Source organism: Protopterus annectens, chromosome 4.part0, assembly GCF_019279795.1.
Source record: "Protopterus annectens isolate FY-2018-M chromosome 4.part0, PAN1.0, whole genome shotgun sequence".
Lineage (NCBI taxonomy): Eukaryota > Metazoa > Chordata > Ceratodontiformes > Protopteridae > Protopterus > Protopterus annectens.
Genome location: NC_056733.1, coordinates 1,613,182,769 through 1,613,254,857, shown reverse-complemented (window position 1 = coordinate 1,613,254,857; position 72,089 = coordinate 1,613,182,769).

The window sequence follows — 72,089 nt, the reverse complement described above, 5'->3', positions numbered from 1 at the left end:
CAAAGAAGAAACATGGTAAAATGTGTAGGTTTCATAATCAGCACGTAAAAGTATATTTTAATTATATAGAATAAGATCAAAGAAAAAAAACAGGTTAGATGCCTCTCAGAAGAAGAAAAAAATGGCATTTGTGTCAGACCTTTTTGTTATTTCACTAAGAATATGTAAGATCAACTATAGTATCACAAATACAACTATGTAAACTTTACTGGACAGAACTTCTAGTTATTACAAATATATATATATATATATATATATATATATATATATATATATATATATATATATATATATATACACATACATATATTTATGTGTGAGCTGGGTAACTGACCCTAACTTTTTATAGGCTCACAACTATTCAACATGTCAATGGCCTCTAATAGCTCAGCAAAGAAACAACAAGCAGTTTGGCACTAGGGTCCTGTTGCTATGCTTCCTTTCAAATTCCTTGTCTTGTGTCACCACACAGTAATAAAAAAAGAAAACACTTGAACATTTGAATTTCAGAGGTGACTGAGTTTCCCCTACCTGTTCCTAACTTCATCCATTCTTTAGCATCTGGTGACCTTGTAGCTCTAGTTCTCTTTCAGCATTGCTTCCTTTTTGCTGGTGAGCCAGTGAATGTGATTTGACAGTAAAACCTTCCTCTCTTCCTTTAAGTTGCCTCAGCCTAGTGGATCAGTTTCTGTGGTTCCTGCAGTTCTTTTTGTACATGCACTGTGGATTATCATATATGAACCATGATTAAATTAAGATGGTAATGAATACTTAATGTGCAAATGTGGATTTTACCTTTAGATCCCAGCAGTATTTGCACATAAGTATTAATTACCATTGTTTTGTTTGTCTTTCGGCTTTTGTCGCCACAGCGGAACTCCGGTCCGCTAATGATTGGCAGTAGATTTTTTTACGAAATGCCGAGGTGCCAGCTCGACACCCAACCTTCAACGGAGGCATGCCCATTTACGCACGCATGTCTTTCGAACGCTACCCAACCGCAGGGAGGACATGCAGACTCCACACAGAAGGCACCCCCAAGCCCAGCCGAGAATATTACCATTATTCCCTGCATATTGATACTACACTATATAATTTAAATAGCATGTTTTTAAGCATGGCTCATATTGCTTTGGCGCACTGGTGCAGTGGTAGCATTGTCACCTCACAGCAAAAGGTTATCCGGTTTGATTCTTGGCTGGGTGCCTTCTGTGTGGAGTCTGCATGTCCTCCCTGCATTCGTGTAGGTTTCCTCCTGGTACTCTGGTTTCCTCCCACATCACAAAGACATGCTTTTGGAGTATTTCTTCCCGGGCCTCCACTGAAAATTGGCTTTGTTCCAAGTCGGACTTTCCCAGTTAAATAAAAATAAATAAATGAGCAGGTGATCTGAATTGCAAAGTTTTATTTTTTGATCCTGACATTTTCAAACGCATGTTCAAATATTTAAACAGAAGACTTTGCCTCATGACTAAACCCCAGTAGTCATGAGTGCATCACAGTATAACACGAAACTTAACCATGTGTTATTGTTATACTAATGCATGGTTGCTGTAGACTATGGGGTTATGCAGGGAGCCACCCAGTTTTGTTGTGGATTTTACCTTTAGATTCTAGCAGTATTTGCACTTTAAGTATTTACTACCATTATTCTCTGCATATTGGTACTACACTATATAATTCAAATAGTATGTTTTTAATCATGGCTCACATACAGTATTGATACTGTCACAAGCATCTGATTATTGTTAGAAAAGAAAGATTGTAAAACTGTTTTAATAAAATTCATCAGACAAACAAAATAACACTGGTCTTTACATTTAAACATACTGACAGCCAATCAAAACAAACAATTTCATTGATGCCTGGATATATCCTAATGTTATAATCCATTTGAAACTCACATTAGTAATAGCCTTAAAGGTGCTGTAGAATCCTGACCTTAAACATATTATTTGTCATCCTAAATTCAAATACCTGTCCTGTGACTGGATGTTACCTATTAATACTACTACATGCTTGATCAGTGGCTTGCTAGCAGAGACTGATTTTTCTCTGCAAAGTAAGTCCTTGAGATTTTTGTTACGCCTATAGCCAAATGGGTGCTTCTATATCCTGAATGTCACTCTTTTGTTCTTCTGATGTTTTTCTCCTTCCATTGGACCTTGCCTCAACTTTGAACCAGAATCTATCACTCTGCTAACCATACCCTCATTATAACCTCTCTGGCCAAAACATGCTTTTAGGTCTCCTACCTCTCTATTGAAATCCATGTCATCTAGGCATAATCTTGAAGTTCTACACACTTGGCTTTTTACTATGTTGGGAAACATAATAGTAGATGGTTCTTCCAACAATCTTTTCCAAAGTATAGCTTATATTGACATCTAAATAATCTATTTGTTCCCTAGAGTATTTTAAAGTGAATCTAAGAAAGGACGTAGTGGAGTGAAGATATTCCAAAAAACTATACAGTTCAACTAGGTTCCTATGTGTGGTTTCCATCTGTCACTGTTGAAAATGTTGTTCTTCTCCCAAAATAGAGAACCACCAGAGATTATTGGCACAGGGGGTGCCCATTATGGCCCCCTGCTAGTGTTTATATGCTCATGAGCCACCTATGAAAACATTGTTTATATCAATTTGGTTGTTAAATCATTCTCTCCCATTTCTTTAAGTACTAATCATTGCTTATGACAGTGAAAAGATTTTGTACATCCAGAGTAACCATAATGCTGTTGATGTAATTTTGTTTGAGTTGAAAATCTCTTACTACCTATCTGATTATTGTCTGCTGATAGACCTTTCATGATCATCTCCAAAGTTGGTGCCAGGGTCCTTAGCTATCTAGTCACACTGTCTGACCAAATTTCAAAGGCATCTTCTGGACTATATCTGTTAGTTCTGTGATATAAGTTTCACATTATGATTTTTACTTTTACATTCATCCTCACTCTGTATAGATTTATTGCTGTTTTATAATAAGACAGCAGCTGTTTATGATAACTACTAAAGCACTAAAATTAATTGATACAAAAACAAACTTTCTGTAACCATATGGGTTTGGCCTTGGTAGTCATATTATTGTATGCAATAGCAAAGTGTTCCCCTTTCTGGTCACATTGTATTATATAATCTGCTACACATTATACAGATTTGACTTTAGTAAACATACTGTGCAATGAGAAAGTACTCCCTTTTCTGGTGACATGGTAGTCTTTGTACTGGCTACATGTTGTTTGAGTGTGGCATTAGTAGGCATATTATTACTGAGCATAATAAGAAAGTATTCCCCTGTCTGGTCATGTACTATTCTCCATAGAGGTTAATGCTACAACTGTCAATGTTCATATGAATCTACTCTTGTGACCTTTAAAAATACGCTCAAACTTACACGTTCGTAAAATGCCAATATTCCAGCATCAGAAGTTAATCTTAAATCCCTGTCTGTGTTAGACTGTGAAAGCTGTACTGTACCCTTTACATTCTTATTCATTTAGCCTTTCTTGACTTAGTCCAATTATGCTTGTGGACTCTTTCCAGGGGAGACATAAGGTAACATTTATACTACTAGGGGAAATTTGGGCAGGGTATCAGGGAACATCTTCTACTCTTTTTGATAGGTGCCATGGAATATTTTATATCCACCTGAGCTAACACTAGTTCAGGCAGATGGGACCAAAAGTTTAATGCATCATTTGAGGGATAACACACTAAGGAGTACAACAGCCCTCCTTATGTTGCATTGCAAGGAATTTAGCCACCTGGTGTAAGAATAGAACCCCTAAACTTTATTACCAAAGATAAGTGCTCTACATGTTGCACCACTGACACTTATTTGCCCTTCTACCAATGTTGACCTTGTTGACAAGGGTCTGACTATGTTGACACATTCTGTGCAAGTTACCTATTATTCCTAATAGAATGATTTCTCATTACTGTACCTGTTTCTCTCTCTTGTGCCTAGTCAGTGCATATTTGTTCTGGATGACACAGTTGTCAGTGATGTTCATATTTTTTTCTGTTCTGTGCTGCACCATCTTGCTAAACTATTACTATGACCATTAATTACTCTGTTTTTCTTAGCATAAACATCTGCCTTGATTCTTTAGGTATGACACATTACTTATCATCGTTTTATACATTGGACAAGGTTCATCTCAAAGAACTGGTTGGTTCTGGAATGTTTATAACAACCTGCTGTTGTTTGTGCATGTAAGTCAATTTAAGAGTTTGTCAACTTGCCTATACATTGTGCTTAGTTGACACAATGAGTAACCTGTATTCAGGGTTTAATTCCCTTAGACACCATTTGCCTACTGTATAACTCTAAACAAGTTACTTAATCTGACAGTGCTCCTGGACTGAGTCCAAAATAGCTCTCACCCTAATTATAGCTTAGATGACATAAAGAGAAGAGACATAGTAAAGAGAGAACAGCTCCATATTATGGACAGAATCCATTTGCCTGAAAGTGATAGTGGGGCCCAGTGCTGGGCTGGAAAGGTACATCTTAATGCCTGCATGTTTAAGATGGAAAGGGAAGGTGTTATCACTGTGAAGGCTGCCAGCCTAACCAGATAGACTTTTATAGATAATTCTGTCATCTGTAAATATTAATATCAACCACAGGCTTGTTGTCTTAAATGGTAAAAATAGTGTTACATGTGGAACTGGAAAATAATGTAACAACAGTGCACTCTGCTGTAAGAAAGCTAAGTCAAGCATTTTATGACTGTCTTTGATCTTTAAAATTGGCTCCGGCCTGTCTAGGTGAAGGAATTCTTGCTATTGTTTTAAGGCCTGAGTTAATGGCCAGAATTTGCATGCATAAATGTCCTTTATGGCTTTGCTTCCTGACCTGGTGTGAGCTTACTAAAGAATGCAAATGTAGTTTTTGTTAGCCTGGGAACCCAGGAAAGTGTGAAGAATGATGTAATGTGAACCAGGAATGTGATTTTAAAAACAGAGAGAATCAGAGAGTATTAAGGATTTTTGTCTTGACCATCCAACTCAGCACTCTGCTTTTGCTCTATATGTAAGTTTATCTCAGACATGTATTTTCTCTTAGAAATAACTAGAAACTAGAAAGATTAGACTAAGTGTTTTTCTGAGATGTCAGAACTGTACTACTGAATTATTTTAAGTATTTCCTCTGTGATCTCCGAACTCTTGACTAGCACTGTGTAGTAAAAAGTATTGTATTGCGTTTTTATTATTATTATTAAATATTTTTAAACCTTTCAACTGTGGCTGTTTTGTGTAGAGATAATTTAAGCTCTAGAGTGCATTGCATGTATATAGTGATCCTGTACCAAGTCACTCTAATAAGCCTTGACTGTTTAGTCACACTTACCAATTGGATAATAATATTGCACAGTAATAATTGGACACCCTTTTAAGGGCCTTTGAGTAGCTGATAAATATTAGTGGGTGGTGGCAGCTGATACTACAGTATAGTCTGGGAAAAAGGGGCACAGCAGGAAAACCTGTGCCACCCTTCCCCAGGAATGTCTGTGTGGTTGTATAAACTCTTCTCAAAGTGTGTGTGTGTGTGTGTGTGTGTGTGTGTGTGTGTGTGTGTGTGTGTGTGTGTGTGTGTGTGTGTGTGTGTGTGTGTGTGTTTCAGCTACTTTGGCAGGGACACGAAGCACTGGTTGGACAGAGAGGGTGCTGGAGGTTTTAGCTTGCCCACTAGGCTGAGATCTGGACCCTACAGCTGTGCAAGTGGGAAGTCTTATTGAGGACCTCCAGAGCAAGGGAGCGACCAACCCCAGACTGACTGTGATCGCTGTGTACTCTTAAGAGAAATTGCACTTTACTGTGTGTATTTGTTATCCTTTCATACTATATGAGACGCCCCTCACTGGTGTTAGTGGTGAGGATTGAGGCTCCTTGATTGCTGGGCCAGGGCACGGGCATCACAATCACAAAAAGAGGAGGGCTAGGTACTACATAAGGACAAAGACAGAAAGAAACAGAATGGGCCGAGAATATAGCAGAGGAACAACCAGTGTTGACCCAGAGCATGGCTGGGTTGTATTACTATGCAAGGCAAGAATCTAGGTATGAATGCTGGAGTAATTGCAAGCAGTAATACAGGAGGGAGAGTGATGGCACTGCTGGTTTTACAGAAACATGGACCACTTACAGTGGGGGGTGGGAGATGAAGGTGCCTAGTTACAGAATTTTCCAGAATAACAGAAAAAGGAGAGTCAGAGAGATGAAGCAGCATACTATATAAATGATAGCAGGAGGGATATTACCGCATGAAGGACATAACAGAGTGGCAGAGTTTAACTAGGATGGAGTGAAGGAGGGATTACCCTGAACCTAAGCTGTTAGGGGTGGTGTGATTAGCAGTCGTTGATAGGGTGCAGTTGCTGACATTCATTATGAAGCCATGAGGATATCACGGTTTGATAAAATGATTGTCGGTACTGAATTTGTGGTTACCTTTCTAGCTTTCTGTGCTAATAACTGTAGCAAAGTGCTTGCTGCAAGAGGAGTTATGAATCCATTCAGGTCATCATCTGTTAGAGCCATCAAAGGGAAAAGATGACAAACTGGAGAAAGGAATAAAGGAGTAGAATAAGAATGAGATGGTTACAGCCATGGGAAATTTTAACCTGCCTGAAGCAGACAGAGAGAATCTGTGCTACAGTTAGACAGGAAATAAGAAGTGACTGAGCTCTTGAACCAGGAAGAGTTTAGCCAAATGGTGCAGGACTGTAAATGAAATTCTAGAATTCAGGATGTAGTCCTAAGAATGAGGGAATCAGTGGTGTCCAAGTGAAAGCAATATTAACCAGTGGCAGTAACCATGACTCTGTGCAGTGGTGGAAAGTGAAATAATACAAATGCTAAGATAACACTGTGCAGTTTTAGTGAAATGCATTGTGCTGAAATATGATAGACGGTCAAAGACTTTGAAGGTGTCTGAGGGCAAATTAAGGGTATAGACAATATAGGAAAGGATCAAGAAGATCACAAGCACTCAGGTCACTCCAAAGCAAGTATAAATATGACTCCGTCATTGACCATGCTGGTGTGAATCACCTGAGACGTACCTCCCTGGACAGCATGAAAAAAAGACATAGAGGAGCTCTTTGATCATGTAGCCCAGGCCGGTATGACCATGACCTTGACTAGCATCTTACCCTCACCAAGAATGATGCCACAGTATAAAGACAAAATGATCAATTTTAACAATTGGCTAAAGTATTGATGTCATTCAAAGGGGATCCGGTGTCTGTCAGCCTGGGATGGCATGCTCGACAAGCCACGTTGCTTCACTACGGACGGCTTGCACCTGTCACCCCTGGGTTTTCGAATACTGGCAAAGGCTCTTGCCTCCCCCATAGTGCCTTTTTTAGGAAAGGCTCAAAAGACAAACCCACCTCCATAGACAGCACAAAGAAAAAAAAAACGAAGGGTAATGCTGCTCAACGTCAGAAGTCTAAACCTCAAGATGCACGCACGCGAGACTCTCCTCAGTATGGAGAATATCAATATCTGTGCAGTAACAGAAACCTGGTTCAAGGCACCCGAGAGCACCCCAGCACTAACAGGTTATACTTCATGCCATGCTTTCTGGCCCCAAAACTCAGACCAAACCACAAAAGGAGGGGGAGTATCCATATTTATCAAAGATACCCACACATCCAGGTTAGTGGCACTGCATGAAGCATCAGAGACCATCCATGTGCAACTAACAGTGGGTAAAACTGCCTTTCAGTTTGTAGCCTGCTACAGACCACCCTCCCAAACACAGGAACCTCACTCAGCTTTCCTGGGAACACTGGAGAATATGATGGTCTCTCCAAACACCATTATATTGGGTGACTTCAACTACCCAAACATTGATTGGGAAAACTACTCAAGCCCAAACACCCTCGCCCAATGGTTCCTAGAATTTATAAACTCAAATGCTATGGAACAACTGGTTACCACTCCCACAAGAGGGGAAAAACATATTGGATCTGGTCATCACCAACATGGGGACTCTCTATGTTCCACACCAGAGGTATGCCCCTCATTGGTAAGATCAGACCATAATCTAATCTCACTGGACATCCATATTCCATCCCCACCTTTAGCCAAGGAAACCACGGTGAAGAACTTCTCAAAAGCAAACTTCACACTTCTCAAAACTGAGGTGGAATCCTTCAAAGCCCCCAGGCCAGTGGAAAATACGGCCCAAAATGCAGAATCCTTTACAAAAGCATTCTATGGACACCTACAGGAATGAATGGAGCATGGTATCCCAAATAAAACCAAGACTCACTCCTCCAAAGGCAGGAGACCTGTCTGGTGGATCCCGGCTATAAATAAGCTATACAACAGAAGGAGAAAGCTACTACATGACAGAGCAAAATCCCAAAAAGGGAAGGCATCTCTGATCAGTACTAGCAAGAAACTACAATCCCTCATAAAATCATTTAAGGCCAGCTTCGAAAGAAAAATTGCACAAGACACTAAAGATAATCACAAGGCCTTCTCTCCCCCCTTCCCCCCCAAAAGAGCAAATGTCTATCCCCAACGGAGTGTAGCCTTCCTGAGATCACTGATGCACAAAGAGCTGCCCTCTCTAAAGCAAAAACACAGCATCAATGGGACCAGACGGTGTCCCGGGCTGCATCTTAGATGAGCTCCAAGAAGAACTAAACCCTCATATAAAGTCACTGTTCAGTCTCAGCCTTACTACAGGATATGTACCCAAGGAATGGCGTACAGCAACAGTGGTCCCACTCCACAAAGGTGGTGCCACAACAGACCCCAGAAACTATCACCCTATAAGCCTGACTAGCCTGGTCTGCAAAGCTATGGAGTGTATCATCATGGAAATCATAAACAAAGACATTGGGAATGTCCAGACACTGGATCCTACCCAATTCAGCTTTGTTAAGGGCAGATCTTGCCTCTTGAGCCTGGTTGACTTCTTGGAAACAGTTACCAAAGCCATAGATGAAGGGAAGGTAGTCCACACAGCCTACCTGGACCTCGCAAAAGCCTTCGACACAATACCCCACTCTGGCATCATAAATAGGCTCACCAGCTGAAATATCAACCCCTATGTCACAAGATGGGTTGCAAACTGGCTCAGGGATAGAACCCACATGGTCAGAATAGCAGGTGCCATGTCAGACTCTAAACCAGTTAAAAGTGGCGTCCCACAAGGCTCAGTCCTGGGACCTGTCTTGTACGGTATATATTTCTCCGAGGTACAGGCTAACACAGGTGAACTATGGCTAACCAAGTTTGCAGATGACTGCAAACTGGATGCTGTAATCGACTCTCTGGCTTACACAAGCATCCTCTAAAAGGGTCTCACAGAGATGAATAACTGGTGCCAGAGCCATGGCCTAAAGCTAAATGCCAAAAAGTACATAGTCATCCCCTTTGGGAAAAACAAAGTGCCCACAAATTACCACATAGGTGGTAATCCATTAAGTACGGTGGAAGTAATTAGGGACTTGGGGACCCAAGTAGATAGCAATCTCTCCTTTGACAATTACATTGCCAAAGTGGTTAGAAAGACCTTCTATATAGCCCACCTTATCACAAAAGGGTTCACATCTAGATCAAGAGAGGTTATTGTGCCCCTCTACTCATCACTTATCAGGCCCATAATTGAATACGATGCCACATTTGGGATGTACCTTACCTGACACCTGCAGCAACTGGAAAGACCCCAAAAGTACTTCACCAAGAGGATCAAGGGGCTCAAACAGATGCCCTATGCAGTTTGGCTAAAGAAACTCCAGCTCTACTCAGTTGCGTACCGCCTACTCAGAGGCGATCTGTGTCTGACGTATAAGGCCATGTCTAACCCAGAATTAATGGACATGCTTCACCTCAGGAAATCCAAATCCCTTAGAGCTACATGCTCCAGGGACTTGAACCTCAGCACAGAAATAAATAGGACATGCTGGAGGGACAGATTCATATCCCAGAGGCTCCCCTCACTCTGGAACAAAATCCCAATCCATGTTAGGCAGAGCCCCTCACTGACCCTCTTCAAGAGAAATCTTGACGAGTGGATGGGAGATCATAAGTTCATAGGTTCATAGGTTCATACTAGGCTATCTGCCTTAGGGCATTTATAAGCCTAGCCAGAGTGTGTGCGGCTTTCACCACCCCTTAGGATGAGAATACTATACCCATTAGTTTGCTGTGCCTCTGTCCAGCAGTGACACAGAGATGATTAAACCTACTATCTCCCATCCACTTGTCAAGATTTCTCTTGAACAGAGTCAGTGAGGGGCTCTGCCTCACATGGACTGGGATTCTGTTCCATAGTGTAGGGAGTCTCTGGGTGATGAATCTGTCCCTCCAGCATGTCCTATTTATATCCGTGTTGAGGTTTAAGTCTCTTGCTCTCGTGGCTCTGGTGGATTTGGATTTTTTGAGGTGGAGCATGTCCATTAATTCCGGGTTGGACATGGCCTTGTATGTCAGGCACAGATCACCTCTGAGCAGATGGTATGCGACTGAATAGAGCTGGAGTTTCTTCAGTCGGGCATCGTATGACATATGTTTGAGCCCCTTTATCCTTTTGGTGAGGAACTTGGGGTCTTTCCAACTGCTGCAGGTGTCGGGTAAGGTAAATTCAATGGGTGTACTCAATCATTGGTCTGATAAGTGAAGAGTACAGGGGTACAATGACCTCTCCTGATCTGGATGTGAATCCCTTCATGATCAGGTGGGCAATGTAGAAGGTCTTCCTAACCACTTTGGCAATGTGAGTGTCAAACGAGAGGTTACTGTCAACTTGGGTCCCCAGGTCCCTGATAACTTCTTCCGTGTTTAATGGATTACCACCTATGTGGTAATTAGGGGTTACCTTGTTTTTCCCAAAGGGTATGACTATACATTTTTGGCATTTAGCTTAAGGCCATGGCTCTGGCACCAGTTATCCATTTCTATGAGACCTCTCTGGAGGATGTCTGTGTCTGATGGAGTGTCAATTATGGTGCCCAGTTTGCAGTCATCTGCAAATTTTGTCAGCCACAATCCCCTATGTTTGCCTGCACTTCAGAAAAATAAATGCAGAACAAGAGGGGCCCAGGACTGAGCCCTGTGGGACGCTTAGAGTCTGACATGGCACCAGCAACTCTAACCCTGTGTGTTCTGTCCTTGAGCCAGTTTGCAACCCATCTTGTGACATATGGGTTTACATCTAAGCTGGTGAGCTTTTCTATGATGCCCGAGTGGGGTATTGTGTCAACGCTTTGCTAGGTCAAGGTAGGCTGTGTGAACTGCCTTACCTCATCAATGGCCTTAGTGACTGTTTCAAAAGTCGACCAAGTTCAAGAGGCAGGATCTGCCCTTGACAAAGCCAAATTGGGTAGGATCCAGTGTCTGTAGGTCCCCAATGTCTTTATTTATGAGTTCCATTATAATCCTCTCCATAGCTTTGCAGACAAGGCTCGCTTATGGGGCAGTAATTTCCAGGGTCTGTAGAAGCACCGCCTTTGTGGAGTGGGACCACAGTTGCCCCATTCTTTGGGTACATATCCTGTAGTAAGGCTAAGATTAAACAGCAGCCTTATGTGTGGGTTTAGTTCCTCATTGAGTTCAGCACACAGCTGGGGACACCGTCCGGTCCCATTGATGCTGTGTTTTTGCTTTAGAGAGAGCAGCTCTCACCTGGGCATCTGAAATGTTTGGGAGGCTAGACTCTGGTGGGATAGATATTTCTCCTTTGGGGTGGAGGGAGGTGAGAAATTTGCACTGAACCTGTCTGCCAGTATGTTGGCAATGTCTGTGGGTTCAGTGATTTTTTATCATTTTGGACTAATTCTGAGCATATCTGGGAGTTTCCACCCAGGTTTCTAACATAGCTAAAGAAGGCCTTATGATTGTCTTTTGTGTCATTAGCGATTTTTCTCTCAAAGTTGGCCTTGGATGATTTTATGAGTGATCGTAGTTTTTGCTAGTATTGATCAGAGATGCCTTCCCTTTTAGGGATTTTGCTCTGTCATGTAGTAGCTTTCTCCTCTTGTTGTAGAGTTTGTTTATGGCTGGGGTCCACCCGACCGGCCTGCCTTTGGTGGAAAGGGTCTTGATTTTATTAGGGATTGCTTGATCCATACATTCCTGGAGGTGCTCAGAGAAGGCATTTGTAAGGGTTTCAGCAGCGTGGTTGTGGTTTCCACTGGCTCGGGGCCTTGAAGGATACCACTCCAGTCTTAAGAAGTGTGAAGTTTGCTTTTGAGAAGTTCTTCACTGTGGTCTTTTGCTGGGGTGGGGGCGGATGTGGATCTCCAATGAGATTAATTTATGGTCTGATCTCACCGGTGTGGAGCATTTTGTCCCCATGTTTGTGATGATCAGGTCTAGTATATTTTCTCCTCTTGTGGGGATGGTGACTAGTTGTTCCATAGCATTTGAGTTTATGAACTCCAGGAACCTTTGGGCTAGGGTGTTGGGGCTTGAGTAATGTTCCCAGTCTATGTTTGGGTAGTTGAAGTCACCCAATATGATGGTGTTTGGAGAGACATTCATACTCTCCAGTGTCTTCAGGAAGGCTGTGTGGGTTTCCTGAGTTTGAGAAGGTGGTCTGTAGCATGCTACAAACTGTAGGGCAGTTTTACCTATGGTTAATTGCACTTGGATGGTCTCCGATGCTTGCATTGCCACTAACCTGGAGGTGTGGGTATCCTTTATGAATATGGATACTCCCTCCTTTTGTGGTTCGGTCTGGATTTTGGGGCCGGAATGCATGATATGAGGTATAACCTGATAGTGCTGGGGTGCTCTCAGGAGCCTTGAACCAGGTTTCAGTCACAGCACAGACATCGATGTTCTCCATACTGAGGAGGGCTTCGAGGGCATGCATCTTGAGGTTTAGACTTCTGGCATTGAGCAGTATTACCCTTAGTTTTTCTCCATTTTTGTTTTCTAGGGTGGTAGGTTTATCATTTGAGCCTTGCCTAAAAAAGGCACTATGGGGGTGGCAAGAGCCTTTGCCAATATCCGGAAGCCCAGGGTGACAGGTGCAAGCCATCCCAGCGTGGCTTGTCAAGCATGTCATCCCAGGTAGACAGACATTGGATCCCCTTAGAATGACACCAGTAATTAAGCCAATTATTAAAGTTAATAATTAAAATTAAGTTTACCCCTGGGATCTCTTCTGTGTCCCTGCTTGACAGAGGTACAGTAAACTAACCTTAAAAGGGCTACCTTCTGTGACCTACTATACAGAGACACAGTCAACTAATCTAAAAGGGTGATGAAAGCCAAACACACTCTGGCAAGGCTTATAAATTCCCTAGGGCAGATAGCCTAGTATCAACCTATGAACCTATGAACCTAAGAAGAGAGTATTCAAGGCTATGGACAAGTGTTTGAGAAAAAAATAAAAAGAGGAAGTGAATGTTATACAGGAATATGATGCCAGAAATGAAGCAAAAGATGGGGCTTAAAAGAGATGGAAAAGAAGATGGGATACATGGCTAGGCTGAAAAAGGCCGTCTTGGTCATTAGCCTAGTAAACACCTACAAACTTATGAAGATAGTGGTAGGTGAAAGAAGCACAGTACAAGGAGACAAGCAGAAGGACAGCAAAGAAAATTACAACAGCAAAGATGCAAGATAAAAGTAATTTGTTAGAAGGAATCAAGAAGGGGGAATCCAAGAGTTTTTTGAATTGGTATTTCATCATACAGAGAAAAGGAGGAGTCTTGAACAGGGTAAGCAAAGATGGAAGATAACTCAGAGAAGACTGGAAAAGGACAATGGTGCTCAATTAACTTTTTATTACTGTGTCTGCAAATTAACTCAATAAGAGGGAGGTATAGCAATGTAGATCAGTGGACATATACTGGGATATAGAGAGAGAGAGAGGGAGAGAGATGGAAAAAGATCTGGCTACCTTTAGGGATAATCAAGTAAAAGAACTCAAAACACTCCCCCCCTGGGTCCACAGAAACCTGGGCAGTGTAGTGGCAGATCTTCTGAATGAGATATTTAACAGAAAAGAGGTCCTTACAGAAGTGTATGAGGATGATGGAAAGAGAGGGTGCTATCCTTGTACAAATGAGGAGCTGGAAAAATATGGGAAATTGTAGGTCTGTTCATAGTAGTGACAAAGAAAGTAAATGATGCAAAGTCTGTTTAGTTTCCTAGAGAACAACATTCTCCAAGACAACAAATAGCATGGTTCCTTGACTAGAAGGAGAGCTGCAAGTCGGACATGATTTGTTTTATAATTAGATTTATGAAGATACTGAAATGAGCATTGGTAGACTTGGTCTTCCTATAATTCATCAAGGCTTTCAGTAAGGTCCTGCACAGGCAGCTACTAGGACAACTGCTAGTACTGAGGTAGGACCACGACAGAGGATCTGGACTGAAATGAGCATCAGTAGACTTGGTCTTCCTATAATTCATCAAGGCTTTCGGTAAGGTCCTGCACATGCAGCTACTAGGACAACTGCTAGTACTGAGGTAGGACCACGACAGAGGATCTGGACTGAAATGAGCATATAATTCATCAAGGCTTTCGATAAGGTCCTGCACATGCAGCTACTAGGAAAACTGATAGTACCGAGGTAGGAGCACGACAGAGGATCTGGATTTCAGCATGGATATAGGGTAGGACACACATTGTTATGAGAAGGTTGATGTCAGGATATTGAAAATGGCTAGTGGAGTGTGTGGGTATCTGTCTTGGAATCAGCAGTATTCCGTTTGTCTCAACCTGAGTAAAAAGAGAACCGGATTCACCTTTTTTCTGATTACAGAAAGTCACAGCAGTAGATAATGAGTAGAAAAGGCTAAGAAAGCATTACAAAATAAAAATAAAAATAAAAAATAACCTAAAAGGCAGAAAGCCAGCATTTGAGGTTTGGTGAAGACAAATGCGAAGTACTCAACTTGAGCTCAATAACCATCGAATAAATTATCATTTTGGGGGTAGGGTGGGGTGGGGGGTAGAGGACAACTGACAACAATACAACAGGAAAAGAATATCTAGGTGTTGATCACACCTGCAGTAGACCACCAAGAACAGAGTGAGATGACAGAGGCATTAGCAAATAGAATGCTGGGGGTATCCTCAATGGGATCCATTCCAGTAGCAAAATAATAATACTGGCACTCTCCTGCCCTCCAAGACCATACTTTGAGTACTCAGTTCAATTCTGGATGTCATACAAGAAGTGGGACATAAGGCTACTTAAAGAAGTCCAGAGGAAAGATACCAGAAAGATACATGAAATGGAGGGAAACTATATGGCCAAAAATTAGAACATCTGGAAGTCTTTCCACAGCAGACTGGAAGAGAGTCAAAAATAATAACACAATGACAGCTGGATGACTGCCGTTTCAGTGGGTCCCATTCCCATAAAATAGCTCCTCTGAAAACCTCTTTCAGTAAACTTCACTTTGCCCTTTCCCCACTATTGTGTGACCATGATATTAGCATATATAAGTTAGGTCAGTATGGCAAATCCCCAACTTGAGGTGTACAGGAGAATTTGTCACCTAAAAAAGCTTTAATTTTGTTCACTTAAAGTGTTTTTAATAGAAACATGGTTCCTACAGAAATTGCCATTGATGACTCTAAGTGAATTCAGACTAATATGGTCTCACAATATCATGTCAGGAAGATATGAAGGGGTTATCATATACAGGAAGAACAGAAAAAGGAGCAGAGGATTGTAACGACTAACTGCTCCCAGGGTATGTGAAAGTACTTCTGTCCTAAGTGGTTTGTGAACCTACAAAGTAAATTTCTAGAATTGGTAGTGGACAGGAAATCCACAGAGACATTCCATAAAGTATAGGACAGATAGAGAAAGAGTGAAGGATGGAAATGAGGTGAATGTTAAATGCACTTAAAGGACTAACTAGATATGCTTATTATTTCATATTATAAGTTTCATATGTTCATAGGTGTTTACTAGGCTAACAACCACAACAGTCTTTTTAAGCCTAGCCATGCATCCCACATCTCTGACAAGTTCTGATACCCTTGATAAGTGTAAGCATGGGCCAGTGAGATGAATTATTTACAAGTTACCTGTTTCCATTATAAACATAAGTGCCAAACCAGGGATGAATTTCTGGTTTTCCATCCAATTGTCTAACCTGCACTTGAATTGGGTTAGGGAGGAACTCTGCTTAAAATGGATGGGGAGCTTGTTCTATAGACGGGGTAGTCTTTGGGATGCATACCTATCTCTCCAGCAGGTCCTATTTATATCACAGGCAAGGTTTAAGTCTTCAGAATGGGTAACTCTGGTATTGTTTGTTTTGTGGATATGCAGGAGGTCCATCAGAGTGGGTTCTGACAATACCCTGTATGCCAGGCATAAAGCTCCCCTCAAAAGCCTGTAGGAGACAGAATACAGGGATAGGGCTTTGAGGCAGTCTGCATAGGACATATTACTTACACCCTGTATTCTTTTAGTGAGGAATCTCTGTGGATGTTCCAATTGTTGGATATGCCTACTTAGGTACATACCAAAGGTGGCATTGTACTCAATGATTGGTCTGATGAATGCCGAATACAGTGAAACAATGACTTCCTTGGACTTAGATGCCATACCCTTGTTTATAAGTTGTGCAACATATAATGATTTCCTCACCACTGTAGACACATGATGATCAAAGGCTAGATTTCTATCTATGTGTGTCCCTAAGTCCCTGACTACTGGGTCAGCTTTAAGGGGTGTATTTTCAATATAATAGTTACCAGGGATGGAAGACTTCCCAAAGGATGCTATTATGCATTTCTTGGCATTTAGTTTTAGTCCATGGCTCCGACACCAGTTGTTTGTTTGTGTCAGCCCCTCCTGCAGAACATTTGTGTCAGTGTGAGATTCAATGACAGCTCCTAATTTGCAATCATCTGCAAATTTATTCAGCCAGAGACCACTAACATTGGCCATGACTTTTGAGAAGTAACTGCCAAAAAGGAGCGGTCAAAGGACTGATCCCTGAGGGACTCCACTTGTGACTGGCCTCTTTTTAGAGGTGGACTCCCCAGTTCTAACTTCCTGGGTTCTGGCTATCTACTGGGTGACATACGGGTTTGTATCTAACCTCTTGAGTTTGTCAACAATGCCCGAGTGGGGTGTTGTATCACATGCCTTGGCCAGGTCAAAGTAGGCAGTGTAAACAATTTTGCCCTAATCTATTGCTTTGGTGACCTTCTCAAAGAAGTCCACCAGGTTGAGTAGGCACAATCTACCCTTGACGAAACCAAACTGGGTTGGGACAAGTGTCTGGAGGTTTACTATATCTCTATTGATCATCTCCATGATAATTTTCCCATGGTTTTACATACAAGACTAGTGACACTTATGGGAATGTAGTTTCCAGGGTCTGTAGCTGATGGCCCACCTTTGTGCAGATGGATGGCTGTTGCCTTTCTCCATTCATGAGGCATGAATCCTGTTTAGAGGCTACAGTTAAATAGTAATTCCAGAGGCCCTGATAGGTCATGTTTCATGCTATTTAGAAGGCATCCTGGGATATTGTCTCGGCCCATTGATGCAGTGTTCTTGGTCTTAGAGAGAGAATTAAGGACCTGTTCCCTAGTGACAGTAGGGGGAGTTATATTTGATATTTCTTGAGGGAAGCTTGAGGGAATAGAGGAGTAAAGTTGGAGCTGAATTTATCAGCCAGGAGGTTTGCTATATCTTCTGGCTTAGTATACGTGGCTCTATTTATAATAAGCTTTGCACACAATTGTGTATTGCCTCTGAGGTTGCAGACATAGCTAAAGAATGCTTTGTGGTTGTCATTGGTCTGGGAGGCCAAACTTAACTCAAATTTGTTTTTTTTGGTAGACTTTATTTGTCCTCTGAGTTGTTTGTTTAGTTTGATGAGAGTGCTTTTATCCTACTGGGTGCTGCACCTCCTAACTTTTGCCATGATTTTCTTCCTCCTTTATACAGCTGATTGATTTTTGTGATTCCACCAGGGAGGCTTGTTTTTTAAGTTAGTTCTGTACTTCTTCCTGGTGGGTACAGCTGCCTCTATATAGCTATTAACATGCTTGTACAGGGTTTCTGTGAACAGTTCTGCATAGGCAGAAGCGTTCTCAGGGTTTATGGTGGTCTTGAAATTTTGTCAGGTTCTCACTTAATAGCAAGAGGTTAGCCTTAGTATAGTTCCTGAATATTTCAGGTTTAGCTGGGGGTCCAGATTTTATTTATACTTCAAAGGAGACCCTTTTGTGGTCTGACCTTACCAAGGAAGGCATTACAGTAAGGGGTGTGCAGCAGTCTCCCATATTAGTATGGACCAGATCCAGTATGGTTGCACCCCTGGTTGGTGTATTGACTGTGTGGTCCAGGGAGTTTGGGTTTACAAAATACAGGAATCTCTGTGTATGTACATTTGGTATCATATAGGATTCCCAGTTAATAGTGGGGTAATTAAAGTAACCCATGAATATGGTATTGGGTTGGATGGTTAGTGTTTCTAATACGTTTAAATACATGGTATGGGTTTTCCTGGGTCATAGAGGGGGACCTATAGCTTGGAAGGAAGTGGTATTGGATTTTACCTGTGGTGATCTGAACATGGAGCAGCTCAAGTGCATTGTCCTGTTTGACCAGCTTTGAAGTATATTTATTTTTGATGTAAATAGAGACACCCCCACCTTTAGTCCCTGCCTGTGAAGTAGCTTGCCTAAATGTTTGAAAAGCATTATAACCTTGTACTGTTGGTGTGCTCTCCGCGGCTTTAAGCCATGTCTCAGTGACTGCACAGACATCAGCATTCTTTAGGGTAAAGAGAACTTCTATGGAGTGGAGTTTTTTGTTTAGATTCCTAGCATTGAGCAGTAATACCTTTAGATTTTCTTGGTTTTGATTTGCTATGTCGGACGTACTTTCAGTTTGGCATTGTATAAAAAGGGCACTATGGGGGAAAACAATGTTTTAGCTAATATTCAAAAGCATAGAGGGGAGAGGTGCAGACCAACCCTGGCAAAGCAACGTGGTCTGCTGACCATGTCCTTTCATGTTGACAAATATTGCACCCCCTTAGAATGACACCAGAAACTAAGCCAATTATTAAAGTCAATCATCTTTTGTTTGTATTGTGATATCATCCTTGGAGAAGGTAAAATGCTGCTCAGTGCTAGACTCATGCCAGCCTGAGACATATATTCCGAGAGGTAACTACTAGGTTAGATGCTAGACTATTCATAGGTAACTACTAGGTTAGAGGCTTATTATTTCATATTATAATAGTTTCATAGGTAACTACTAGGTTAGCTGCCCCTGCAGCCATTTTAAGCCTAGCCAATTTCCCTTCTTGTGCTTGAAATAACCTGTCCCATTTGGTTATAGATTGGCCTTACCCTTCCCATGGTTGATAATTATAGATTACCCATAATAAGAATAACTGGGATCATACCACATATAATTTGAGGGAACTCATGTATGGGATAAAGCACTTAGGAGCTGCTTCTGTCCATTTATGCATGGGCAGACCTGGAGTAAATTTTCTGTTCCCCATCCACAGATCTAAGTTGCACTTGAAAATGGACAGGGATGAATTTTGTTTTATATGTATGGGGAGTCAGTTCCACAGCAGTTATATTCTCTGCGAGATATACCTGTCCCTCCAAAACATTCTTTTGAAGTTGCAGAAGAGGTTTAGATCCCTTGACAATGTATTTCTGATGCCATTTGACTATCAAGCAAATGCTATATAGTGGAAAGATAGTAATGCCGGTATTTTAGATAATAGTAACTTTAATTGGTGATTAGCAGATTAAGATCATCAGTATGGCAGTAGAGTCAGGCTTGCTGAAGCAAATGACAATAAAAATCCTTTAGCAGATTTCTGATGTATAAGACAAGCAGGCCGGTAGTGTTTTTTGGTAAAAATATAATGACCACTGATAACAGGCTGTTAGGGGTAATGAAGTGAGTTTTTTTTAAAGGATATCTCTGTGAAGACTAATAAATGATATGATAAAATAATAGATGGCAGAAGTTTCCAAGAAAGATCTCATTGTGTAAGTCAGGTAGCCTGTAAGATGCTATCAGATGCAACATTCCTATTGAAATCTTTTCTGTAAATACTAACAATCTGCCTGAGATATAATGAGGCAAGAGAAGAGACTATAGACTATTTTGAATGTTATATGTCTAGATAAAAGGGTTAAATAATAATAAATGACTATAGCTTTAATATCTACCAGGAGTGGGAATTATTAAGGGATTTACCCCTCTCTGGTCAGGTCTGATTTCTAAGAATTAGGCACAAGGTATCAAATTCAAAAGTCAAAATGGAGCAAATCCTGCACGTTTCCCACTCTTTTAACTTAGCTAAAAGTTCTATTTCTTTCATTTTTATATATTTACCCTATATTCCCCCCACCCTTTCTTCTTCCACAGCCATCTTATTATTTCAGCTAATATATCATCCTCTTCCATTTTCTAGTTATATAACAAATTCTCACATCTTTTTTGCACCTATATTGTCACAGACAGTACTTTATCTCATTTATCAATATCACATTTGTTTACGTTATTATACTTCTTATATAATATCATATTCACATTTATACATTTAAATCATTCCCTTCTTCTAGCAATCAAAAAAATGTTATGTTGTTATGTTATTTCTTTTTCACTAGAGCCAACACATTTTCTTCCTTACTCCATCACCTTATATTTCATATTCCCTTTTGCTGCTAACTTGTCTAATAAATTTCTCCACAACAAAATCCTCTGCTTCATAAAAATGTTAAAACCCTTTTTTTTCCTGTCTATTATTGCCTTTTTTCATCTTCTTTTAATTCTGTCCATGGGTACATAACATACACAAAAAATAAATATATAAATAAAATTCTATTATATCATTCTTTTCTTTTCCCAGCAGCTTCACTTACGTTTATCTACCATAATTTTATTTGCTTGCCATATTCTTTTTCTTGCCTCCCCTGTTTTTTTTCTTCCAGTGCATTTTTACACTTTCATACAGCATCTTACCTATCATTTCTTTTTGTGTTTCTTTTACCTTTTTCATTGTCCAGTACAAATGCATAGATGCTAAATGCACCACTGGATTGTACACATTCAAATCATCTTCTGTTTTATTATTAATTATCCCTATCCTCACCAGGTTCAGACTTAACCCCAAATCATCATCAACCTCCTTTTTCTTATTTTGTTTTTCTACAGGGGATTTGGGTGTCATGTCAACTGTCACCACCTTTCTCAATTTAATGACAATCTTCTGCTTTCCTTGACACTCATGCCTGACTGTCGCAGATCTTCTTTCACACAGTCCATCCACCTCTTTACTGGATGCCCTTGTTTCCTTCTACCATCTTCCGGTCTGTCCCAAATCATCTTCACCAGATTGTCTTCTGCTTTCCTGCACAAGTACCCAAACCACTGTAATCTGTTCGCTTTGACCTTTTCTGCAATTGGAGTTATTTTGGCTTCTGCTTTTATGTCTTCATTTCTTTTTCTGTCCTACAGTATGCATCCTGCCACTCAGCTCCATTTCCTCTAGCTTCCTTAACTGCTCTGTCTTTACTGGCCAGGTTTCTGTACCATGAAATAGTACTTGTTATTTCACTGTTTTGTACATCTTATTTTTCAGCTTCTTTGGCATTCTTCTATCATACACTACACCTGATACTCTATGCCAGTTAGCTGCGTTCCCTCTTATTCTAGCTTTGACAGACCAATTCAGAGTCATTCAGACTTCTCTTCTCCTCAACCACCCACCCAGATACTTGAAGCAGTTAACCTGTTCCACTATTTCCCCTTCTATCTAAAGTCTCAAATTCTTCTGATTTCTCTGATTTGTTGCCATTACTGCTATCTTATTTGCACTCAGTTTCATCCCATGTGCCTTCAGTTTTGCATTCCATTCCCCTATCCTTTGCTGAAGTTCTTGCTCAGAGTCTACCTGTAATGCCTCATCATCTGCATACAGCAACTTTGTTGTTCTGTCCCTTTCAACCTGTTTGTTAATGTAGTCCATCACCAGTATGAACAGCAACAGGCTCAGAGCTGAACCCTGATGCACACTCACTGGGAACCCCTCTGTGAGACTGAACTCCATTCGTACTTGAGTCATTGGATCTTTGTACATATTTTGCAGTGATTCTACCACTGTTTCTGGGACTTCAAATCACTACAGGACTACCTAAATCAGCTTTTTTTGGGATCTTGTCATATGCTTTCTCAAGTCTTGGAATGCCCAGTTGGACTCTTTCCACATCTCTAGCTTCTTCTCAACTACTGACTCACTGCAAAACATCAGGCCAGTTGTGTTGTATACTGATCTGAATACGAACTGCTCATCTCCCATCCTACTTTTACTACTCTGGGTATTCTCTTATTAATCACCCTCTCCAGAACTTTCATGCAATGTGAGAGGAGTTTGATACCTCTGCACTGCCCATAGTTGTGAATTTCCTCTTTGTTCTTGAACACTGGCACAAATATACTTATTTTTCCAGTCATCTGGGATACATCTTTCTTGCCACACTGCTATGAGTGCCCTCAGGAGCCATTTCTCCCCTATCTCACTCGGCATCTTTATTATACCTGCTGTGACATCATCTGAGCCTGCTGCTTTCCCTGACTGCATTTTCCTTAGTGCTATTTTTACTTCTGCTGGGTGGGCTTTTCCTCATCTGTCATCATAAGCTGTCTCTGGGGTAGAACAGCTTCTGTCGGTTTTTCTTCATTCAGAAGCTGGTGGGGGTACTCCTTCCATTTGTCTTTGGTGTCTTGTGGACCGGTGAGCAGGTTGTTGCTGGCATCCCTTATGAAGTGTGTCTAACTATCTTCTTTATCTTTCTGTCTTTGTCTTGCAACATGGCAAAGCTTCTTTGTGCCATCTATTAACTCACTTTCCAGAAGCTGGTAGAGTGCCTTTATTGCCCTGCTCTTTCCTATTGCAACTCCTTTCTTATCCTCTTTATTAGACAACCAGTATTCCTTCCTAGACTGATGCATCGTTTCTATCTCCCACTTTTTCCTGCACTCCTTCTTTCTTTTAATGACTTCCTGGGCTTCTGCATTCCACCATTAGTTTATGTGCCTTATTTCCATACCTGTTTGGCCATGGGTCTATATTACGAGATCGAAAAACCCTTTATGCGAATACCTAAACATCGACCCCTATACCACGAACCACGAAAATCCCAAATGCACTGAACAACGAAAAATAAAATATCGAACTATGATAGTGGGCCAACCCCACCACTTGCTGCATATTACCTACCCAAACAAAATAAATAAACCACATACATACACTAACCAAACCCTACTTCAAACCTAAAGTAAAGCACCAAAACCCTAATTTAACCCTACACTAAACCTCATATACACAACTAACTATGCACTAGCCTTAGCCCCTCCCTAACCCTAAGGTTTGTAACTACCGCACACTTCCCCTACAGACAAACACCCAAACAAAATAAATAATCCCCATACATACATTTAACAAAACCCTACTTCAAACACTACACTAAACCCCACATACACAACTATCTATGCACTATCCTTAACCCTTCCCTAACCCTAAGGTCCATAACTACCGCACACTTCCCCTACAGACATACACCCAAACAAAATAAATAATATGCATACATACACTTAAGAAAACAAACAAAGCTGCCACCAACTAAGAATAAAAAATGCGGATCAGTAGACACCTGCTGAGAAAAAGAGAGTACTTTATTCCAAACTGGTAGAACTTCAGAAATATATATAGTCAAAGTGAGTCAATCAATGAAAAAGTCCGCCAAAACTTTTAAAGGTGTAGTGACTTAGTCAAGGTCACAAGATAAAAATACATATATAATATATATAAGTTTAACAAAACTCTGTACCTACTTAATAAATCATAAAAGTGCATAAAAGTTATATACATAAAATGTAAAATATATTATCTGATCTAAGATGAAACACTTCACAATAACAAGATAACTGCATTATTCTGAAACTGGTGGACTAAAAAGAGTATGTCCAAGTCCACTGAAAGCAGCAAGTTCAATATAAATCTGACCTATAAATAATATAAATATAAATCAAAATGAATCAAGACTTACTGGGAGAGTACCAAAAAAGGTTTAATGCTAATAAACTCATTCAGTCCAGGTGGTCTAGTAGCATCTAATATAATCTGCCACCTGCTCTCCAATGCAGCTAACTGTATCTTCCAGTTCCCTTTACTTGATCTATAATGGCAAAACGAAAATGATGCTCTCCCCCATGATCATTAATATGTCTATATAGAGCATTTTTGGAATCTTTTTTCTGAATACGATAGAAATGTTCATAAATACGTTTTTTTAAAAATCTTTCAGTTTTGCCAATATAGTACGCGGGGCAAGATGTGCAGGAGGCTAAATAGAAAGTTTTGGCGGACTTTTTCATTGATTGACTCACACTGACTATATATATCAGGATGTGAGTATTTTTAAGCTGTTCTGAAGAAGACTGGGTTCTACCAGTTGAAAGCGCTAAACTGTACAATTGTGGAATAAAGGATTGACTTTTACTCTCTCGTGTACGAGCTTTTTCTCAGCAGGTGTCTACTGATCCGCATTTTTTATTCTTAGTTGGTGGCAGCTTTGTTTGTTTCCTGGTTGCAGTATGATGTTGGACCAGGAAGACACCTCCGGTGCTTTATTGTCTCGAGAAGAGTTTGATGTATTACGAGCTGAAGTTTCAGCTGTTCAAAGTGAGTTGAAGAAATTATTTGAATTGGTTACTAACCTAGCAACCAAAAATGACAAAACTTTCAATTCACCACCTTTACGTGATGTAACTCGTGTAAATAGAATTTCATCTTCCGTAAAAGGAGAGGGGGAGGTGGCATCCACCATTCGGACGGTGCACAACACATGTGAACGTGAACGAGAACGTGCACACTCAAGGAGAAATCCACCTACGCCAGAACGAGGGTTTCCAGAAGCTCTCCGGGTGACCGAAGATGCAGTCCATTCTACCAACGGCACAATAGATCTTCCTGATGCTTGTGATGTTTCACCAAAGGAACACTGCCGTTTTACCATCCAGGATGATGAGCGCAACTTTTTTGATCCGTTGGGGTTATCCCCGGCCCAGGACTTTACATTTGACTTTAGTATTACACGGGCAAGGCAAGAGGCTGAGCGTACCGGGGCTAGGCCAAAGTCCATACATCCGAGTAAGCATTACGGAAGTAATCAGCAGAAGTCAGACAATGACCACAAAGGTACTGTTCAATACAATATTTCTAGCCCTAATCAGGGTCTCAGGACTTTTTCTCGTCACGGCAGTGTCGAGTTGAATAGGTATAATTTCAACAAATTACCCAAATCTGCTAATGAAAGAGAACTTATGGAGCATTTTTTGAATGATAAACAGGATGTTTTTGACTTTGCTAAGAAAGGACATCACAATAACATCAATAAAGAATATGTTTACAGTTCATTAAAAGAAATGATTTTTGATTTTGGCAAAAGACTAACCGCTTACAAAAATACTAAAATTGATGTGAGTTATTTAAATAATTGTTTAAAAATTAATGTTGTGCCCAAGGGCTTAAGGTTTTTTAAATTGCCATTAGGCATTTCATACAAACAAGATGTGGTGAATGAATTTAATGGGTTGTTTGACAACTTTGGATGTGCTTTTATGCAACTTTTGCTTAAATACCAACATGAGAAATTGGTTTCACTAGCAGATGAGTTGGAAAGTATGTATGAGGCTATTACTTGTAATGCTGATTTTGACACCTGGAAAGATTTGTTTAAGAAACAATTCTTTCTAGCAGACAGCAAGGCACATAGTATTTTTGATAGAAAAAGTAGGAAGTTGACTAGAGATTTAGAGTCATATAGTGCCAATAGGGCATATATTTGGCCCAAGGAAAAAGTTATTGAGCAAGGTTTAAATACAAATTCTACTAGATCTATTCACAGGGGTTTCAGTAAAGAAGGAAATTTTCAGAGGGACAAACCATTATCCTCAAGGAACCCCAACAGACAGTGGAACAATTACAGAAAATAACATATGATCCCCACACTAGAGTCAGTGATGTTATAGGGGATAGGTTACATAGTTTGGACCACCCCACATTGAATCCTTCGTCTGTTAAGTCTTTAGACAGTGTTGAGAATTTGCAGGGTACTACAATGATTACACACACATACCCATGCACCCTCACCAGTTACGAAGGCTTCAATGTTTATAATTACACTGACGTGGAGGTTGATGAACAATTTATAAGTGTTATGAGTAAAGGTATGAAGTTTATAGATTTATTCGATAACATCAAACAAGTAAAGTTATACTGTCGTAAACTAAATTTAGCCATTCTCTATGACAACAAAGAGGACAACTTGGGTAGTATAGGGAACTACCCACTGTGTAAAAAAAGCTCTTATGTCCCAACTTCTAATCCTAGCATATCCAGTTTTGAGAAACTGGTGTGCAAGGATATTTATAGGTTACACAGGGACCTAAGAAATAAACACAATCTATATTATGACTCTCAGACCAACCTGTCACATTTAGAAAGAGAATGTTTAAACAAAGTGATACAAAATAAGGAGGTTCGTATTATGAAACCTGACAAGGGCGGAGGGATAGTTTTATTTCACACTGATGTTTACAACTCTAGTATTTATGATATATTACACCAGACAGATACTTATGAAAGTATTTCTATTAATCAGATCAATATAGGGCATAGACGTATCGATCTGGCTATTGAAGAATACTTAATAGACAATAGGATTACTAATGAGACCTATATGTTTTTGAAAAATGACTATCCAGTGTTAGCCAAAATTGTTGGGATTCCAAAGATACACAAATCTATAGACAAATCTCCTTTTAGACCCATCATCTCTGGGTCTAAGTCTAAAACATTTAAAGTTGGTAGATGGATAGATAATCAGCTTAAACACATCTATGGGGCCATCCCACATATTATGAAAGATTCTTGGAGTTTTTTGGGGAAGTTAACTAAAGAAAACTGGAAAACTGATCTTACCCTCTTAACTATAGATGTAGTGGATCTATTCTCAAGTATACCCAAAGATGTTGGCCTGGAATATTTTTCAAACAGCTTGAGGAAGTATTCTGGATTAAGTTGGGACAAGGTCTCTTTACTATGTGACATGATGGGATTGGTTCTGGAGCATAATTATATTGTATTCCAAGGAGAGTTCTTCAGACAAATCAAGGGGGTTGCCATGGGAGCATCTTGTGCTCCCATTTTTGCAAACCTTGTGATGTTGGAATGGGAGGATGAAGTACTATTTAACAGCAATTTCTATACTGACATAAAATTTTATGCAAGATATTTGGACGATATCTTTATTTTATGGCAGGCATCCTCAGAGAGGTTGCAAGAATTTATGTCATTTCTTAATAATTCTTCTCAATTCTTAAAATTCACTTATAACACCAGTGTTGTAAATATCCCTTATTTGGACGTTTTGGTTGGACTGGATCATAATGGCTTTACTTCCAAGATTTATCGGAAGCTAACCTTTTCCAATGATTATTTACATTTTTCCAGTAACCATCCACCACACATTTTTTAAAATATAGTTAAGGGGCAGTGTATTCGAGCGGCCAGGATGTCATCGACTGAATCTGTTATGAGGTTAGAACTTGATGTTATTAAAAATTTATTCCTTAACCGTGGATATCCGGAAAGTATGCTCAAAGATGTTATACGTTACGTACAGAAGGAATGGGGAAAGAAATATCCACCATTATTGGGTAATTATGTAGTTAGTATGAAAGTAGAAGGAAATGAACAAAAATTGTTTGGTCGGGCATGTATATTAACATACACCCCATACACTAATTTCATCCAGGACATCCTGTGCCAACACTGGGATATTATTACAGCCTCTAATTTGGACCAAATTGTGGGACCCTTACCTAAATTTGTATATAAGACAGGTACAAATCTTAAAAGAATTTTGGAGAAGGCTAGTAATAACATTGACAAATTAGATATATATAAAGGTACTAGGAAATGTGGAAGATGTAAACAGTGCAGCCATATTAATGAGGACAGATACATTCGACTTGAAGACATAAACCATATTTGCATTAAGACTAGAACAGGGAATTGTAATACTAGTCAGGTGATCTATTTAGCCTCCTGCACATCTTGCCCCGCGTACTATATTGGCAAAACTGAAAGATTTTTAAAAAAAGTATTTATGAACATTTCTATCGTATTCAGAAAAAAGATTCCAAAAATGCTCTATATAGACATATTAATGATCATGGGGGAGAGCATCATTTTCGTTTTGCCATTATAGATCAAGTAAAGAGCACATTATTCGGAGGGAACTGGAAGATGCAGTTAGCTGCATTGGAGAGCAGGTGGCAGATTATATTAGATGCTACTAGACCACCTGGACTGAATGAGTTTATTAGCATTAAACCTTTTTTGGTACTCTCCCAGTAAGTCTTGATTCATTTTGATTTATATTTATATTATTTATAGGTCAGATTTATATTGAACTTGCTCCTTTCAGTGGACTTGGACATACTCTTTTTAGTCCACCAGTTTCAGAATAATGCAGTTATCTTGTTATTGTGAAGTGTTTCATCTTAGATCAGATAGGATTTTTCACAATATTTTTACATATATTTTTTACATTTTTTATGTATATAACTTTTATGCACCCACTTTTATGATTTATTAAGTAGGTACAGAGTTTTGTTCGCTTATATATATATTATATATGTATTTTATCTTATGACCTTGACTAAGTCACTAAGTGAGAAGTACACCTTTAAAAGTTTTGGCGGACTTTTTCATTGATTGACTCACTTTGACTATATATATCAGGATGTGAGTATTTTTAAGCTGTTCTGAAGAAGACTGGGTTCTACCAGTTGAAAGCGCTAAACTGTACAATTGTGGAATAAAGGATTGACTTTTACTCTCTCGTGTACAAGCTTTTTCTCAGCAGGTGTCTACTGATCCGCATTTTTTACACTTAAGAAAACCCTACATCTAACACTACACTAAATCTTACATACATTACCTATCTATGCACTTACCTTAACCCAAATCCTAACCCTAAAGTTCTATCTATTGCACACTTACCTTATGGAGCTCTACCACAGACGGGCCAACCAAAACAAATTGACATTCCAGAATTCGCGGTTTTGGGCATTTGAAGTTACTGTACTTCACGCAATATGGGTCAATGTATTCGTATTCGCGTAAATGGGTTTTCAATCTCGTAATAGCAACCCTTTGGCCACATATCTGTTCTGTAATCCTCACACACATGTTTTTTGAAACACTGCCATTCTTCTTCAGCTCTCCCTATTTCCTCTTCTTCTTGGGGTGCTAGCACCCTGAGTAGTTCTCTCCAGTCAGCTTCCAGGTCTTCAGCCTGATCTGTGTTGACCTTAGAGCCTTCTCTGACTACTGCTTGCAGCTGGCTGTAGCAACCAATGTGTTTTGCTGTGTGAAGACTGTTTCACTGGGGATGACTTTGCAATCTCTGTTTCTACCCCAATGCCCTTTTCTTACTAGAAGGAAGTCTACCTGAGTTGCATGTTGGCCACTCTTGTATGTGATCTTGTGACTGTCTCTCATTCTGAACTATACATTGGCTACTATCAAGCCATTTGTCAGACAGAAGTCTAGAATGGCCAGTCTTTCATTATTCATGTTGCCCTACCCATGTGGATAAAGGCAGTCCTCATACCCTGTTCTGTCTAACCCGATATGTGCATTCAAGTCATCCATTATCAACACCAAAGATATGTGCATTCAGATCATCCATTATCAGCACCAGTTCATATTTTCCTGCTTTATTTAGTAGGTCCTGCACCACGGTAGTGGTGCTGCAGTAGCGTTGTCACCTCACAGCAAGTCGTTATCTCGTTCGATTCTCAGCTAGAGCGTCTTCTGTGTGGAGGCATGCGTGAATGGGCATGCCTTCGTTGAAGGTTGTGCATCAGGGCTGGTAACTTGGCATGTAAAAATCCACTACTAAACATTAGCGGACAGGAGTTCCGCTGTGGCAACCCCTAACCGGGATAAGCCGAAAAACACATCTAGTAGGTCCTGCAACTGCTGTCTGAATACACTCTTTTCATCACTATCACAACCCTGCTGTGGGGCATAGACTGAGCTTATGAATACTGCTTTACCATTAGGTTGGAGTCTGATTGCCATGAGTCTGTTGCTAATTCTGATGACATCCTTCTCTGCCTTCTGAAGCCTCTCCCTTACCACAGTTCTTGCACCATTTCTAGTCTATCTTCCCCCTGAGGAGTAGACTCTCCCAATCCAAGTGGCTTTGCTGCACTGCCTTTCCATCTTATCTCTTGGATACATAAGCTCTCCAGTCTTCTCCGCATCATAATGTTATCCACTTCCAAGCTCCATCCTGTCAGTTAAATCACATTGAGTTTAGCAATTCTCAGTTCATATTTGGCAGATTGATTGGTTTTATGTCCAGCTTTCGCTCAACAGAATTATCCCACATAACCCAAGCTGGGCAGTAGCTTATTGATTGACCCAGAGCCGCTGGGCTTTATGGCAGGTACACATTGGCAAATAAGGGTATATATACTCCTAACACTATTAACAAGGGTCCCTGGTGTAGGTTGGAGGAGGTGAGGTCCTCAACCCACTTATCATTGGCAAATACCCATGCCCATTTGGAGACATTAGTCAACATGGTCGAATCACCTAGAGCCATATTGTCCACAGTTGATTCACTAGCCCTGCCACAGCATGCAGTCTGCAAACCATGTTCTCCTATCTTAAGGATATTGTGCACCACAGTAGATGCCCAAAGCAGTTGGTTAGTACAACCTTTCCTCTTATAGGGCACCATGTAGAGTCTGTGCTGCTGCTTACAGCACCGTTCTTGAGTGAATTTCAGATGAAAACACTCAGCGTGTTTTTCAGAGGTGGAAGGTACCCCACAAAGACAGAGAGAGAACATAAAAACACCAAACAGGCATCAGCCATTGGTCAGGATCGAACGGAAGGTGAAGACCACAACCATCATGCCAAATGGTCTTATATGAACCTAAAAGAAATCTCTAATAACATCTGAGGGAGAAACATATACATTTTCCATAAATATGTTATTTTTCCTAATACATAAGTATTCAGCATATCTGTCTTTTTCTGAAATGGAAAATAAAAACTTTTCCACCAAGCTAACTTTGTATTTGTTCAAGTATCTCTCTCCATTAACTTATCACACTTTCATATCCACCAAATGTCACTCCCAAGATTTTTATTCCCTTTCTTGTGAAATATATTCCATTAATTTTTTTCTCTCTCAAAACTCCTTATACTTTATTTTGTTTAACTGTAACCTGCTTTCTAACAGCTTTTCTGTCCTTATTACAACCTTGCTTATCTATCCCTTGTTTTCTGTTATTAGAACTAAATCATCTGCATATGTCATATATATTGATAATACATTTCCTTCCATCTCACATCTTGACTCCCCTCATTTCATACATTTATTCTTAATATAAATAAGCACATACTCATTGTGCATCCCTGTTTTACTTCTCTTAATGCTTATTTTTTCCCTTCTATACATTTATCACGATTTGTATCCATGAATTTTAGATAACATTTTGTTATTACATTAATATTTTTTTCCTAAGCCATATGCCTCTAAAATCTTCCACATTGCTTCATGAATCATTTTATCAAATGCTTTAGCTACATCAAATGCTTATCAGTCTTAACTTCCTTATTTCCTTTCTGGAGTATCTCTACTATCACTTTCAGTATAACTAACATTTATTTCACCTTTATTCCTTTCATACCATAGATCATTTTCCTACTACCTCAGCCAAAGCTTTTTCCATTATTTTGTAGTATTTTCATAAATAATTTAAAGTCAATATTTTCTAGTGTTATAGGCCTCCAATTTTTTTATATCTTTTGTTTCATTCTTTTTCCATTTAAGTTATCACTCCACCACAAATGTCTTCTTCCATTATACCTTCCTTCATCCATTCATTTAATATTAAAAAAACTTCTCTTTCATCTTTATTCATTTATTATAATACTCATAACTTGTACCTTCTAAGCCTGGTGCTGGTTCATTCCTACCTTCTTTTATCATGTCCTCTATTTCTTCTAGTGTTATATTATCTTTTAAAAATTCCTTACTTTTTTAGATATTTTTTTTCACTACCCATCATATTGCCAATCTTTTTCTCCTTTTCAAACATATTCTCTACAAAATTTTCTACCAACTCCATAATATCTTCTTGTTTGTATTTTATGTCTCCCTTGCTATATAGGATAGCCTACACTCTTCTCTCATTTTTTATTTTTTTCTTGTAGAAAAATTATGTTGCCTGTGTAATATCATTTTTACCTTTTCTCAAATTTTTATACATCTCTTTTTCTATTCCCCTTAGTTTGTCACTGCCTTGTTCCCTCTCTCTCTCTCTCTCTCATAATTCCATAAAATATTTTTATATTTAATCTTATATTTTTTTATTCTTATTTCCACTTTTATTTTTTTTTTACTTCTGTTTATACTCAACCACCACTGTGTCCATTTTTTATAAAATGGTCTCATTGGCATTTGATCCATCCAAAATATTTCATTCCCTCTTATAATTTTCCTCCTTTTAAACGCTGCAGAGTTAATCTCTTTATCCCTTTTCCCTCTATTATTATTTCACTGTCTTCCCCTATTCTTGCTTATACCACTCTATAGCCTGGAAACTCTGCATTTGTATTCTCTGTCTGTTATTTCTTTCATGTCTTAAGAGTAAACTATATAATCAATTTGATCATAAAAAATACTCGTATGCCCATTCTCTAATCTTTACTACTTTTAAATCACCACGTTTTATTAATTCCCTTAACATCTTAATATCCTATGTTATTTCCCTTTTCTTTCCCCAGGTTACAGTTAAAATCTCCAACCATCACTAGTGATATATTCACTAATGCATATTTCTGATTTGTTCAAACAACCGTTTTCTCTCCATCACAATAGTATATTTATAAATCACTACTAATCTTATACATTTTTGTGTCATTCTGATATCACATATCACTCCCTTTCTGGTACTACTATTATTACATCTAAAAGTATTATCTTTTATAGGAATTTCTGTTCCAGAATATGTTGCATTTTCTACTGACCAAATCGTTTGCCCCACCCTCTCTAGCCCCTGTACTGCTTGTATTCATTTCTTTTTTATTTGTTAAATCTGGTATCTAGCAAGCAAAAAAACAATTATTTTTATTTTTTACACCATTCCTCCACCACCAGACTTCTTATCTCATTTTTAACATAGTTACATTTAATGATAAAATTCCTGAATCATCAATTTCCTTTCTTGTAAGTGTTTTACTTCCAGGTCTTAGTTTTTTTTTCTTTTTCCTAAGTCTTCCTCCAATTGATTTTTCACTTTTCTTATTATTCTCCTGCCTCCATTTCTCTCTTTTTCTCCTCATCTGAAATTGCAAATCTGTTCTCTTTCTACCCCTCTTTGAACAGTAATTTTTCTCACTAACTACTTCTACATTTTTTAAACTATCATCAGTATTCTTTTCCTCCTACTGCCTTTTCTTTCAGCATCTTTTGAATCATTATTTTTGACTGTTTGTCTTTCTTCTGGGCTTTCCTGTTCATCTACTCTTTCATTTTCTAATATGAGACAGCCAAAACAGAAGTCTCCATATTCTTTATATTTTTTTCAAAAAGGCTTGCACTTTTTTTCCTGTATGCCCCCTCTCCCACATTGGCCATACATTTGTTTGTTAAAGTACTACATCATTTTTATCCTCACAGAAATGTTTTGGGTTGGCTTCATTACTTAACAAATCCTATTACCATTCACAATTACTGTATTTGAAATAAATTGAATTTTCCCTTCCTAAACATCTTTTGTTACCCCCATACTTCCCAACACCCAGTCCATATATTTATTTTATTACATATTTTTTTATGACTTCATCAACCTTACTATGTGCTAAAAAATACAGTGCCATATCTGAAGTCCTAAATTGCACATTTATTATCTTTTAAGTTGTAGTCCCAAGTTTTGAAATAAATGGTCTTTCCATGGTACTACTGTACTTCCCTTTTTAGCCTCAGTTATAGCATTTTCCAGCAGGTTAATGCTTTCAAATATCTCTTCTCAAAAATGTCAGCTCCCAGATGAATTGATGCTTTTATGTTTTTAATGTTAAACCCTAATGGCAAAATTATACTATCCTTAATGTCATACCTGTTCACAATAGCATCACTTTTACTTTTATCTTTATATTTTTATGACTGATTGTCTTCTCTTTGGATGCTGACAGACTGCATATGTTTAGTAAAAAACAACCAAAGAATAACCATAAAAAACTTTATTCCATAAACAATATCATTCAGTAAGCGCTTTTGTCTACATAAGACTTCTTCAGACTGAATGAAATATTAAAAATAACACATTTATATACTGACACTGATCACATCAATTAAGACAATTTCCTTACTAGACAGTTCAAATCAATCATGAAATTACCTAATGCTTAAGTTTTTTTTTCCTTTTTAGACACATTTTAAAATTCTCTTTATTATTAAGCCTTGGAGGGCTACTGATATTTAACTTCAACTGCCACCAATACTCTCTCTACCAATCAGCATCTTACTGATTCATAGCCCTTTCAGCACTCTCTTTTCTGCAATACTGGATTAAAAAAATAGAATATTCCACTGCAGATGCTTTAACTTAATTAAGTCCTTCTCCATTTGAAATAAATGCTAAGATAAACTAAACTCAGCGTTTCTTTCATATTTTCAAACAGATTGCATGGAGTGGCTAAACAACTTAATAAAATATTGTCATGTTCAGTTCAAAACACTGGCTCTGCAGTCCTAGTCCCAGAAACATTCCTATCAGCCACTCTGTTGGAATTGCTCACATTGCCTTCTTGATTTAACACAATGGAACCATTAGGGGTGTCTTGCAATATGAATCCTGATGGTAAAACCATAAAGCTCATCTCCGATTGACTGTTCATTACTTATCCTTTAAAAAGACTTATCTGATACAAAATATATATAACAAAAAATGGATAACATGGTTGCAAAATTATATCATTATTTAAAAAGCCACGAAAGAATAACCATAAAAACTTTATTCCATGAACAATATAACTCAGTAAGCGCTTTTGGCTACATAAGACTTCTTCAGACTGAATGAAATTTTAAAAATAATACATTTATATACTCACACTGATCACATCAATTAAGACAATTTCCTTAATAGACAATTAAAATTAATCATGAAAACACTTAATGCTTAAGTTTCTTCCTTTTTAGATATATTTTAAAATTCTCTTTATTATTAAGTCCTGTAGGGCTGCTGGCATCTGCTATGTAGGCAGAATGAAAAAAGAGATAAATAATAGAATTCAAGCACATCTGTATGACATAGATATTGCAGATTTGAATAATGCATGGGTTAACCATTATTGTTCTACTGAATGCAAAGGCTCACCCAGGTTTTTAGTTTTAGATTAGTTACCCAATTATAATAATAGATTAGATGCTGAAGATGATTTAGACTATAGAGAGTATTGCTGGCAGTTGAAGTTAGATGCTGAGAGATCCCCCCCTACATTCTTCATGAGGTGTTAAAGCTATCATTGTAAGCCAGTGGTTGTTTACTGACCACTGTTGTTTCTACTTCAAAAAACTTTTAACATACATTTAAACTACTTTGCTATTCATCAATGTGTGCAGTGGGAAGATATATGTTTTATCTTCAATGTTGGCAAAATGTGCTGTATTTTTAAACATATTTCTTTACAATGCAGCACAGAACAGTACAAGTATTGCTTTCTGTTCTTTAATTTGGGTTAATGATATTTCTTCTCTTTCTACTAAGGCATTTTCCAACCTCTGTTGTATTGGTACCTACACACTTGGCTTTTATAACATATCAGTACTTCAGCCAGACCCTAATCCTTGAGCATGACAAATAGTTTTTCTGTGTTGTGAACATTGCCAGGATCTGTAATATTATGGCACTCACTATTTTTTCATTAGGAGGTGGTCTTTCATTTTTAACAGTGGATTATGGTTGAGTTGTTCATAGGCAATTACTAGGCTAGCTGCCTTTTTGGGCCATCGTAAACCTAGACAGTTTCCTAAAGGTAAGAATCAAACCCTGTACTTTGTGTCTGTAAGGTAAACACCTTAAAGATTATGCCATCTCTCACACTCTTACCATGTATTATGTATTCTATACTTTATTGGTATGGCATTTTGGTGCTGTATTTTCTACATGTCCTACATGTCCCACCAGCTAGCTACTATGCATCTTTATTGCCCTGACTAGAAAAGGAACCTGGAGCTCCACTGGTATTATAGACATCAGCTGACATCAACTTATTTAACCATTGGTATTATAGCTGTTATATCATGTCAAATTTTATTCTTTAATGATTAGATAATGTAAATTCTCAGTTAACCAGAATTCAAGCAACCAGCAAAAAAAAAAAAAAAAAAAAATCAAAGAAATACAGTACCATTTTCATGTGTTGCACTTTCTGCCCCCCCCCACCCCACAGAGAAACACACCTTACATTTTTAGAGTTTTAGAGTTTTAAAAAGGAAAATAGCAATACATTTCCTCTCTCCCCAACCTGAGAACAAGTCAAACAAAAAATTATATAGGCTACAGTATTAGTTAGGCCTATTTTTAATAGTAAGTCTCAACCAACCAGAAACTACAGTTATCCAGCATCTACCAATCCTCATGGGTGCCGGTTAACTGAGAGTTTACTGTACTATTTACTTCACTACATTCAGGAACAGAATATACACTGAGTTGCTTTCAGTACGTAGACTTATCAAAACTTGATGTAGACAACCGTAGGCTCAATGTACAATGATCGCTGATCTTTTATAGAATAAAGTAAGTCCAAAGGAAAGCTAAATTTTTTTTTCTCATATCCATTTGCTGATGAAGCTTAGCATTCGTTTTGTTTTCCTTATGATATGAGAAAATGACTGACCCAGGATGTATGTAGTATTACACTCCAAGACCAGTTGCACTTTCCAACCATTTGATTTGCTCATGATTCCTGGTATGATATAATAGATGGTATTTACCTAGGAAAATATGTTATTGTTCAATGAGGGGTTCTTATGTGAGGTCTCTGTAGCTTGGAAAGGGTCAGCTGTAAGTTAACATTCGGCTTTCCTCTGGCAATAGTAGTGATTAAGTGCTTGGGAAGCAGCAGCAGGGAGCTACAGGAGTCATTGCAGTTTCTACTACCAAAGAACAGTGAGACTGGAAATGAGCACACACCAACAAGCTAGTGCTTTTGTATCACGGACATCCCACTAGATGCCTTTTGCATATTCTTATCATGTAGTCATTTGACTGCTTCTTCCACAAGTGGAAGACCCCATTTTCAGGGGGAAGTAAGGAGCTTCTCCAAATGAGAGACACTGGATGGTCAGCAGTGCTGATACTGGGATATAAACTGCAATCTCAGTTTATAAAGACCTATGTATAGTTGATCAGACTCAACACTGATCTCCTTCAATGGAAACAGAATGAAATAGCTGAAACAAAAAATAAAACAAAGCAAACTTGACACAGACCACTACAGCAGTCAGCAAAGAATGGAGCAACACTTTAGCTTTTTTATAAAGGTATCCAGCTTGAAAATGTTTACAGCAGTCTACAAAATGTATATCACCTAAGTGCTTTTTAATTTTTACACCATATAGGTGCTGCATATTTTTGTTCCTTTGACTATGTTAAATAAATAGCTATATAATAAAGAATTAGGAATGGTCTGGTTTCAATAGAGGCTAAGATCAGAAGCAGTAGAAGAAGAGAGTTCTTTAATGTTTTAACTAGCCCCATTTGGAAGTTAAAAGAGCATTTTCTCACAATTTGCAGAAACACATAGCAAAGAGCTCTTTGATTTGTTAAAATTGCCCTGATGTGTTTACCCATGTGTCTCTCATTATTCTTTTCAGCAAACCTTTTTCTGGCAATTTTACAGTCCTCTGCTGTCTCCATTATAACAAGGTTTATAGCTGATCTGTGCAAAATGTATCTTGCTTTCTATGCATGTCTGCTTTGACCAGTTTGTCAAAGTGCTTTAGTGGTAAAGTCATGAAACTGCTAACAACAATAACAGTACACAATCCCTGAAATAAGTCTTGTAAATGGTAATACTTATGCTAGAATAAACTATTGTTATCTGTCTTTATCTGATCAATTGCAACAACACAATGACAAGCAGCAGACTTACTGGAAGTGGGAGGATTAGATATATCCTTTTTAATTATTTCATATTTATTTCACAGTAACCACTGAGATAGAGGCATGGAATACCAGAAAACTAATTAGCAGACATTTAACCGCAAACATTAAAGAATTTTAGAATCTGGCTGAACATCTTATTAAATGGTTTATTTGGAATCAACATCAAACGGAGTTTGACTTGCTGATGCAAAGTTGGAGAGGTTTGGTCTACCATTTATAAGATGTACAGGATCTTTGGTCCCCCTGCTTCCTTGCTTTCATTTTCTATATTTTTGTAATTTATCCTAAACAGATTAAAAAGCAGTCCTTTTAGTTTTGTCAATCCAAGTGCAGTTTAATACCAAAACACAATCATTTCAATGTAATATTTCCATAAAATTAGTAGAATCTCCTTATCTTAGGATGAGAGTTTTCATGATATTACCCATCCACCATTGTGGTTCATAAAATATGTATCTGAGAACAGTTCTATTTCTCACATAAGATTTCATTTACAGTTAAATTGTCATGCATCCTTAAATACAATCTTGAATTGTTGATACTTTAGTGTGTCATTTGTTGGTTTTGTTATTCTTTGTAATAGTATAACTGAGGTCAGGCAACTAACATTAAGAGTAAGGTACTAGATTTTGTTTTCTGTTGATCTTTGTGTCTTGATAGTAAACTGCTGTTCACGTAGGCAGTAGCATCCTGCCCCAATCATTTTTCCACACACATGCAGTACACACAACACACACACACACACACACACACACACACACACACACACACACACACACACACACACACACACATACACTCACAACATAGTCCCTGTAATATAAAGCCGGTTGTTTATACTACACAAATTATTTTATGCAAATACACAAGAGATCATATGAAACCTGCAAAAAAGAAGAAGGGAGCTGTGGTGCTATTCTTAAAGTAACAATGCATAAGAAAAAATACTCCAGCAGTACCCAAAATATCATACAAACAGCGGACACACACACACACACACACACACACACACACGCACACATGCACACACGCACACACGCACACACGCACGCGCGTGTGCGTACACACACACACACACACACACACACACACACACACACACACACACACACACACACACACACAGGCTTCTCAAATGAAACAATGAAACAACTTAAAGAAACTATTTTTAAAAGTGACTAAATATACTGAAAGCAAAACAGGAAACAGGAAAAAATAACATTCATGTTATAACATCAGATTTTAAAATCTTCACCAGAATATTAGGGACAAGATTAAAGAATTTGCTTTGGATGGTGGTGAGCAGAGAATAATGGGATTTGTGGTTTATTAAGATGAGGCAGGATACCTCACAATGGTGAGGATTAGTAAACAGAACCCAGTGCTAGGGTGACAGAGGGACTGGTGGTGTTGTTTGACATGCAAGTAGTTTTGGTAGGTTGTCTGGAAGTACTCAGAGACAATATTAGAGGCCCTGTGGTTCCTCTCATATGTACAACCAATGAAGTCTAGCCTGAAGTCCTCAGATACTCTAAAGCAGACTGAGAGAAAAAAGATATGAAGTCTATAATTAGTCTTGGCTAATTTGACAACTTGTCTTCTGCCAGCAGGCTTGCTTTGTATGTTCACACCAGAGGTAATGTGATGAAATGGTTATTTATAATATTCAAGGGTCAAAAAACAAACTAGACAGAGTAACAATTCAGTCTCCTTGTGGTATGACCTAAATGTCACAGAAAGGTCCTTGAAAAAAATCACTTAGTACAGTCAAGAACAACAACCAATGTAGGTACTTCACCAAATACCACGGATCTTCACTAAAAAAAAAAAAAAAAATTCCCACAGAAATCCAGCAGAACCAATCTGGAAAACTCAGGAAACAGCAAGACTAGCAATGGAAAAATCAGCAAATTGCAACCAAGTACCAAAAGCTGAAAGAGCAGGGAAATATAGAAAATAAAATATAACCATTCAGATGGTAACACAGTAACTAACTGGAGCAAAACTCCAGATCATCTCTTTGTAGCATGTTTAATACCATAAAATAAAGTGGTACAGATAATGATGTTGCAGCTGAATAAAACAGAATACCAGGTCATCACCTTGTAAAAGAAAGACATATACTATAAAATCACATTGAGTAGTCCTTCCACAGCTTCATAACAGTAAAACTTGAATCTTATCCATTGTTAGCAATGTTACATTATCTGCTTTGGCAGCCATCTTAGACACCAATGCCTTCCTTCAGTTGGATTGTCATTGTTCAATATTGAAAACTGTGTGAACCTATGTATTAATTGAGGTCTCTTTAACATTTAAAGGTACATTCATTGCTTCAAGGTGAGAATAACAGTGAATATGAAATTATTATTAAAGATTGTAAAAATGCAATACAAATATTTTGAAAACTTCATTTGGTCATGCCTCTGTTTCTTAGCATTTATGTTTATTTTTATATGTCATTTATATTTAATGTTATTAATTTTATTTTACATTTAAAATACTGTTTTCTTGTTTTATTTTCTTGTAATCAGAATAAACACTGTCGATGCCAGGAGTTGCTGTTAAATAACTTTTAATTCCACAATTGAAACAGATTGAGCGCTTTCATCCCCTCATGAGGATTTCATCAGAATCTAATATTCCCCATTATTATCCCCTTTAAATACCATCTGATATCTGATGTCATCATTTAATTAATCAACAAGCATTTCATTTAAAAAGATAGCAACCATATAAATCTCAAAAAATGTTCCTATGTATATGTTTTAAAAACTATTAGTTTTACAATATATTCTAGGTCCTGAGTTTAAACATATTTTATACTAATCTAAAAAAATATATAACATATATGTTAAAATCACATAAAATGAAATGTTTGAATTAAATCATGCAATGTTTATACATTCAATATTTACATGTATTGTTCAGCCCTTTTAATTAAAACTGGCTTAATGGATATAATTTCATTTAATCCAGGAGGTATATTAGCTTGCAGTCTAACCTGCCATCTAGTCTCCTTTTCTTCTATCAAATTCTTATAATTCCCTCCTCTAGGATTTCTAAGTACTTTTTCTAAAATGCAGAATTTAAAACCTTTGCACCTAGTAGACAATTGTGTGTGTCTAAATAGGGCATTGTTATTATTACAAGTGTTTATTTGATAGCCATGTTCGTACATCCTGTCCCTCAATCTCCTTTCTGTTTTCCCCACATAGAAGCTCGGGCAGGATGTACACATGGCTAGATAAACTAAACCCTTAGATTGACAATTCCCATATTCTGGTCTAACCTCAGACTTTAAAACATTTTGTAATTTAATGTACTTATCTTGACAAATAAAGTGACACTGGGAGCATGTCCCACATCTATTAGTTCCTGTTCTATTACCTATTTTAACCATCTCTTTCTCAAAATTCTTTTTTAAATTCAACCCCACCTTGTAAACAAAATTTGGAGTATCACCCCCTATATCCCATAGTTTTGGATTTATTCTTAGTATAGCCCAATTCTTCTCTATAATTTTCTCAACTTCTTTAGTTTTGTAACCATAGGGAATTATCATCGCCCTTTCATATTTTTTATTACTAATATGTTTAAAAGCGCTCAGTCTGTTTCAATTGTGGAATTAAAAGTTATTTAACAGCAACTCCTGGCATTGACAGCGTTTATTCTGATTACTAGTGGACTTTTGGCACTGTTTTGGGTTCGACTCTGCTGTTTTTGTTTTATTTTCTTGTTTGGCTTGATTTTTAACTTGGAAATGGATTGTGAATTTATCCTTTCACTTTTTGTAAACAAACCAAGGTAACTAACAAACTGCGGTCCATGCCACAATGTTTAATCAATGAAATTAATTTAACTCATGCATAACAAAGCATTACAACTCAGTTACTTATTTCTAGTTCTGGATGTCTTGTCTGCTGTTTACTATTAAACATTTACTAATTAAATACTACATCTGTCTCATTTCCTTCTGTTATGATGCTTCCATGATGTCATTCATGATACATTAAAATGCCTCACACTGCATAACACCTAGTTTCCTTAGATCTTAATACAATTTCCTATCTGCAAACTTGCCATATCATTGTACCTTTTTGCCTTCTATTTATTTTCTCAGCTTCCCCGTGTATTATCAGTATTGTTTATTTTTGTTCTTTCTCACTTTTTGCAAATGGAGGGCAGAGAATTGGAAGGAAGCTCTGTACATGGGCTAAGAATTTTCACTAGGCCAGAGGGCATAGCACAAAAGTCATGATAGAAATGTTGAAGCATGCACCGCTTACAAATGAAAGTGCTACAGCACCTAATACTGAGTCAGGCCTTATTCAGTTTTTTTTTCCCAAATCGGACATTGCAGGAAGGACAAGAAAGAAAAAAGTCTACAGATGATCTAATATAGCAGAAATGAGCATGGAGACTACCAGCAGGTTGAGCACTGAAAAAAGTGAGATATGTAGTCAGTGTCAAGGAAACTGGGTTAACACAAACAAACCAGACGTGAGAGAACAGTTACACTGCAGTAACTTACCATGTAAATGGCTTAGCTAACGTGATAACTTTTCTTCTGTCAGCAGTTATTTTTAATATTCACTCACTTCTTTTGACAGAATAACTGCAGCCACTATGATAATACAGAAGGAAGCAGATGGAGCAGTAAATTTAGCTTGCATTAGCAACTTAAATAGCATAAAAAATCCAGTAAACAGGCAGTGAAAGAAAAGGATTATTCTTTATCATCAACAGAAACACTGAGAAATCTAAGATACTGTCATAATTAATTCTGCAGTCAGCAAGTATTGCATATAGAATGTACATGAAAGGAAATGTCAGTGGTGTTCATCAGTTTTAATCATTCTGTTGACAAGATGGTAGTGGCTGGCTGCCATAGCTGAAGTGTGTCTATTTTGGAAGATTTATCTTAACTTTTCACAGTAAATGACAAGCATTTCATCTATGTAATGTGTTGTTTTTATATTTAGTAAGTATACTATACTACCTTGAAGATTTACACTGGTATTGTCTTTGACATTGAAGAGATTTTTCTGTGAGTCAGTTTGACAGCAATTACTAGTTGTTGTTGTTGTACCTGCCTTTTGACTGGCAAGAGCAGGTTGGCTAAAGGAGCACGTAGATAAGTATCTAAGGGCTAGCTGCCCTTGCTGGTCATTTTAAGCCTAGTCAATTTCTCTCAATGGTGAGAGTCAAACCCTATACCTTGTGTCTGTGATATAAACAGTATAACCATTATGCCAACCCCAGTCCAATCACAAGGCTTAGGACTTGTTGTTGGTAGGCTTATTATTTAACATGTAGGAAGTGCAAGAACCACAGCTGTGTTTTGTTTTGGAGTCCCGTCCAAAACTACTGCACCACCGTATTTCCTTAAGACAGGATGTTTATTTCTCTTTTAGAATCAGGTTGGAGCCCTGTGAGAACTGCTTTGCTGCTGGAGTTATTGTCAGACTTATGCTTTTGTGAAACAGTCCCCTTTTAATAATGCTTAATTTTGTAAACTGAGCAGGACTTTATTTCTACTCTAAATGGATCAGTTTGTTCACCAGGTCGTATTAATATATCACTCTATGCCATGAATTGCAAAACAGGAGAATCTCTTTCTTCTGACATTTTACCTTCTACTGATATTAACAACTTTGTCATGTCATTAAAGGCTACATTCACAGTTAAAGGTTTATTCTTCTGGCTATTTTGGGCTGGATATATAATTATCCCTTGACTGATCCAGGACAGATTTTCACTTTTTTTCATAGAAGCCCATCTTAAAAAAATCCAAATATTTTAATAATTTATAAATTGGTAAATTGATAAAATATTGCCAAAGGGCTCTTTTTGTGGAAAGGGTCTAAGAGTTCTGATTTTTTTTAAATCTTTCTGGATGCTCACATGCACAAATGTATACTGAACCCTAATTACAGCTAGCTACACTGCATGCGAAAATGGGAAAATGGGTTTGAGTATGATGGTGATGATGATGACATCTGTATGTTTAATGTAAACAAATCTGCATTGTATAACCCATAGTTATGTTAGCTCCATTAAGAAGTGATATGCAAGCCAAGAGATTTCTGTTCACTGCTCTAAAGCACTCAGACTAGAAAACATATAGAGTCCACTTGATGATAAAATATTCTGATAAGTGTTGACCCGGCTCACTGCATTGGTAACATCTCCAGAGGTATAGGTGCATCACCTGTAGATGCCTGCACTCCATAGTAGTGCATCACCTGTGTGAGAGGTTGGCATGTATACTAACTAGGTCCCATGCATTTTCCACAAGCAGCAATTGTATGAACCAATGGGCTGTGCTTTCATGGATTTGATTTTCTGTGGCCTGCTGGCAAGTTCCTTGGCTGTGGACAATAGGGATAATAATAAAAACTTAGCAAGAATTCTATGGTTCCCTGTTTGGACCATGGAAGCCAGTCACATCTAATGATCTGTGTAAACTCTGGATCAGAAGTAATCCTGGAGTCTCTTTTTTGCAATTCTGGCTGCCACATCTGGGTTCAAATAATGCTGAATCCATGGTTCCTTCTCATAAGGTTATGGAGAACCCAGTCTCTAAGCAGAATCAAATGCAGCTGGCTTTTTTCCAAAGCAAAAAGACTGGAGATGGTTCAGTGCAGTTCAATCATTTTATTAATTAAAGTTAGTCAGATAAGCCTCAGTTTAATATTGCAGCCAAAGGATGGCACAGTCAGAAATGCACTATCACCCTAATACTACACTGCTGTGTCAGCAATTTGCAAATTAATCCAGTTACCCAGAGTGGGGATAGAACCCACAGTTTACTGATGTCTTTTTGCACCAAAGATGGGTGCACTACTGCTTAAGCCACTGCAACTGCTTATAGTCATTCAAATTTCCATTTCAAAGATAGTTTCCTTCCTACAATGACAGTTTGTATTAAAAAATCATCTCTGCCATTTGCACTCATCTAGGCAATCTCTTTGAAGTATTCATGGTTGAATAGGCTATTTGGTTTTGTAATAAGTCAGATTTTTCCAAGCACTGATTGCCATTAATAACATGCAGGAAAAATACCTTATTATGACATAATTGTGACATTTAAAAATTCTCTTTGAAGAAGGCATTGAGAAGATACCAGACTAAACAAAAGTCCTTCAAGTTTACATGAGTGCTTTACGTATGTTACTATATCTGTTATGCAAATTTCTGTCCTCAGTGTCGATCAAAAATTACTTTTCAGATTGGGAAAAGGTCAGGGATCTGTGTTGGGCCCTGTTTTGTGTAATATAGCATTTCCTTTATTTCTACATTACAATACCTTCTGGATTATGAAGTATGCAGATGATATCAAAATAGAGGCATACATAACCAAAACTAGTCATACAGAAAAATGTAATGACTTTCTTAAAATAGTAAATACTTGGTCGAATAAGCGTGTCTTTCTCACGAATCAGAATAAATCTAGAGTATTATAAGTAAACTTCACCCATAGTTAATTTAAAAAGAATTAAAAAACACTACAAGGATTAAGGAATCATGATATGTAACAGTTTTACGTTTAAGATCCATGCCCAAAGCAATCAAAGACATAATAAGATGATTTATTTTACATATAAGGCCAGTAACAGAATATAACTTCTTGTACTGCCTATACCCTAGATACAATGCGCTATCTCTGGAATCTATTCAGAGGAAGTACACTAAGGGAATTTTATCATACAAGAACATTCCTTACAGTATTAGATTACAGTTGCTAGATCTTTCTCAATCAGTTACAGTTACAGAACAAGCTATGTCTGGCCCTTAAGGCTTTCCACGATAAAGGACTTTCCCCCTCTATGGGTGGTGGTTTTGCATTTGAAAATGAAAACTGTAATAATACCTTAAGAATAAACTCCATTTTGCACTCCATGCTATGTCTATTGAACAACCCCCCCATATATAAAATCATTGAGATACATTATTTGTTTTAAAAGCTCAATGGGTATACGGATGGGTCATATGGTTTATTCTATGAATCCTGAGTATGTATTTTGTTTGGCCTTAAGCATAATAGTTAAAGTGTTTACCTTATAGACACAAGCTGCAGGATTGTTTCTCACATAAGGTAATTGGCTTGGCTTAAAATGGTCCACAAGGGCAGTTAGCCTATTACTAATCTATGAACCTAGGGTGATTAAAATGTCTCAAAAATCTAGTTTGGCTGGAGATTCTCTTTAGGATAGCTAATTTACTGAATTCATCAGACAGACACATAACATGGATTGCTTTGTAGGTACTGAAAGACAGATGACTGAATATAGTTCTAGCTAAGTTTAGTTCCCTGTCCAGATAAGTATGTGCAGAAAAATACATTCTCATAGCTGTCATCTCTCTTTAAGTAACAAATGGTAAGTAACTGCGATATGAGACACTGTGTGGGGCAGTGTTTCAGCAGATTTTTGGCAGGCAGTTAATAAAATAGCAATTTTTAATAATAAAGCATTTGAAAGTATGAAGAACATAAATTATTTTACTATAGTAACTAATGTATTTTACTTAGTGTTCTGCCAGAGAAATGACCCTTTTGGCCAGAGTTATAAAACTGTTTTAAATGTGTTTTGAATAAGGCTGACTGTACAGCAAATGCTGGAGTATATGAAATGCACTGACTAAAGACTAATCTGTTCAGTCCAGTTATTATTGTAGATAATCCAAATGGCAGCTGCACACTCCTTGTCAGACATCCACCTTTGATTTACCCAAAGTTCACTTGAAGTCCTCAGTCTTTCCTTTACAAACCATCACTTTACTGAAAATAAAATACCTCATATTCACTTTTATCCAAATACCATGCCCACTGTGACCATTGCTATGCATATTCTACTGTTTGTATAATACCTCATTTTCCTTTAATCCTCCAAAGTGGACATAGTCAAACTCTACAACATCTACTGTAACTCCTATCTGATATCCCAATGATTGTGCTACGTTCCATTTTCTAAACAGACCTTAGCATCCAATATATTTTATATAGGTTCTCCAAAACTACTCCAGATAAGACTTCACCAAAGACTGTGTAACAGCAGCAGCAAAACAAGTGATCTCTTAAAATCCACATCCCTTCTAAAGCACCCCAGTACCTTCATAGCCTTATAGGCTGCATTCGCATACTGCAGTAAATGATTCATGTTAATTGAAATGATTACACCCTGTGGTCCCTAGCAGTCTCTAGATTCTACTATCTAATCTAAATCTAGAGTTAATACTGCTCCTTCCAAAATACATCACTTTGCATTCCCAGAATTGAATCTCAGTTGTCATGTACCAGACTACATGACCATAAATTCATCCCTAGTCCTCTAACACGGTCTCCCAAACTTAGCCTTAGCTATGCATACCTAACCCCCTTGAAACAGCAGCTGCTAAATGGACATTCAAAGGCAGGGCTGATATGTGCCTCATATAACTGCTACTACAACATCTCCTACTGTTATGCAGTATTCTGTTATGTTCCTTAACTTATGAACTAGAATTATACAACCTGCATTATGTCTGCGTATCTTATATGTATATGTATTCAACTGTACACTATGTTTGTACATGTATTAATTCAGGTGTATGCTGAATGTAACTTATTTGGACCTCTTCTCCTTGGGCCTCCATTGAAAAGGGTTCCCAACATAATCAGACTGTCCAAATTAACACATGCAAAAAATAAAATAAAATACCACTCCTTTTGGCTTTTTACTAGTAACATACATATATCCAGATGTCCTTGCTTTCATTGCTGCAGTATTCTTAACAGATGGGATTCCCTGCTGTGGAAGCCCGAATGTCTGGCCAGTCTACCAAACACTACGTTTTGCTTTTAAAAGGTACTCCAAACATCACTAAAATGCTCTTTGCATAGCATAGGGCATAAAGGTGATGTTCAGGCCTAGCATAATCAGAACTTCTTTTCTGCCAGACTGAACATATCTTTTTACCATTGGTCTGTTTACCTGGATCCATTTTCTGCCAGTTAATTGGATTTTCATTTTCCAGTGACTACCTATGCCTGCTTGCTGACTTCTATTGCAGTTGCAGGTAAGTGCCCCACTGGGGATTTAGTTTTTGCTTACTTTTTTGTGCTCCTTGCGGTTAATGTCATCTAGGAAGGGTAAATGCCAGTCTGGGAGACAGGATCCCCATAAAGACTGCCATGATAAGTGCATTTTTTATCTAGCAGCTTCTCATGACCATATGTCTTGTTCTATTTGTCAAGTGTTCATTCCAAAAAAACATTCACAGTAGACTGTCTTCCCTTTCCTTGTATCTTGAGAACCAGCATCTTAAACTTCTCGCTAAAGATACAATGGAAGGACTCTTTAACCCTGAGGGCAGCCATTAGGGAAGAAGATGAAAAAGGTACGACTGGAATCTTCCACTGTCCAGCCTCTGCTAGGTGTTTCTCTTGAGGTCATCACAAACCTGGTGACTTGCCCAGCTGTGTTGTCACATTTCTCTGCCATGACTGTGTTGGAGACTGGTGAGGGTCCAGCTGGCAGCACATTTGAAGAGGCTTTGCAGGCATTCATCTTGGATGTGCAGAGGGAACCATGGCTGATTTTTTCTAAGGGGCCTAGGGGAGTTCCTCAGTTTTTGGTTGGGGAAGAAGTTCCTGCTATGATTCTCAACTGCTGCCCTAAGTCTGACCTTCTCAGTTTTTTGGAGGGGACATTTCCTTAGAAACAAAAAATTAAACATGTTTCTTCTGCTCCTAGGGCTCCACAAAATGAATGACAGGGCTTCACTCAGGCACTATTTACTGATTTAATGCCCTTAAGGCCACCTCAAGGGATTTCGGTTCCTGCTCATCCATGGTCCTCTACTCACCTTAAAAGGCCTGGAGAACTGGATTTTTCTGTGGATGAGTCATATTTGGATAATGAATCCATGACTTTTTCTACTCAAATTATTTCTCCTTTAGACTATGGGTCAGAGGAGGAGGAATCTATTAGTCCAGATGTTCCTTTTGAGGAAATTTCCTTTGTGGACACACTTTCTAGGATGATGGATTTTTTAAGTGAGATTGTGCTCAGGTCTCTGATATCTATAAGAGATACTATGAGTTGTTACAGTTGGAATCCCCTAGACCTGTGGCTATTCATCCAGTTTTGGCTGCTTTGCTGGATGCTTTTTCCAATGCCTCTCATGCACCTGATTCTCTGCCCCCTGCTCCTAAGAAGCCTGACAGGATTAATAGGGTGCCTGAGGATTTTTCTCTCCTATATAAATGTCCTGCTGCTGACCCCTCTGTTGTGTCTGTAGTCTCTGATAAGATGTCTCAGTTGCTTCCTTCACCTGAGTTATTGCCTTCTGACAAGGATAGCAGAACTATGGAAAGTTTGGGTGAGAAGGTTTATGCTTCTGCTATCCTACCTTTTAGGGCTATTAATTATCAGACCCATATGTCTAAGTATGTGTTTGCTTTCTCAGGCCTGTCAACTTATTTCTGATTTTCCAGACTCTGTGAGTAAAACTTCTGTTCTTTCCTTGCTAGGGACTTCCTCTCAAGCCATTTGGGTAAAACTTCTGTTCTTTCCTTGCTAGGGACTTCCTCTCAAGTCATTCATCATTCTATTTATCTAAATATAGTTATGATGCAGCAGATGCCTCTTATAGGGCTGCTGTTTTTGGTTCAGTAATGAGGAGGTATTCTTGGCTTAGGCTTCAACTTCTACCTGACGATATTAAAGCTAAGTTGATGGATGCTCTTCTGTATTCTAAACTTTTGCTTGGGGAAGCTGCTGATGGTTTGTTTAAGAACCTTCAGGATAAGGGGAAAACCTTACAGGAGCTTAAACATGTGTTTGTTTCTCCTGTCGCTAAATTTCAGATAAACTATCCTGCTAAGCCTGCATTTCTTCGTATGCAATCCCACCCTTCTATTAAATGTAGGAAGAGTGGGAAATGGGCTTCTCCTGCTAAGGCTACTGAGTTCTCAGGAACTCCAAAGCTTTCCTTTATGGACAAACCAGGTGTTGTACAACTCTCTGTCTCTTCCCAGCCACATTCTTCTTTCTCTTCACCTTTCTCATTCATGGCTTCATATCATTCAAGATTCTTGGTTTCTGTCAATTATTTGGCAGGGGTACTTCATGGTATGGAAATCCCATCCTCCTTTTATGGACATTCCTCAGCATCTTTGTGAACATCTTCCCTTTTTTCCAAAGGTTCTATAAAATCTCTTGACTCAGTATGCTATTCAACAGGTGCCTGCTTCCCAAAGGTGGAAAGGGTTATAGTCCAGACTGTTTCTAGTGCCCAAAAAAGAGGGCACTTGGAGACCTACTCTAGAACTCTCTCATCTAAACACTTTTCTAAATGTGCCTTCCTTTCGGGAGCTCTCTTCAAATTATGTTTCCTCTCTTGCTCCCTCAGATCTATATGGTGTCAATGGATCTCAAGGATTCTTATCTCCATATTCTGACCATCCTCTTTTCAGGAAGTTTTTGCATTTCTTTGCTGCTTCCTGGCATTTTCAGTTCTCTGCTCTTCCCTCTGGCCTTTCTACTGCCCCACAGGAGTTCACCAAATGCCTTGCTCCTGTGATTGATTTTTGCAAGCTTTGAAGGATCCAAATATTTCCTTACTTGGATGACCTGTTGAGTCAGGCATCCTCTCCAGAGACCCCTTTGCAAAAGCTTCATTTTGCCATTTACCTTCTTCAGAGCCCGGGGTTTACTATAAATTTCAAAAAGTTTTTTCTGACTCCTTCTCAGGATCATGTTTTTTCTGGGCTGCAGGATTCAAAAAAGCCCTTAACTCTCATTTCTTTCTTTCAAACTCTTCTTCTTCTAGCTTTTATTACTGCCAGGGATTTTCTGAGAGCTCTGGGTTTCATAGCATTCACCATTCTGATGCTCCCTCTGACCAAACGTCACATGAGAAAGTTTCATTGGTTTCTGAAGTTAGTATGGCTCCAACATGCATGTCCCTTAGACTTTGTAGTTCCTCTTTTTCCTTGTCATAGACAGGAACTTCACTGGTGGATTTGGCAGTTGTCTCTGAATCCAGGGATCCCTTTTCACCCCCCCCCTTTCCTCTCAGGAATTGATCACAGATGCTTCAGACATGAGATGGAGCATCATTTGACTCCCTAAAAGTACAGGGCTGTGGTCGTCTCATCAGCAGAAGAAGCACAATAACATCAAAGAGATGAGAGCTCTTATGCTGGCTCTTCAGGCCTTTAATCCTATCTTCTCTCCGGGGCCTCTCAAGGTATTCACAGACAGTACCACAGTGATGTGGCATATCAACAAACAGGGAGCAACGAGATCTTATCTTCTTTGCCAGTTGGCACTTCTGGTATGAGATCTTGCTGTCAAGTGACTCTTCAGGCAGTTTATATCCCTTTGGGTCAGAACATTGTGGCATACACACTGAGCAGGTCCTTAACTCAGTCCCATTACTGGATTCTTAACAGGGATGTGTTTCTGGACATTGGCCACCAGTAGGGTACTATTTTTGCCACTCCTCTGAACAGACAACTTCCTCTGTTTTTTGCCAGACTCCCAGGTCCTCTGATGTGGAAGATGGACACCCTACCATTTTCTTTGAAGGGGATGTTTCTTTATGCATTCCCTCCCATTCATCTCATTCAAAAAGCCCAATTCAAGATTTGAGAGGATGCTCCCAAAATCTTGTTGGTGACTCCCTTTTGGCTGTGATAGCACTGGTTCCCTCTACTTCTGCATCTAACCAGGGGCAATCATCACAAGTTACCTCACAGGTTGGATCAAATCACACAAGACAAGGAATTTCTCATCCATCCCCATCTGTCTATGCTTCAATTGACACTGTGGACAATAGGATTTTGATTTCTCACAGACACTTTTTTCTGAGGATGTGCTGCAACTTCTGCAAGAGGCCAGAAAACCTACTGCTAGGAAATCCTACTTATCCAAATGGAAGAGGTTTTCTATTTGGTGTCTCTCTCGTAACCTGGACTCACTTACTGTGGATGTTCCTTTGGTTCTCTTTTTTTAATGTGAGTTGCTCAATGCTGTTTGGCCTAGTCTTCTGTTAAGACCTACTTATCAGCTATCTCTAGTTGTCTGCCTTTTTCTCCTCCTATAGCTTCTAGATTTGAGGTTAAACAGTTTCTTAAAGGTGTCCTTAATATTAGACCTCCCAGAAAGCCTGTTCCACCTCCCTGGGGTCTTAATTTTGTTTTGGAGAAGTTGACTCAGGCTCCTTTTCAGCCTGCTGCTTCAGTTTCCTTGCTACATTGTTCCTGGAAGACTGCTCTTTTGTTAGCTCTTACGTCTGCCAGACAGTTGTCTGAGTTGCAGACCCTTATGGCTTGTCCTCCTTTTTTGGTTTTTCATGAGGACAGGGTTTCCTTGTGTACTAACCCTTCTTTCATGTTGAAGGTGGTTAATGAGCTATCAGTGAGTCAGTCTATTAATCGGCCATTCTCTTTTCCCCTCTCCACAGTCTGATGTGCAGAGGCAACTCAGGGTTAATTTGGATAAGACTAAGGCTATTAGAAAATTTGATCAGTTATTTGTTTATTTTCATCCTGGATCTTTGGGACTTGCTGTATCTAAGCAAACTATTTATTCTTGGATTTATAAGGCTGTTTCCTTTTGTTACACTTTTCATATCAAGAGCCTTCCTTCTTCAGTTAAGCTCATTCTACTACAGGTGTGACTTCTTTGTGTGCTTTTTTCAAGGGGCTTGGATACTAATTATATTCCTGAAGCAGCTACCTGAACTTCTGTGCATACATTTACCAAGCACTACAAGTTGTATGGTATCTCCAGAGCTAGGGCTGGTTTTGATACTGCTATTTTTCATGGCTTTTTAGGGGGCTCTTCTACGCCTTCCCCCTAACAATGAACAACAAGAAGCTGAGTAAATCCCAATAAACCAGTGTATGAACACTGTGGCTCTACTTGACAGATGCACTGGTAACAAAGGTCAGGTGGCACTATGGCAGGGTAATCCTATGGCTAGGCTTGTAAAGGCCCAGGGCTATTAGCCTAGTACACACCTATGAACCTATGAACCTATAAGAAACCACAAAAAAACGACTAGAAGCTCAGTATAAGAACATTTTCTGATGAAGTATTTGGACTAATAGCAACTAATAAAGGTTTCACTATGCTTAAAAAAGTTGTTTGACTGTACCTCTTATACCGTGTGGGTTTTTTTGTGGTTTTCCTAAATATAAATAATGCTGAATTTCTTTTCACTACTTCTTTAATTACATTTTAGAAATAAGCCCTATAAATACATAATTTTATATGCAATGCTTCTTCTTCCTCTTCTTCCCTTTACTTCCTAACTTCCCCAGACCCACAATATACATCTTAATTACCCCGTGAATGAATTTTACCAGCCTTGCTTCTATGCAACAATTACATTTGACAGTATATTTTAAGACAATTGCTGTTCTTTATTCACTTCCCAACCATCATTTCAGATAAGAAGTATGCAAGTATCAAACAATCTGGACTCTTACCATCTTTCATCATTGAAGATCTGAGGGATCAGGTGATCAATGATAGGGGATTGTCAAAAACAAATCTATATAAATTACAAAGTTCTTAGAAATTAATTGCATTTTACTTGAAAAGTGTATGCATTCAGAATAGTTTTACTCACATGGTGCAAACCCTATATAGTCCCAATGTAGGGGTCATTATCCTCAAAGTCCTTTTAAATATATAACAAATTCCAAGGTCACTGTAGCACAGAATACAAAAGACAAGTCTTATATATCCTTTGTATTTTTCAGCAAACTGCAGCTCTATCTTTTTGACTTTACAATATCTAAGGGCACATAACTGTATGATGTATCAAGTAAGCACATTGAGTGTCATGTCTAAGAACTGTGAAAACAAGCTAAACTATTATTAGAAAAACCTGTTATCTTTGCTATATTTTGACATATGAAAACTGACTCTTCTGGATAAAACTGACAAAATATTCTCTTGTTTAACAGTGGAGAGGCATGAATAAAACTCAAAAGAATCCAAAATGATGGGTTTTGTTACGATTTTTTTCTTCACAGAGATATAAGGATAATGCATGGTAATCAGTTTAAAACTAATTCAGGTAACAAATGATAATTTGAAAAGTTCACAAATAAAAGAAGATTGGGGAAGTAAACAAAATCATGCTTGGGATTTCCTCGGAGTAGCTAGTATCATTTAAACATTATACAACTAAACAATTATACTCTCAAAATTTCACAAATAAAAAAGACTGGGGAACTAGACAAAATGAGGCTCTGGATCTCCTCAGAGTAGCTAGTATCATAGCTGGTATATCTCACTTGACTGTTATTTGCAGACATGTTTTACTTTATTGGTAATTATTCTTTCTGATATTCATGAGTGTGTTCCCAACTGACATATCACTGGAGAACTCTGGGCTTGGACTTTTAAATTATATTCTGAACAGATCCCCATTATAACTGCAAGCAGCTTCACCAGTCAGCTGTTACCAGTTGTAGAACTAAAATTACATTTTAAACATTCAAATGGACACCAAAATATGTTTTGAATTAATGAAAAAAATGACAGACATTTGAAAAAAAAAGTCTTTTCTACCTAGAATTCAACAATGACTATATTAGGTTTGATTTCAGACTACTTTCTTACAAAGCAAACACTTTAGCAATTTTAGAAAAACAGTGTCACCTTCTTGGTTTCTGAGCTATTGTTATTCTTCAGTATTGCTAAGTGAAACTTTTAAATACCTGGGAAACTGGACTGTGATATTGCAAAAGGCATTGAGTTGTCTCAGAAGCCCATCAGATTTAAAATTACTGATTTAATTTGATGCCACCATTATAAACCTCCTAGTATTACTATTATCTCAAGTCACATCCTTGAACTAAGGAGTAGCTACCAAACCCCCTCACAGATTTTTTGTCTCCAGTCATGCTAGCATTTTCTAAGAAGATTACAGTGCTTCAGTATTATGTCAGCACAGCACTAATAAGGCTGCAAGACATTCTTGTTATAAAGTACATTTTTTAGACAAAAAAGACAGACCCCAAAATAAATGAGATGAGAATATTTGCTAGAATGGACCACAGCTGCAAGGAAATCATAAAGAACATAAAAATACATAATCCACAGTACAAAGCATCTTGAGAGATATATGCATAGTCTCAGAAAATAATTCAGGCCAATTCATTTAAGCAATTAGGCAGTGAACAAAATATTTTTAAAACAGACAGTAAATAATGTCATGATAGCAGATGTAAAAGCATGCTTGCTTTTGTTGTGGTTCTATTAATGTGCCAGATAAAAACCTTAAACAAAAAGTCTTCATGTCTCATGCTTGATTTGCATATGGAAGTAAATCCAAAGCAAATGCTTTTAGTAGTAGTGCCAGACAAAAACAATCTCCGCTTTAAAGTGAAGACCTTTGGAATATTAAATGTCATTTCTTGTGTCTTGCATCCTCCATCATTCTTACTTTTTTAAACACCTTTATTGATTTCTCACAGTCACACCACTCTTACGTTATACAACAGCCTCCAAAGTCACAATGTCCCAGACAAAGAGAAGTTATTCAAGATGCAGTGTTCCAAAATTCTACGTTTTGTAGTGGTATGGATTTCCAGCCAGCAGTGATACTTACCCATGACAAAGAAAGCATGCTGAAGTACCTATTCAACAAATAAGTGACGGTGGTCAGTGCATAATAAACAAGAAATTCCTGCAGTAGTGCAGACTGAGTGGCAATCAGTTATGTATCAAGTACATATTCTGCATATAGTCAGGACTGAAGCAGATGTAAGAAAGTGCACCTCAAAGCTATCTGAATATCTCTACAATAACTAATACCGTGGAGGGTTTCTACAAGAAGGAAATGAAATGCAGTATGCGATAAGTGAAAGGTTTAATCTCAGCCAGTCCTGGGACCCTGAAAATCAATAACTAGTGTGAGGTCTGTGTTTTAAATCCAGGTGTTCTAGATTATATCAAGCACTAAGTCTGTAATCATGTATTTAACTCCACTCAACGTATTCATTTGAAAAGTGCCAGAAATGAACCCTGCAGCACATTTACAGTTCACGATTTGCTGTGTTATGGAGGTGTTGATTTAAACTAGGCAAAGGTCTGATGATCAAAACAAATCACCACACAATAAAAATACAGTTACAAAGATGCTGAAACATTTAAAGATGCCAGACACTGCTGTAGCCCAAGCAAATTGTGCTCCTGGCAGACCCCTCATGGTCCTGATATGTTTTTTATAGGAAATATAAATACAGTTTTCAAGTGAATGCTATTTTTTTTCCTGTGAATTTCAGTGGACTGATGCTTATCTGTTATCTTTGTTAATCTTTGTCCCACACATTTTACATTTTTTATTTATTTATTTATTTTTATCTGGGGACTGGGGAGCTCAAACAACAAAATTATTCCCAGAGGAAATCACAGCTGGCACAACAAGCTTTGGATATTCGAAAAGGAGAAAGCATTTCAAAGAACATTAAATAGCTGCCAAGTAAGTTAAATGGAAAGCAAAGAGAATTAATATGGTGCAGACAAGATTTGTGGAAAGGAAACCAGAGAAAATGTGATAAACATATCACAGAATATCTACAACTTGTCATTGTCTTGAAAGGAAATGGTTTCTTTCAGTTGTCTCGTTGGTTCAGCTGCAGACAAGTAAACCACCCAGACTATTTTCTTAGCATTGTGACAAGCCGACATATAAAGTTAATCAGAGGGTAAGCAAATCAGATGTGTTTTAATGACAGCCCCTCCATGTACCACATAATTTACTGCATCCCAAAAGATTTCAAATTATATTTGCACAGGGCTAAAAAACTGCTAGGTTTCCATATGGATACTGCAAATGTCAGCAAAATGGAAAAAGGTATAAGACAACCCACTTCCACAGAGATGGTTCAGTTGTTTGAAATATGGATTTGGGTGCAGGATTGTTCTCAGGGTATCAGAAATTAAGTGAGATGGAAAAAAGAGTGAATGTTTGCCTTTGTCTTTTAATAAGGTGGAAGTGTGTGGTGACAGCTAACTTTAGAGGAGCTATGCGACTAGCTATTCATTGGTTGTAATGATTTTTCTGAGAGTTAGTTATATAATTATACACATTTTGGAAATAAATTGTTAAGGAGAAAAAGACTGAAGGTGATGCCAAGGAAATTGCCATATGGAAGAATTTGGCTGTATCATTATCAGCTTGAACTGATAGTTTGATAAAAGATATGAATGGAAATAATAGTTCCCACTGCACATTTCCCATCCAAGATTCTAGCCAAACTTTTAATGAAGGACACTGAGGTAATGCTGGTCAATGTGTATTGAGGTCCCTCCATGGCTTGTCCAACTGAGCACTAATGTAGAGGCCCAAAAAAGAAAAGAAAAGCTGTATGCTCATTTCCACTGTGAATATGTCAGATTTGCAGCAGCAGTAGAAATGAAAGCGACTCAGAATCATTCAAAGTGGTAAAAGTACACAGATTATGTATGGTGTCTCCCATAACTTGATGTCAGTTTGGTGGGAATGACATGCAGTGCATGACAATAAGTCTTCCATCGACTCTGGCGAAATCATAGTCTACAGACTTGAGTCACTGTCAACACATATTTAGGGAACTACAAGGGAGGAAGGCCTGTTTCTAATGTTCAGCCAGCTACATTATAAAGCAAATCCATCAGCAATGGATTATTTAGGATTTTGTAATAACTGTATTTTTGTTATCACTGTGTTTTGCTTGCCAAGAATCTAGCTATAGTCATGAAATAGCTTCCCTTTTCTTTGTGTGGGGACTTAATTACTGGCTCATCTGTACACCAAGTGGAAACTGTCTGGTTATTATCTGAGGCACTTAACCTATGTAAAACCAAATATAAATGCCCAAATATAGTTCAGACCACCAGGTAACAATTGCCCTCAGCATCTTTACTAAACATGTCCATTGTCCAACAATAAAGCTACTAGCTCTGAGGGCGATTGTGCAACTCTATCCTTCACTCATTTTTTTACAACTGAATGAGCACATCATATATCTAGTAATCAAAACTCTAGTGAGTAAAACAGGTCATGAAAGGAAACCTTGTGAAGTCTTCCCATCAGTTTCCATTATACAGCATGTACAATTTAATGACCTATAATATGCATAATTGTTCACATTCCTTTCCTGTGTACCACAATGCATTTATGGAAGAAATACTCAGCCTCTATTATTTAAATTGTTTGTGGTCCAATATACCTTACACAGAATTGTGAGATGGAAACTTGGCTAGGAAGGTGTCATCTTTAGAGTGCCCAAGATAAAACTGACAATCACAAATATTTCCCTAACTATTTTTTTTAATTATTAAAAGAGCAATGCCTGAAGTCAACAAATATGATAACTAGTGTGGAATTTTGTAAATAATTATATGTCATTGGTAAATATTGAAATTATTTATACAAAGATGCTTGCACTACAAATGTATTAGAACTGTATATCATGTGAATATCAAACCACTTGTACAGATGTGTTATCTTGAACCGGTATTTCCAAAGTGCTGTGTCGGAAATGTAACCACAATGTGCCCTACTGGAAGAGAACAGAAATGCACATGCACTGTTGTAACTGTTTAAATGTACATATTTTAACAGTGGAAACTAGAATACAGGAGGTTAACCTCAGTCCAGCAAACCTTAGAAAAATAGCTGAAATTAAATTACTTTAATAGCTATGCAATAAAGAGACTCTCTCTCAAGTTTTCAATGCAGCTAGGATACAAAGTCTGGACTAAGAAGATTTCTGTATAGTCCTTGGAGTGAACTAATTGCTGCTTTTGAAGCATGAATGAATGCAATTGTTTATGACTTCCAGCATATGCCAAAGATCTGAGGAAAAGCCGTTGTCTGTATATTTTCACAGGTAGATGCTAAATGCTGCCAGCTTCTAGCAATGGGGGTTTGGCCTGGGAACTAGAAGTCAGATAACCAGAAATTATGTCATTCTGCAAGCTATCCCAGCAGTAATATCTTAAATATTAATTTGAGAAGTCTCTTAGCGAGACAGAGCATTCTGCATTATGTCTTGGACCTGACAACAACAATAAGAGCCATTCACCACATCTGTGTTGCTCTAATGAAGTAAGTTTCTAGGGATTAGTATAATCCTCTTAGGCTCAGTCAGGAATATAGTAAAGCTTAATTTAAATGTTTTTATTATTTGTGTGAGCCTGTACTGCCTTGTTATTTTAAATATTTCATGTGGTTTTGAACTCTGATGTCACTGTGAATATATATTTAGTATTGTCTTGTTATTTTATTATTTATTATTAAATATATTTAAACATGTAATTGTAGCTGATCTGTGTAGAGATATTTAAGTTTTGGGAGTACTTGCATATTTATTTGGTGACACTATGTGGGCCACTCCTAACAGCCTTGCTCTTGGTCAAACTGCCATTTTGATTACTATTAATACTACACAGTAAGATTGGATACCCTTTGTTAAGGGCCTTGAGGCAGCTGGCAAAAAGGTTCTGGTGCCAGTGAAAACTATCTTATAGTCTGGGTAAAAGGGGGCATAGCTAGCAAACCTGTGCCAGCCTTTCCCAGGTGTGTGTGTGTGTGTTTGCAAATCAAAATCTCAGAGTGTGTGCATGGGGGGGTCAGCTACTTGGGCTGGGACACAAAGTACTGGTTGGACAGAGAGAGTGCTGGAGGACTTGGCTTGGAACCCTGGCTAAGGACACAACTCTATAACTGTGCCAGTGGAGAGTTTTATTGGGGATCTGGAAAAAGGTAGAGGAACCAGCCCCAGACTGACTGTGGTGTCTTTGTGCTCTTAAGGGAATTCACACTTAATGCAGAGAGCTGCATTTGAAAATAATGTGTGTGTACTTGTCATCCCTTCAGTGAACATTCCCCACTGTTGTTAGTGGTGAGGATTGAAGCTCCTTGATTACTGGTCCAGTGTAGGGTCATCACAAGTAGCAAATAATTTCTTAATATGAAAACAATTTTTGCCTTATACGTTAATTTCAACTTTTCAGCATTGTTTCAATAAATATTAAGAACTGTAATAGACACAGTAGGAATTCCAATCTATTTCCACTTTCTAAACTGGAATACTGGAGGTAAATAGGAAGAAACAGAACTACTGGTCTATGTACAAATGGCAGGCTCATGGTCTTAGATGTTATAGGCGTGTAGCTCTGTAATACAGGCTTTGGAGATACCATGTTCTCCATTACATCCGACAAACATAGGCTACTGTACTATGTCAAAAGTTTAGTTTTTTTTAAATCAATGGCACCTCAGAGTAGTCCAATAAGGTTTCTTCATGGCCTTTACTCTTATAAATCCAGCGTGGCCTTTATATATTATATGTGGAGCCACAAGTACAAATCTGTTATCTAGAAGTTTCCGTACAGCTAGACATCAGTTGAGAAAAGAGAGAATAATATCGAATTTCCAGCATGTCTTTAATATTATTGATCCTCAATTGAACAATGATAACCTAGTGGCTTGGAAATGCATTGTGCTTTTTAAAAAGAAAAAAGAAAATATCTAATGAAGTAGTGAAACAGATGTTTTTGAATTATTAAAAGAACAATACCCAAAGTCAAGAAATATGATTAATACAAAATAACTTCTTAATATGAAAACAATATTTGTCGTATACCTTAATTTCAGATATAGTCATAAACTTGCTCAGTATTAAGAAGTGCACAGATCTTCTAAGCTAGCTTTTTTTTACTTTGTGACATTTCTTCATGGCAGTTTGTATTTCCTTAAGACTTATATTTTGTACATCTCTACTTGGTGTGGAATCAGTGGTTTGTATGCATAACTTATAAATACGGATCAGTCTTGTTTTTACTGGAAAATAAATTACTAGCATATGAACTTCTATCAAATGTTATGTATTTCAGCTGGACTCATTCTCTGTTATGTCTTATTTATCATTTTATACCTTCGCTGAATCTATGCTTTTTCTTAATTTAATTTTATGTGTCAGAACCTTACCTTGTTTTTCTCCCCGAGCACAGGCTGATGTGACAGCTGTCTTTAAATGATGATTAGGAGATTCACAATGAAGGTTGCTTACATGTTTACTGGCTAATATATTACTTAGTTTGATATTTATTTTTAAAAAACTGGATTTGTGTCACAGGGCATAAATGCATTTAGCTTATGCTTCAGCCTCTACCACATTTGAATTCATTATCTATTACAGTGATTTACTGCGGTGGTGGTGCTGCGGTAGCATTGTCGCCTCACAGTAAGACTTTGTCCTGTTCGATTCTCAGCTAGAGCATCTTCTGTGGGGAGACATGCGTGAATGGGTGTACCTTCGTTGAAGGTTGTGCGTCAGGGCTGGCAACTCGCCACATAAAAATCTACTGCCAATCATTAGCGGACCGGAGTTCTGCTGTGGCGACCCCTAACCGGGAAAAGCTGAAAGATACATCTGTTACAGTGATTTCACTGCTTGTTTATGTAGAGATTGCAGGCCAGGTTATAGGGATTAACAGGCACTTTAAAGAGGCAAATGTTTGAAAGGATGTGACTGTAGGAAGGCTGTCAGACCTTTCAAGGATGGTCAAGGAGTTTTTAATCCTGTGGAAATAATCATGTCTGTTCTCCATTCCAGGCTTTACAAAATACACATGCAAGATTCACAGAGAGAAAATTGGGATTAGATATGGGAGAGGAAATAATATACGTTGAATAAATGCAATGATGTTTGGGTTTGGAATTAGGACACAGTCTTCCCTAATTCTTTGAAAAGAGTTACGGGTAAAGTAAATGAAATCAACAGAGTCGGGGTGGGAACATCTCCGTACATCTACCAGATACAAGTCGTTCATATATTTAGTTAACAGCATTACATAATTATTACTCTTCTTAGCAGTGGTGTTAGAATTGTCCAGTGCAGGGTACAGAGTTAACCTAAGATCATTAACTATATGTATGTGTATCTGTTCTTTATTAAAGTTAGACATTTGAGTAGCATCTTGATAAAGAGTGATTAGCCTGTACAATTAGTGTAAATATTAAGAAAAACACATTTCCAGGCCATATAATTATTTGTTTATTTGCGTTTGTTAACCTAGGTAGCACCAATCGACGTGACATTTTTTAGACTGAATAAAAGATCACTGCCTGGTTAAATGATTTAGAGTCACACAATTAAACAAATGGAGGCTGAGGAAATCAAACAGTGGAGCACAGAAAGCAGCTTGTTAACAGCCCATAACCCTTATCCTCTATGTTAACTTCCAGGCCTATTGACAGTTTTATAACAGAGCCCATGCCTTTTCCATCTATAATGGTGTTTTCAACATTCCACTTAAGCTGCATGCTAAAGATAATTGCCTCTACTTCTTTTGTGTGATTTGTTACTGTCTTCCCCTCTCTCTCTTTAATTAATTAATTTCCTTTCCTTAGCTTAAATTATTGTAATAAATAGAACATGTGAACTAATTTTTTTTCAGTTTCTTTAATACAGTTTGTGTTTAGCCACAATATTTAATCTTATATTCCATGATCTAAAACAGTATAGAAGTTCATTGGTTATTACTAGGCTAACTGACATTGTGAGCCATTTTAAGCCTAGTCAATGACCCCATCTGAAAATCAAACCCTGTACCTTGTATCTGTAAGGCAAATACCTTAACCATTATGCCAACCTCCCATCTATACTTAAAAATCACTAACTAAATAAACAAATAACAATAATAAGTGTATACAATGCTATGTAGAGCATAGTTCTTTGGTTTAGCTTGCCATATATATGACATTAATGTTAATGGAATTAACACCTAAGTATGGTTATGTAGGTACCTGGGTCATTAGTGCTTGTACGAATGTCATTCTTCTGTTGTAAAAATAATCATCTGCTATTGAAAATATAATTATTCCATCCATCCTTCCCCACCTCCTTTTTTCATGGCATCAGGGTGTCACTTCAACAGTGACAATCATGTTAAGCTGAGGTTTGCACTGATGGGTAGCTACCCCTGCTGCGGTAGTTCATCTGTACAACTCACTCACATCTACTGCATGTTTAGAATGTCCAATCCACCTACAGCATGTTTATGGAATGTAGGAAGAAACCAGAGCACCCAGAGGGAACCCACGTAACCTCATTGACAATATGCAGACTCTGCACAGAAGGCACCCCAGCCAAGAATTGAACCATAGAGCCTCTTGTTGTGAGACGACAATGCTGACCACTGCACCACCACAGCCAGCATCCTAGAAGGTATTATAGCAACTTATACAAATAACTATGTTTTCTTGTAAAGACTGAATCATGTTATACTGGCTGTATGGTCATTTGTATTCAAACTTTTTAAACGGTAAAACAACATTTTCCTTTTTAAGGTGTGATGCAGTAATGATGGATTGTATACCACACACTTATAGAGTAACATTCTCATAAATTCCTACTAGAGCAAAAAGAGTTATATCAGATAATTAAGTACTGTCAAATATGGGCTCAGACTGAGAGTAAGGACATGACAAAGGCATTATGAGAGCATGATGTTCAGTACTTTTGTCTTCATATGTCGGTACAGAAAAATCAGACAAACTAGAGCCTTGCAATGCTGAAGATCCTCTCTACCTGCATATTAAATGTATGGATTATAGAATTGCCCATGTTCATTTTCCTTTCAATATGACATGTGGCAATGACTGACATTTGTCTATAGAGGGTGTGCTGAGAAGTTGTACACTTGGTGTTGTCCTTTTCTTTGGAGGAAAAATGGAGCATATCTCTTTAGAAAATGAATCCACAAAGAAGACTATTTTTTTGACTGAAGCTTAAGTGTCTTACCACCAGGTTCACCTTTCATACTAGGCAGTCTGTGCCTACTAATATCTTTTGCCATGATACTGTACCAAAAACTTAGTAGGATCAGCAGTAACTTCGAAATTTGTATTGAAATATGAGACAGCAGCTTCAGAAATATGACAGTCCATATTCTTCCATCTACAAAGCAACACAGAATAGTAAAATACTTTAAAATGTGTTCCATCTCTCTAGTAATGAGGCAGAATGTTCAAAGCACAGGAAAAAAATGAAATGCTCTGCTGTATGTAAGGGAAATTGTCTTTCCTTAAAATCAAAAAAGCCTGAGGGTGCTTTTTTAGTTTGCCCATATTATAATGAGCATAGTGTACTTTCGGTCCTTTTCAAAGCTCAAAGGATGAAAGATGGATTTAAACAAAGTGAATTACATCTTTTTATTATAGGTTCATGGGATCATAGGTTAGTACTAAGCAAAGTGTCCTTGTAGGACAGTTTATGCCTTGCAGTGATCCCATTTTTTTCCTTAAAATTAACATATCCCATTGGAGTTTAGATTCACCTAATCTATAATTATATATTACTTTAGTGATAATTACTAGATCAAAACATAGATATTTGGGGGGACACATGCTTTGGGATTAAGCATTTAGGAGATGCCTCTGTCCATTGGAAGTACAATAGGGAGTCCTGAAGCAAGTTTCTTTGCTCTCATCCATTGTTTCAAGTTACACTTGAATGTGGTCACAGATGAGCTTTATGTTACATGGCGGAGGAGTCTGGTCCACAGCAGTAGTATCCTCTGTGAGATACATGTGTTCCTCCAAAGCATTCTGTTAATGTTGCAGAAGAGGTTTAGGTCCCTCAGTCAAATATTTCTTATACCATATGACTTGCAGATGTGAAGTAAGTCTATCAGTAATGGGTCAGAGGATGTCTTGAAACTAGACACAAGTCAAATCTTAGCAGTATGTAAGATACCAGATATAGAGATGAGGCTTTGAGGCAGTACACATAGGATATGTTGTTTCGGCATTCTATCATTTTTATAAAGTATCTCTGCAGGTGTTCCAGTTGTTGCATGTGCATACAGAGATACATGCCAAAAGAGGTGTTTTATACAATTATTGGCCTAATAAGAGCTAAGTAAAAGGGAGAATTGTGTGCCTTGATCTCAAAACAATTCCCTTGTTTATGAGAGGTGCAATATTAAAGGACTTCATTATCATAGTGGACAAATGGTGGTCAAAAATTAGGTCACCATCCAATTAAGTTCCCAAATCCTAAACTACACAGTCAACTCTTAAGGGTGTGTTGTCAGTGTGGTAGTTCCCCAGGGGATTTGACTTTCCAAAGGAGATGATAATGCATTATTTGGCATTTAGCTTTAGTCTATGAGGCTGGCACCAGTTATTTGTTTTGGGCAAGCCTTTCTGTACAATGGCTTAGACTTTGGGGGATTCAGTCACTGCTACTAATTCGCAATCATCTGCAAACCTGGTTAGCCAGAGACCTTTGCTATTGGATTTTACTTCTGAGAAATAGATACTGAACAAAAGAGGTCTCAACACTGAACCCTGAGAGACTCCACTGGTGACTGGTCTTTTTGTGGGGGTAGTTTCCTCTATTTTGATCTCCTGGGTCCTGCCTGTGAGCCAGTTGGCAATCCACTAGGTGATGAAGGAAGTTATTCCTAGTTTGCTAAGCTTTCTATTATACCTGAATGGGGATTGTTTTGGTGACCTTTTCAAAAAGGTCCCCCAGAATGATTAAGCACAGCTTGCCTTTGGCAAATGCAGCCAGAGATGGGTCCAGTGTTTGGAGGTTCCCTTTGTCTTTTTTGACTAAATCCAGATAATTCTTTCCATTACTTTGAATATGTGACTGATCAGATGTATGAGTCTGTAATTACATGGGTTCATGGAAATTCATCCCTTATGCAGAGGAATAACTGCTACTGTTCTCCCTTCACTTGGTACAAAATCCATGTGGAGGCTATGGTTGAACAGTATTGTTAGGGGATTGCTTAAAGTATGTTTTGTGCTATTCACTGTGGTGCCTGTGATGCAGTATTTTTTGTTTTTGATAGCACTTTCTGGACTTAATCTTGTGCAATTGCTAGTGGTGAATCGGTTCCATAGGTTCATAGGTGTTTTCAAGGCTAACCACCCCAAGGGTCTTTTAAACCTAGACATGCATCACAAATCTCTGACAACTTTTGGTGCTCTTGATAAGCAGAGGCTTGGGAGATGAAACATCTACAAGCAGAGCCCTGGGAGATGAACCATTTACTGGCTGCCTGTGTCCATTTGAAACATAGCTGCCAAACCAGGGATGAATTTCCTCTTCTCCATCCAATTGTCCAAGTTACACTTTAATTGAGTTAGTGAGGAAATCTACTTCACAGGGATAGTGAGCCTGTTCCAGAGAAAAAGTGGTCTCTGCGATATATACCTGCCTCTCCAGCAGACCCTATTTATATTACAGGCAAGGTTTAACTCTTTAGAATGGGTAACTCTGGTATTGATTGTTTTGTGGATATACAGGAAATCCATCAGGGTGGGGTCTGAAAATTTCTTATATGCCAGTCATAGATCTCCTCTGAACAGCCTGTAGGAGACAGAATACAGGGATAGGACTTTGAGGCAGTCTGCATAGGACATGTTACTTATACCCTGTATTCTTTTAGTGAGGAACCTCTGTGGAAATTCCAATTGTTGGATGTGCCTGGTTAGGTACATACCAAAGAGGGCATTGTACTCAATGACAGATCTGATGAATGCTGAATAGAGTGGAACAATGACCTCCATGGACCTAGATGCCATACTTTTGTTTATAAGTTGCACAATATAGAATGATTCCCTCACTACTGTAGACTCATAATGGTCAAAGGCTTGATTGCTGTCTATATGTGTCCCCAAGTCCCTGACTACTGGGTAAATCATAAGGGTGCATTGTCAGTATGATAGTTACCAGGATTGGATGACTTCCTGAAGGATACTAGTATGCATTTCCTGGCATTTAGTCCATGGCTATGATATCAGTTATCTGTCTGTGTCAGCCCTTCCTGGAGAACATTTGTGTTGGTGAAGGATTCTATTATTGCTCCTAATTTGCAATCATCTGCAAGTTTAGTTAGCCAGAGGATCGTGACATTGGCCTTGACTTCAAAGAAGTAAATGCCAAAAGGAGCGGTCAGAGAACCAATCTCTGATGGACTCTGCTTGTGGCTGGTCTTTTTGTAGAGGTGGACTCCACAATTCTAACTTCCTCAGTCCTGTCTGTGAGTCACCTGTCTGTCCACTGGGTGACATAAGACTTTTACCTAACCTTCTGAGCTTGTCAACAATGCCCAAGTGAGAGATTGTACCAAATGCCTTGGCCAGGTCAAGGTAAGTAGTGTGAATCATTTTGTCCTCATCCATTGCCTTGGTGACTTTCCCAAAGAAGTCTACCAGGTTTAGTAGGCATGACCTGCCCTTAACAAAATCAAATTGGGTTGGGTACAGTATTTGGAGGTTTTCTATGTCCTTATTGGTTATTTTCATGATGATTCCTTCCATGGCTTTGCATATGAGACTAGTGAGACTTATGTGTCTGCAGATTTCAGGATTTGTAGATGGCCCACTTTTGTGCAGTGAGATGACTGTTGTTGTTCTCCATTTGTGAGGCAGAAAGCCTGTTTGGAGGCTACAGTTAAACAGTTTCACAGGGCCTGATAGGTCATGTTTCTTGCTATTTAAAAGGCATCCGAGGATATTGTCTGGGCCTATCAATGCAGTGTTCTTGGCCTTAGAGAAAGAATTGAGGATCTGTTTCCTAGTAATAATAGGGGGAGTTATAGTTGATGGTATTTCCTGGAGGTAAGCTAGGGGTGGGGTAAAGTTACAGATGTCTATCAGTAGGTTTGCTATATCTTCTGGCTCAGTGTAAGTTACTCCATTAATAATGAGATCCACACACAATTGTGTATCATCTTTGAGGTTGTGGACATGGCTAAAGAATGTTCTGTGGTTGTCCTTGACCTGGGAGGCTAAATTTATTTCAAATTTGGATTTTGTAGAATTTATTTGTTTTCTGAGTTGTTTTTTTTTTTAGATTGATGAGAGTAATTTTATCCTGCTGGGTGAAATGCCTCCTAATTTTTGCCATGATTTTCTTCCTTCTGCTATATAGCCTATTTATATTGTGATTCCACCAGGGTGGCTTGTTTTTTGAGTTAGTTCTGTATTTCTACCTGGTGGGTGCAACTACCCAATGCAGCTATTAACATGCTTGTATAGGGTTTCTGTGAACAGTTCCACATAGGCAGCAGAGTTCTTAGGGTTTAGGGGTCTTGCAATTTTAGGTTCATAGGTTGGTTCATAGGTTGGTACTAGGCTATCTGCCTGAAGGCATTTATAAGCCTAACCAGAATGTGTTGGCTTTTGCCGCCCCCTTAAATTAGTTCCCAGTGCCTCTGTCCAGCAGAGCTACTGAAGTGATCCCCGAGGTAAACTTTCTGTTTCCCATTCACTCATCAAGGTTTTATTTGAAGAGTGTTAGCTAGGAGCTCTGCCTAATGTAAATTGGGATATTGTTCCAAAGCATGGGAAGTCTCTGGGACATGAATCTATCCATCCAGCACATCCTATTTATTGTTGTGGTGAGATTTAGATCCCTAGAGCATGTGGCTCGAGGGGATAAGGTTTTCTTTAGGTGGAGCATGTCCATTAATTCTGGGTTGGACATGGCCTTGTATGTCAAGTAGAGATCACCTCTGAGTAGGCGGTGTGCAACCAAGTACAACTGGAGTTTCTTCAGTCGAGCTGCATAGGGCATCTGTTTGAGGCCAGTGATCCTTTTGGTGAGGTACTTCTGTGGTCTTTCCAGCTGTTGCAGGTGTCTTGTAAGGTACATCCCAAATGGGGCATTGTACTCTATGATGGGTCTGGTGAGTGATAAGTAGAGGGGCACAATGACCTCTTTTGATCTGGATGCGAACCCTTTTGTGATTAGGGGGGCCACGTAGAAGGATTTTCTAACCACTTTGGCAATGTGATTATCAAAGGTGAAATTACTATCTATTTGGGTCCCCAGATACCTTATTATGTCTTCTGTATTTAGGGGACTACCACCTATGTGGTAGTTTGTGGGTACTTTGTTTTTTCCAAAGGGGATGACTATGCACTTTTTGGCATTTAGCTTGAGGCTATGATTTTGACACCAGGTATCCGTCTCAGTGAGACCCTTTTGGAGGATGTCTGTGTCAGCTGGAGAATCAATTATAGCCCCTAGTTTGCAGTCGTCTGCAAATCTGGTCAGCCATAGTCCTCATGTGCTTGCTTGTACCTCTGAAAAGTATATGCTAAACAGGAGGGGTCCTAGGACTGAGCCCTGGAGAATGCCAATTGTAACTGGTTTAGAGTCGGACCTAGCTCCTGCAACTCTCATCATGTGAGTTCTGTCCGTGAGCCAGTTGGCAACCCATCTTGTGATGTAGGGGTTTATGTTCAGGCTGGTGAGCTTGTCTATGATACCAGAATGGGGAATGGTGTCGAAGACCTTAGTGAGGTCTAGGTAGGCTGTGTGTACCACCTTTCCCTCGTCTATAGCCTTGGTAACTATCACAAAGAAATCCACCAGGTTTAGGAGGCATGAGCTGCCCTTAACAAAGCCAAGCTGGATAGGGTCCAGTGTTTGGGGGTTCCCAATGTTTCTCTTAACGAGTTCCATGATGATGCGCTCCATAGCCTTGCAGACCAAGCTAGTCAGGCTTATAGGGCGATAGTTCCTGGGGTCTGTTGTGGCTCCACCTTTGTGGAGTGGAATAACCATTGCTGTGCACCAATCTATGGGTATGTAGCCTGTGGAGAGGCTGAGTTTGAACATGTATTGTTTAGGTGAGGGGTTAGTTCATATCTGAGCTCGAGTAGGACGCAGCCTGGGACACCATCCGGTCCCATCAATGCTGTGTTTTTGGCTTTGGAGAGGGCTGTTTTAACCTGAGTCTCTGTGATTTTAGGGATTCTACATTCTTCTGGTATGGTTATGGGCCCCTTTGGGGGTGAAAGGGGGGGTGAAGTTTGCGCTGAACCTGTCTGCCAGGATGTTGGTGATATCGGTTGATTCAGTGTATTTAGTGCCATTCTGCACTAAGTCCAAGCAGATCTGAGCATTGCCACTTAGATTGTTGACATAGCTAAAGATTGCCTTGTGGTTATCTTTGGATTTCTTGGCAATATTTCTTTCAAAGCACACCTTGGATGATTTTATGAGGGATCGTATTTTCTTGCTGATACTGATCAGGGATGTCTTCCCTTCTTGGGATTTTACTCTTTTCTGTACTAGTTTCCTCCTTCTATTGTATAGCTTGTTTATAGCAGGAGTCCACCAGACTGGTTTCCTTTTCTTGGAGGAGTGAGACTTGGTTTTGCTTGGGCTGGCATGATCCATGCATTCTTGTAGCTGCCCATAGAGTGCATTAGTAAAGGATTTTGCAACTTGGACAGTGTTATCCTTCAGCATGGGGGCTTTGAAACTTTCCATCTCGGTCTTAAGTAATGTGAAGTTTGCTTTTGAAATGTTTTTCACAGTGGTTTTCTTGTCCGGGGGTGGGGGCGGAATATGGATATCCAAAGTGATTTGTTTATGGTCAGATCCAACCAGCGAGTGGTTGACCTCTGGTGTGGAACACCGGTCACCCATGTTGGTGATGACCAGGTCCAATATGTCATCACCTCTGGTGGGAGTGTTGACCAGTTGATCCAGGGCATTTGAGTTTATAAATTCTAGTAAAAGATAGGCAAGGGAGTTAGTACTTGAGTAGTTCTCCCAGTTAATGTTTGGGTAATTGAAATCACCCAATATTAGGGTGTTTGGTAGGACCTTTATGTTTACCAGTGTTTCCAGAAACACGGAATGGGGGTCCTGGGACATGGTGGGTGATCTGTAGCAGCTACAATTTGAATTGCAGTTTTGCCCATTGTTAGTTGCACGTGGATGATCTCTGAAGCATCATGCTGTGCCACTAACCTGGAGGTGTGGGTATCCTTGATGAATATGGGTACGCCCCCACCTTTTGTATTTCGTTTTGGGTTCTGTGGCCGAAATGTATGGTATGAGTTGTAGCCTGGTAGTGCTGGGGTGCTCTCTTGAGCCATAAACCAGGTTTCTGTTACTGCACATATATCGATTTTCTCCATACTGAGGAGTGCCTTGAGTGTATCTATTTTGAGGTTTAGACTTATGGCATTGAGTAACATTACCCTCAGCTTTTTGCTACTTGTGCTATTTATGGCACTGGGTTTGTCGTTTGAGCCTTGCCTCAAAAAGGCACTATGGGGGTAGCAAGAGCCTTGGCCAATATTCGAAAGCCTAAGGGTGACAGGTGCAAGGTGTCTCTAGCAAAGCAGCGTGGCTTGTCGAGCATGTCATCCCAGGTGGGCAGACACTGGATCCCCTTTGAATGACACCAGAAACTTAGCTAATTGTTGAAGTCAAGAATTTTTTCTTTATACCATGGTATCATTCTTGGTGAGGGCAGGATGCTACTCAGGGTCAGGGTCATACCGGCTTGGGCTACGTGATCAGAGAGCTCTTCCATGTCTCTCTTCATGTAGTCCAGAGAGGTACGGCTCAGGTCATTCACACCAACATGGACAATGACAGAGTCATATTTGTACTTGTTCTGGAGTGACCTGAGTGCTTGTGTTATGTGGAGGATCCTGGCACCCGACAGGCAGCTAACAGTAACCTTCTCCTTATTCAGCCTAGTGAGTGGTGTGTCAGTGTGTCTGACTATAGAGTCACCTATTACTAGTATGTTGGGTATGTTATTTTGCCTTAAGGGCTGTGATTGCATGGCACACTGGTTTTGTGAAGTATGTGTTTCATGGTTTGTGTTGGAGGCTAGAGGTTGCTTGGATGTTTACTTTGGAGGTCTCTGTTGGTTTTGCAGATTTTTATTTAGAGTCTCCGAGTATATTTTCATGTATTTATGTGTGTTTTTTGCCGGTGTTGGTTTAATGGGTCTAGGTAAGACTGGTGGT